Consider the following 72,089-nt stretch of genomic DNA (forward strand, 5'->3'; position numbering starts at 1 on the left):
ATTGTACATGGCCTCACCAAATTCCTCCCACGCCTGAGTTTTTGCCTCAGCAACCGCCGAGGCTGCATTTCGCTCGGCCTGTCGGTACCCATCAGCTGCTTCCAGAGTCCCACTGGCCAAAAAGGCCCGATAGGACTCCTTCTTCAGCTTGACGGCCTCCCTCACCACTGGGGTCCACCAGCGGGTTCGGGGAATGCCGCCACGACAGGCACCGACCACCTTACGGCCACAGCTCCGGTCGGCCGCCTCAACAATGGAGGCACGGAACATGGCCCATTTGGACTCAATGTTCCCCACCTCCCCCTGGACATAGTTGAAGCTCTTCCGGAGGTTGGAGGTGAAACTCCTCCTTACAGGGGATTCCGCCATTCCCGTTGCCGTTCCCAGCACACCCTCACATTACGTTTGTGCCTGCCAGGTCTGATCCTCTCCTACCAGCGGAACTCACCACCAGGTGGTGATCAGTTGACAGCTCCGCCCCTCTCTTCACCCGAGTGTCCAGGACATACGGCCGCAAGTCCGACGATACAACCACAAAGTCGATCAAAGTGTCCTGGTGTCATATGCACATGTGGACACCCTTATGCCTGAACATGGTGCTTGTTGTGGACAGTTCATGACGAGCACAGAATTCCAACAACAGAACACCACTCTGATTCAGATCGGGGGGGCCGTTCCTCCCAATCACACCCTTCCAGGGACTCCACAAGGGGTGAGTACTCTGAACCGCCATTTGGTGCATAAGCACAAACAACAGTTAGTTCACCTTGAATAGAAACTCACCGTCTGCAACAACGAGTTTAAACTCTCTGTATGAAGATGGTGATGAAGATCTGCCCAAACCACACCAGTACCGTCCTGAGTCAGACGTGGTCAGCTGTGTGATGCTCACAGACAAAACAGAAGTTTCATAGTTATAATCAATCCTGTATCGTCCTCTTTGAGCTGTGGTAAGACCAGTTTGAATGAGTTTGTTTTCTCCTTCACAGCTTTCTCTGCAGAAGAACCTCCATTTTCCAGATGAAGTAAAGGTGAATTTGATTGTGATGTCCTCTCCAATGACTTTATAGAAATGTTCCAGTCCGTTAACAGAGCTGCTGTTTCCAGCCTGCAGAGCTGCAGAAAAGATAAAGCATCAACAGTTTTATCCCAACATTTTCTGTCCAAACACAACATGGAGGAAACTTTCTGTCTCTGAGACACAAAACATGAGCTGGACATCTCATTTTAACTAAGAAACAGTGAGATCATTGGAAAGCTTCAGCAGGAGGAATGGAACACACTAAAGGTTCGAACGTGAGACGCAAACCACTGAGAGCTCAACAACCACAATGACTTCATGCGGTTTCATTTAGTCTCACAGGTTTATATTTGTCTGCAGGTTGTTTTTTTTCAAAAGAAGCAGAGCTGCAATAGAAATTAGATTATATTTGAACTATTGTGTGCAGTTGAATGTCTTCATGATGTTCTGGGAACTAGTTATCAAACTTTTCTGACTATAAGCTTTGTTTTCATAGAATAAAAATCTTTCTGAGGTTTTTGTAGCTAACAGTTTATTTTGAAGAAGTAAAAAATACTCAAGTCCAAACACAAAGTCAAATGGTCCATCTGTTCACTGTTAACACGAGCCTCAAAGAAATGACTGGGATAACTAATAAAACAGTTTCCGTATCAGAAATAAATTCCACAAGTAAAAACACATGAATAAATATGAGGTTTCTGTATAAAAATGTGAATTTATCCATTAAAACCACTCAACATGACTCCAGTTCTGATGTTTAATCATATGAACAAATGTACGGTGAGACTGAGAGTGAAATAAATAAAAATAAATGTACTCACAGAGCAAGAAGAAGCAGAACAAAGTGTGATGGACGCCCATGTTGAGGCTCTGATAGTTTCCAGCTGCCTCTCTTCGCTCTTCACTTCCCTAACTGAAGGACTTCCTCCTGTAACCACGACAACACATCACTGCTCCTCCCTCCATCAGTCTGTACGTCAGCTGCTGACTCATTTATGTGTCACTTTATGTAAAAACTAGGGCTGGGCAACGATTAAAATGTTTAATCTAATTAATCACATGATTTCCCTGATTAATCACGATTAATCGCATTTGTACACAAAATCCAAAAATGAATCCAAAAGTAGTGTATAGCTTTTAGCATTTAGTTTTATTTTAAATGTGCTGCCATATGAATGAAAGTGCCATAACATTTGTTGTGCAAACACACTTTTAACATCAGCATCTTTCTGTAGTTTTTATGTAGAAGCCTCGCTCCACTGTCTGTTTCCTTGAATGACTTGCTGCTATCAGTTGTGTGTTTTGCCTTTAAGTGATATTTTAGACTGGAACTACTACGCTGAGAAGACAATTCAACTTGGCAGAGTTTACAGATGACTTTGGTTCTGTCGACTCCGCCGTCTGGAAGAACTTTAAAATGAAAATGGCCGAGTAAAAGTTCCGTACCCTTCTCCATGTTTGGTGGATCCGCCGATTACTTTCTTTTCCTGTTCAGCAGCAGACAGCAGCAGACTTGAAGCCGAGTTCAGGGGGCGTGGCCTAGTGGCAGAGCGTCACACGAAACACAGAAAATGCTGGGCGTGTACAATGACGTAGGCACAAGCCATGCGTCGGAGGTAGGGTTAAATGCACCTTGAGGACTCGTTTTTGCAATTGTATATGCAGTTCATGGAGATGTTATTTTACGGGGTGTGGATGGTTTTAACGTGGGATGCCGCCGAAGAACATATGCGGAGAATACAAGAGCACTATAGTCCCCGAAATGTGGCGGTAAATAACGTCCTCTGCTCGGAGGCTGAGGAGCTCGCGGACCTCTTTGTCTCCCCAGTTGGCCATATTAAAAAATGTCTCCAACTTGATGAAGGCTAAAACAGAGTAAAACTTGTCCTCACCTGTCGCTGTTGTTCTGAATCAGCTGTCCATTCTGTCTTTTAAACTCCTCACGTCACGCCACGCCCACGTCCGACCCGCGTCAATTGCGTTCACACCAAACTCGGCTCGGCAAAAAGACTAGGGTCCGACGCGGGTCGAAAGGCGAGTCGAGTTGACGCGGCAGCCCGGGTCGGCAGTGTGAACACAACAGCGGACATGCTAAATTCGCGGATTAAACGCGGGTTATTCCTCAGTGTGAAAGGGGCTTATGATAATATGTATGCGTTCAGGCTGATTCCAGCATTCACCGTATGAAGTTTGGGACAGATTGGATAATGTATGTGAGAGTTATAAGCGACTTCATTTTTTGTGGCGAGTGATGGCGAGTCATCAAACTCTGAGAAGTCCCCACGCCCTTTGAGGCTTGGAAAAGTTTCTCCATGATTTTTTTCCCCCATGTCTTAAGAGTAACCTGGCCAAGTTTGAAGTCTGTAGCATTAAATCTGTAGGACGAGTTTGATCATATGCAAGGCAAAAATTGCACGAAAACACACCTTCCATCCAAAATGGCCGCCTTCCTGTGGATGTGGGACCATGGAGGCAAGATGCTTTTTTGTGCGTCTGGGCATGATGAATGAGTGTACCAAATTTCGTCGTCGCACGCGAAACTAAGCCCAATGGGGGGGCCATTTTTAAGCATCGTAGGGGGTGCTACAGAGTCAATGAGCGACTCCCAAAAATATAAGTTCGATCAAATGCGAGGTGTGAAAAAAAAAAAGACGTTTCCAACCTCCAGCAGGTGAAGCTATAGGTGGTGTAGGAGCCATTCTTGGTATTTGATTTGGTATTTGTTTTTGGTTTGACATGTGGTTTGTTGTCATTTGGTTTTTGGAATTGTGACACCTGCTGGCGGACATTTGTACCTGCATGTTGGAATTTGTTTAACCTGGCTGGTGATTCACCTGGCTTATTTTTGGCCCAGGTGAATAATCAGGCCACAGCTTTGGAACAAAGAGAGCTCTCAGTGAGCATTAGGCTTTTGGAAAGGAACAAAGACGCCAGCAGGCAAATGATTTTCAATGTAGCATATTTATTTTTGTTGTTTTCTGGACGTTTTTTTTTGTTTATGGAAACTTGGAAAATGGAAACATTTATGATTTAGTGATGGACTTTGAAACTGGAAGAATCTTGAGTTTTGGAACAATGGAATAAAACCGTTTGTTAACAATTGAAATCACCTTTGGCATCACGATGTAAGTGCTTATAAGAGGACACTTCAGGTGGATATCACTATGTTATATGTGCGCGTCCAGCATTCGCTGTATAAAGTTTGGGACAGATTGGATAATGTATGTAGAAGTTATAAGCGACTTAATTTTTTGTGGCGAGTGATGATGAGTCATCAAACTTCTAGGCATCGCCACGCCCTTTAAGTTTTGAAAAAGTTTCTCGATGACCCCCCCCCCCCCATGTCTTAAGAGTAACCTGGCCAAGTTTGAAGGATGAGTTTGATCATATGCAAGGCAACCAAAAAACACCTTCCATCCAAAATGGCCGCCTTCCTGTGGACGTGGGACCATGGCGGCATGAGACATTTTTGTGCGTCTGGGCATGATGAATGAGTGTACCGAATTTCGTCATCCCACGTGAAACTAAGCCCAATGCGGGGACCATTTTTAAGCATCGTAGGGGGCGCTACAGAGTCAATGAGCGACTCCCAAAAATATAAAGTTTAGATTCTTTCATGTCGTCGACTGGCAGGTGGCGCTCGCAAAATTTCAAGAGTTTTCGAGCACCTTTTGCAAAGAATCGGACGGAAGACGGAAAGACGGAATAATAAGAAACAGTACAGATACATTAGGGCTAATCATTTTGGGCTTTAGGGTTAGGGCTCTAGTCTTGTGACCTTAGGTCAAGGGTAGGTGGAATTGGAAAATAAAAATGAAAAATATTTTTTTTGGAAAAAAATTTTTAAATTGACAGGCGGATCGGTGCGGCGTCTGCAGTGATGCGGGCTCTGCACCGGCCCGTCGTGGTGAAGAGGGAGCTGAGCCAGAAGGCGAAGCTCTCAATTTACCGCTCAATCTACGTTCCTACCCTCACCTATGGTCACGACGAGCTAGGACCCAGGACACGTTGGAGAGACTATGTCTCTCGGCTGGCCTGGGAACGCCTCGGGGTCCCCCCAGAAGAGATGGAGGAAGTGGCCGGGGACAGGGACGTCTGGGTTTCTCTGCTTAAGCCGCTGCCCCCGCGACCCGACCCCCGGAGAAGCGGAAGATGATGGATGGATGGATGGATGGATGGGCATGGGGGAGGGGGACTTAGGCTTAGTGCTCTAGTCCTGTGACCTTAGGTCAAGGGCAAATGGAAGGGGAAGGTGTATAAAAGGAAAGTATCAGTTTTTTTTGAGGTAAGAAATGTTTTCTGAAAAGATATATTAAAAATAATTTTCCAAGTAGTGGCATGGGGGAGGTGGACTTAGGGTGGGTACAAGGATGTTCTGAGAGCTTGGTACTAGAAAAGTGATAAACAGTATTTAAAAAAATAACACTTTAATTTTTTTTTAACTTTAAGATGGTAGCTAGGTGTTAAAAAAATATAACAATTTTGTAGTTACCAAAGTGATAACCAAGTCTACAAAATATATATTTTTGGTATAAAGTTGTTATATTAAGGTAAGTAAGGTAATACCAAGTTGGTGTAAAAGAACCGTGCAATCGGCTATCCATTAGACAATTGCTAATTTTTTATCAGATTTTTTGTCTAATTTGTGGAGGACTGTACGTCAGTTAACAATCAATTCCGTTCGCTAGCTCTTTAGACAATTACTAATTTTTCACAAGGCTTTTTGTCTAACTCGTGGAGGACTGTCTATCAAGTAACGATCAATACAGTTTTCTAGTTCCTCGGCAATTACTCGTTTTTATAAAGCTATTTGTTTAATTCGTGGTTGACTGTATGTCAGTTCACGATCAAACAGTCCGTTATTTCTTAGACCATTGCTAATTCTTCACGAGGTTTATTGGCTAACTTGTGGAGAACTGTATGTCAGTTCACGATCAATACAGTTCTTTAGCTCCTAGGCAATTATTCATTTTTCATCAAGCTTTTTGTCTTATTTGTGGTACACTGTACATTAGTTAAAGAGCAATACAGTTTGCTAGCTCTTATACAATGAACAATTTTTTTCATTAAGCTTTTTGTTTAACTTGTGTAGGACTGTATAATTAACAACCAATTAACAACAAATACAGTTAACAACCAATAGTTTGTTAGCTCTTTAGACAATTACTAAATTTTCATAAAGCTTTTTTGTCCCATTTGTGATGATCTGTACGTCAGTTAAAGATCAATACAGCTTGCTAATTTTTAGGCTGTAACTGCAATTATGAAACATTACAAGTAATGTCAGTATGTTATAAAACGACATGAGCTTATTAAGCGTTTTTATCTGAAACAATGGTAGCTACGTATTAAAAAGTCTAATCATTTTAAAGGAAAAAAGTAATACTCAAGTCTAGCAATTAAATAATTATGGTACAGAGTTGTTATAGTCGGGTAAGAAAGGCAATAAACTGTTAGTATATGGTGTAGTAACACAGTTGGTGTAAAAAGCAGCAGAGTGACTTTATTCAACTTAATTGTTTAACTTCAAAATCATTTTTCAGTCAGTAAATCAGAATTAGAATAGCCTTCATTAACATTGCACTGTGCAGGTAACAGGAAGTTAAAAGGTGTTCCCGCAGAGTCATCCTGTACCATAAAGATGCAGAACAAACAACAAGCAACATAAAGGACATAATATACATAAAAACTGATAGTTTTGTAAGCAATTTAGCCCTCTTGATAATTTTGGCCCTCTATTTAGTGGTCATTTGTTACGTATTTTTACGCTGTTAGTGTGGAGATGCCAGGTGTATTTCCAAATTATCAGGTAACTGAGCTAGTTTTTCTTAAAGAATTTCAGGACTAATTTATCAGTGGTGTACCACAAAGTTTCAGCTGTTCATCACCACACACTGTTTCTTGTGGGGGCCCCTTGGGTGATCAGTCCCAGGGTTAGTCCTGTGTCCAATGTTTTGGTGATTTAATTAGGGCTCTGGTGCTGTGACTTTAAGTTTAGGGTTGGTGGCAGGGGGAGGTATAGATAAAGAAAAAATGGGTAGTTTTATCTGGGGTAGGAAATGCTTTTTTTGAAAAAAATATCATTTTTAAAGTAGTGGCCTGAGGGAGGGGGGACTTAGGGTTAGGCCAATGGTTCTGTGACCTTAGGTTTAGGGGAAGTGAAAGGGGAAGGTACTGTATAAAAGAGAGAAGTATGGTAGTTTAATTTTGGGTAAAAGATGTTTTTTCCTGGAATAATTATTAAACATTGACATTTAAACATGAACATTATATCCCCATCTGGCAATAATAATAATAATAATAAAAAAATAAATAAACAGATAAACATAGAATAAAACAAACAAAATGATTCTAATGTAGATAAATAATCATTTATCTCTAGAAATAAATGATGGTAAATGATGTAAATAGCATTTTTTTTAATCAGCAGCTGTACAGTGGGGCTTAATGTGTGACAAAAAAATTATCATAAGAGGAACAGGGCGTCTACATTTCGAAATTATTTGTATATTTTTATGTTTTTCTGAATTTTTCGATGAGTTTGATGTTTCGGTGTTCGTCAGAAACAGGAACTCTTTCTGTGGAATCAAGTCACTTTCGGGATCTACAGATATTTGTGGCTTTCTCTGAGCTACAAACTGACACATTCACACTTCAACAGACAGACAGGACAGGACATCTTTTTGACTGAGCAGACACACAGAGTGGAAGAGACAATTTGCTGAAATATTTGTTCCCCTACATCAAGACCAACTTCAGAATGAATATCGACTTCATTTTGTTCTTCTGCTGCTTATCAGGTGAGGACTGATGACCTGAACGTCTCTAATGCTGCAACACACACTGCTTTGTGGATGTTTTACTGTAGTTCCTATTTTTGACGTGCCGTGACTTGTACCGCTCAAACTAATTGTAATTGATCGTTTTTTGGTTTCGTCAATCAGTTCTCCTTTTAGGATCAATAAAGCTTTAACCCTCATACCTGATTTAAAACACAACTTAATTTCTGAAAAGACCTAAAACCTAAAAACATCATATTATGTTAATATTTTTTTCCGCTTTTTTGTCATAAATCTTTTATTCCACTTCAGTTCTGATCATAACTACCAAGTTTTCAATTATTTAAAAAAATGTTACCCTTTAAATACTGGTTTATATGATGTAAACGCCAATTTCTGTAAAAAAAACAACACAAAAACTGCTATATTTTCAATATATGGAATGCAAAGTGGAATTGTTGAGCAGGGATAATTATGGTCTGGGATATGTCAATGATCAGCAACAACATTGATTTTTAGGGAATTAAATTTTTTTATTATGTCTGATTTAAATGATTAAGTATTCATTAAGTATTTATTAAGTATTCATTATAATGGATGTCTATGGGAGCCGTTTCTGTAATCTGCCACTGCAGAAAAACTAAAAAGCTGTAAAAACTGATGTTGTAGCTCATCAATGACATATCCCAGACCTAATAATCCCCCATAGAATATTTCACTTTGCACTGCATACATAGAAAATACAGCAGTTTTTGTGTGTGTTTTTTAACAGAAATTGGTGTTTACCTCATATACACCAGTATTTAAAGGGTTAATGTTTTGAAAATAATTGAAAACTTGGTGGTTATGATCAGAACTGAAGTGGAAGAAAAGATTTCTGGAAAAAAAAGTGGAAAAAAATATTAATATATGATGTTTTTAGGTCATTTTAAAAGGGGACAAAAAATGTCCCTTTTCACAAATTAAGGAGTGTTTTTTCTACACAATGAAAAATTGCATTGCATTGTGTATGATGTGTGTTTGAAATAGTCAAAAATGCACAACTGGACCAAATATGATTAGTATCACTATTTCCAGTGTGAAATTAGAGGAGGAAGTACACCCCAAGTGGAGAAAAATGTCCCCTATCAGGGATTAGGGTTAAACCTATATGAATAAGCTATAAAACCATCTTTATTTCATTGTTCTTGAAATCTTAAGACAGACCATTGTGATAAAATGTCTGCAGTAACCAATATTCAGATGCCTGTACAATGTATATGCCGGGTGTATTTGTGACTGTTCTTCTGCCCAACAGCACTGTGCGCTGGAAACTCCGGCATTGTCAGCGCATTAAAGGCTTTTGCTGGACCTGAAGGAGGAAATGGGACAATTAACTGCTACCTTAATCTCCCTGGAAGCACAAAGTTCTTCTGTAAAAACCAATGTGAAGCTGATGATCTTCTCATTAAGACTGATGGGGTCGTAGCTCAGAGAGGTAGATACAGCGTCAACTACAAAAGTGGATCATCTGGAAAAGGAATTGTGTCTGTGACCATCGCACATCTGATCAAGTCAGACGCAGGGCGGTACAGATGTGGTCTGGGAGGATCTCTGGCTCCAGATTCATATTCAGACTTTGAGATCAGAGTTTCAGATGGTGAGTTTCTACTGGAAGTCATAAGATAAAACAAGCTTTATTATTGTTGCCATATATTCTATCACGATCGAAACAGAAAGTAACTCTCTGGCTAAGTACTGCTGGGTTGTACTAATACATAGTTAAAGGCAGGGTAGGGGATCTTTTTCTGGAACATTTTTTTTACATATTGCTTGAAATACTCTTCACACCCCCATTGCAACCAATTAATTAAAAGTTTTGACACAAATATGAAAAGTTTTAGTGGCCTCTAGAACGTACAATCTAGGAAAAACACTATCCAATCATTGTGAACGGACCGTTCACAATGATTGGATTCTGATGCCGTCTATCAAACTGCAATCTGCTCCTCCCTCCCCCTCCTTCCCCCTGTGCGCGTACCCTGCTCCGTGAACGAAGCTTGGCAGGAAGCTAAACTAGAGCTAGCTTGGCTAGCACCTAGCATTGTTAAACGTATAGTTAGCATAAACTAAATACTAAATACTAAATACGGCAACAATCGATGCTTGCTGTCAGAACAGCGCTCGTGCACCTTCGTGCTCGTGCGCGTTCATGTACTCTAGAGGCGTGGCTTCGGGGGAAAAGTGAAGAAAAGGGTTGGGACTTTTTACCTGTGTATTTTCAAAATGCAGCTTCGCTGGACTCAAAATCCAGGATCTCCTACCCTACCTTTAACTCATTCAAATTTGTAATAAAACAAAAGAAATTAGATCCCAAATCATTTAATATGAAACTATGACCCATTAAATGTCTATATGCTTAGAGAAGTGAAAAGTATTGGATTCACTAATGAATATTCCATAAAACGTGTACTTGGTTGAAGTATTTTCGGCTCCTCGTCTTCACTGCCAGCACTTTAATGTACATCCATGGAGGGAAATGAGAAGTCAGAATTTGAAATCATATCATATTTGACCTTCAGATCACGATAAACAAAAAAGGACAAAATCCTAACAAAGAATCTCAACCTAATTTTTGGTATTTTATTTTATTTTTGCAAGTTAATGATTAAAAACTACAAGTTGTCAGTTGTCATAAAAGCATTTTTTCTAGAAGCATAAACACTCTTTAATTCCCAGTCCAGTTCTGGGATGAACTAATGGTGTTTTGTTTGTCCTTATTTCACAGAACTGGATAAAAACTCTGGTTTCGTTGAAACAGAAACTGAAGGAGAAGAAGTCAGAATGGCATGCAGTAATACAGTCTATGGAGAGAGGAAGTTCTTTTGTAAGAACGAGTGTGAGCGAGAAGAAGACATTCTCATCGACACAAATGACGACACAGCTCAGAGTGGCAGATACAGCCTGGAATATGATAAAGGATCTTACCATGGGCTGCATGTGACCATCACACAGCTGATCAAGTCGGACAGTGGGTGGTACAGGTGTGGTTACGGCAGCCCTTCATCTCCTGATTCATACAGGAATCATCAGGTTCTTGTCACTGCAGGTGAGACTCAAATTAATGTAAATATTTCTCCACAGTCTATGTTGTTTATCTGAACATCAGATATCTTTGGGGCAATGAATTTAACATGTTGTTCCAGATGATTTCGAAGTGGGAAACAACACAAGTGCAAGAATTACCGCTTTAATGACACAAACTGGCAGTCACTGGCCGGGCCACAACGAAACACATTACATACTCCAATGGCACTGAAACACTAAGTCTCTTTATTAGTACCCATAGGTAGATTTGTTTTGCAGCCACACAGCAACATAAAATCTACTGTTAAAAATCCCAACAAAATAATGATTAAAGCACTCTGGTTCCACAAATCAGAGCATATGAAGAAGAAAGGTCAGACAGTAATGTCAAATAGATAAACTCTTAGATTGAAAAGAGAATAAAACCCAACAAACTAAATGAAATACCTTAAAAATAAGTGAAGGTGTGTGTGCAGATGAGTTACAGCTTGTTCAGATCGGGGATGGCAGCAGGAACATTGGGCCTCATGCAAGAACATTTTCGTATTTTTATTCTAAATTTCTCTCTCTTTTTTCTTAAGAAAGTCTCGTACAAACACGGCACGTCAGACGCTCTCTTCCAAGAGCCTTATGTGCTAATGCATCCAAAAGTAGCAAGTCAGCTGGTTACACTTCCCATTGAACTTGTTATATACAGAGTCAATTAACCTTCAATTAGTGCATAATTTAAGTCAAACAGAATAATGTCAGCATCATTATGGGGTATAATGTATACATTTATTTATGATATCTTCAAAGTAATTAAATATACAATCCATTAGTCACGCAAACTTGATTTGAATAACAGCGGACTATTTTACGTGACTCACTTGTAAATTCTGTTCGTACCTGAAAGAAAACACAAAATACGAAAAAATTGGTAAATGCGCAAATTCTCTTAAGTCACCTGTAAGCAGATTTAAGAGCAAATCTGTTTGTACTTGTGATTTTTCAATGAGACCCAATAAGTCCTCTTTACTGTCCATGCTCACATTTTATCACAATGACACATGAACACTGATTTAATGTGTAATTGTTTTTTCTCAGACCCATCGGCCTCCACGGAGCAAACAACAATGCAGACTTTCGAGATGTCCACGTCTTCTTCAGCGCCTTTTAAAGCCATTGACCAGTCCACAGGTATACTTCACTGTGGTTCAAGTGAATCTTCAACAAAACATTGGGCCTCATGCAAGAACATTTTTGTATTTGTATTCTAAATTTCTCTTACTTTTTTCATAAGAAGGTCTCGTACGAACGCGGCACGTCAGATTCAACAAACGCTCTTAACTTCGGGAAAGTGTGTAAATGATGAATGCCACCCGTGCGTATTTAAGTGCACGTGCACGAGGATAGTAAACTTGCATACTCCACGCCCAAAATAATACCATATAAGGCTGTGCTTCCTATCTCCTGTGCCAGGAAGTGTTGAGTCATGAGAATGGAATCAAGGTGCAAAAAGATCAACTTAAGGGGCTCTGAGACTGAAGTTCTGCTTTCAGAGATCCAGAAAGAAAAATCTGTCATTTTTAGCAGTGTCAGCAGTGGAATTACAGGACCTGCTAAAGCCAAGAAATGGGAAGCAATTATGAGTGCTGTTAATTCCGTGTCACCTGTAGTTCGTAAAGTCACCGAAATAAAGAAGAAATGGTTTGATAGGAAAATGGCTTAAAGAAGCTCGATGACTGCAACTAAAGCGGTGCAATCAGTTGTTGCCTCATCATGATGGCTCTTTGATGGGGCGGTCCATGAGGGGGGTCTTCTGGCACCACACCTTCTGGTCTGCCTGGGCTGGTTCAGGTGGAGACCCTCGTTCATGGCAATATTGTGCAAATCTGGCATGCCTTCTCTGGGCTATAGATTAGTTCCCACCCCCGCTGTATGGAGACACACCCACCTGGCGTTCAGCACACTAGTGCACTCAACAACGGCACGGGTGCTTTGATGCGTATATGTGTGCAGTGTATTGCTCCGAGTATGTTTGGCAGTCCAGCCACGGCATGAAAGTCCCTCTTAATTTGTACTTGTGGGACAGCGGTGTATGGGAATCTGATGTACCATGGGTGATGAACTGATGAGAGTTTTGATGACCAAGGGGAGCGCATAACTCACAGAGGACTGGGACACACCCGATCTGTCTCCAATCTCCCTCTGAAAGGTTCCAGTGACCAAAAATCCAAGGGTGGTGAGGACCTGGACGTGTGGTGGAATTGGGTTTGATCGGCGTGTTTCTCTCTGGAGTTGTGGCTCTAGCAAGCTGCATATCTGCAGCAGCACAGTCCTTGGCAGTCTTAATCTCGATGTCAGCCATTCGTCTGTCTCCACATGGGTATCTACACATTCTCGGAACACACGCTCTCTACCAAGAGCCTTATGTGCTAATGCATCCAAAAGTAGCATGTCAGCTGGTTACACTTCCCATTGACCTTGTTATATACAAGTCAATTAACCTTCAATTAGTGCATAATTTAAGTCAAACAGAATAATGTCAGCATCATTATGGGGTATAATGTATATATTTATTTATGATATCTTCAAAGTAATTAAATATACAATGCCTTAGTCACGCAAACTTGATTTGAATAACAGCGGACTATTTTACGTGACTCACTTGTAAATTCTGTTCGTACCTGAAAGAAAACACAAAATACGGAAAAATTGGTAAATGCGCAAATTCTCTTAAATCACTTGTAAGCAGATTTAAGAGCAAATCTGTTTGTACGAGTGATTTTTCAATGAGACCCAATAAGTCCTCTTTACCGTCCATGCTCACATTTTATCATGATGACACATGAACATATTCGATCAGCACTGATTTAATGTGTAATTGTTTTTTCTCAGACCCATCGGCCTCCACGGAGCAAACAACAATGCAGACTTTCGAGATGTCCACGTCTTCTTCAGCGCCTTTTAAAGCCATTGACCAGTCCACAGGTACACTTCACTGTGGTTCCAGTGAATCTTCAACAAAACAATGGGCCTCATGCAAGAACATTTTTGTAGTTGTATTCTAAATTTCTCTCACTTTTTTCACAAGGTCTCGTACAAACGCGGCACGTCAGATTCAACAAACGCTCTTAACTTCGGGAAAGTGTGTGAATGACCTGTGTAAATGATGAATGCCACCCGTGCGTATTTAAGTGCACGTGCACGAGGATAGTAAATTTGCATATGGGCCTCGCAGAGACCCAAAATTCAATGGGAAAAATCGATTGAAAAGCACTTAACGTGGCCATTTTTGAAAATACCATAAAATCTGTATTTTAAACAGGACCTTGATAAAAATGACATAGCTGTCTTCAGCAGACTTGTCTTCTGAATTTTGGGCCTCGCAGGGACCCAAAATTCAATGGAAAAACAATCGAAAAACACTTAAGGAGCCAAAAATGCCAAAAAATGCCCCATTTTGGAGGCTTCATAACTCAGCCATACGACATCACGGAGACCTCATTCAATGTGTATATGTGACAGGAGACTCTCTAGTTTAACTGAACTAAAGGGTTTGTTGATAAGGCGGCACCCATTGGCACCCATCAAAATTTCTTCATAAATTTTCTAGTTACATATACAATCCATTAGTCATGCAAACTTGATTTGAATAACAGCGGACTATTTTACGTGACTCACTTGTAAATTCTGTTCGTACCTGAAAGAAAATACAAAATACGAAAAAAATGGTGAATGCGGAAATTCTCTTAAATCACTTGTAAGCAGATTTAAGAGCAAATCTGTTTGTACTTGTGATTTTTCAATGAGACCCAATAAGTCCTCTTTACCGTCCATGCTCACATTTTATCACGATGACACATGAACATATTCGATCAGCACTGATTTAATGTGTAATTGTTTTTTCTCAGACCCATCGGCCCCCATGGAGCAAACAACAATGCAGACTTTCGAGATGTCCACGTCTTCTTCGGCTTCTTTTAAAGCCATTGACCAGTCGACAGGTACACTTCACTGTGGTTCAAGTGAATCTTCAACAAAACAGAGGCCCATTGCCTCAGACTGTAGATATGATTTGAACTTGACTCAGCGTACTAACTAACTGGATGTTCCAAAACTCTTTCTTCTACAAAAAGCTTTCTCTCTCTTTTAATCTGTAGTTTTCTCCGGTGTCTTCTTATCCAGGGTGCTTCTTACCTTGGGTCGTGTTGGGGCTCATTGCCGGTGTGTTACTGTTGGCTGTTTTTCTTCTGCTTCTTTATATTTGGAGAACAAGGAGGAACTCTGGATTTAACTTTAAAGAGAATACATGTGACACACACGTGAAGGTGGGTTTCTGATACCTGTTTGGTGCATATACGTGGGTTTCAGTGACCACTGTACATCATTATCTCATCACACCACCTGCTGGCAGGAAGTGAGTTTGGGCTTTGCAAAGCTGTTATACAATTAATCATTTTATAGAATATGAACACTGTTTGATGTGCAATAGTTCATAGGGAAGATTACTTTTTAATTTTTCACTTTTTATCCTTTCAAAAAAAGGTGTGTCGTGAAGATTTGGTCACGCCAAAACTCATTAAAATAAGATTTTTTTGTGATTTTGTAAAATTTTATCAAGACAGAATGCCTGCCACTTTAAAGGGACAAAATACTATTCACCTTTAAAAAAAAATCAAAAACATCTGTTGGCCTGCATTGTATGGGGATTTAATTTACCTGACTCAGGGCACAGTCCCGATCAGTCGGGCAGCTCCCTCTGGAATGCCCCGGTTGCTATAGGAACCCCAGCGTGCACGTCACCTGTGGGCACAGGCAGCGCACGGCTCCTCACTGTGTTGCGCTCAGTTCCAGGATTGCCCTCAAAACGGCTGATGAGCCAGTTGCCGTCATGTGCCAGTAAATCCTCTCTGTCTCTGAACACACGCTCTCTTCGAATTGCGCCATTTGCAAAGTCTTCTAATACCGCTAAAGCAGCCATTGTTTTTAATGGTATGCATTGCACCACTTTGGCAAGGCTAGTTTATTTGTACAGCACAATTCAACAACAAGATGATTCAAAGTGCTTTACAGATGCATTAAAACAGTAGAAATAAAAAGCATGATTTAAATTTTTAACAAAAAAGAAATAAATAAGAACAATAGATAAAATCAGGAGTTAAAATATGATTAAATTTTGAAACTCAAGCTTCAGATTTGGAGCTTTATCCAAATGCAGCTGAAAATAGGTGTGTCTTCAACCTGGACTTAAACACACTGAGTGTTTCAGCTGATCTGAGGCTTTCTGGGAGTTTGTTCCAGGCATGTGGAGCATAGAAGCTGAATGCAGCATGCTTTTATATCCACTCGTGTAATTGCAGACACATGGGTGTGTTATTTTGTTCATCAGTATTAATTGTTCATGTGTCTCAAATGTGCACATCACTCAGTCTGAGGAGTAATTGTTTTCACATTTATTTATTATAACAGTTTCCCAATATCACCTCAAAGTGTTACCAAAGAATCAACAGCTGTAGAAAAGTGCGTACGCCAGCCCTGAAGTTGGCGTGAGGCAACGCACATTTCCACGGTCTTTTCGCTCTTGATACATCTGAACTTTGTACATGAGGTCCCTGTCGCCATCTGTAGCACCCGTGATAGACTGCGATCTTAAAGCCTGACCTTCTCACTTTTTATTATTTTTTAAATGTTTGAAAATCCACACCTGTTTACCATCTTGAGAAGGGCACGTAAAATCCAAAGCATTTCCATTTCAGTTCCATGTTGTAAAGCAACTTCCTCTAAATAACGGTTTGGTTAAAACTGTTAATATGATTGAGAAAAATCAGATTTGTTGTGTTCGAATCAGACTTTTGCTCCCTCTTCATGTTGTTTATCTTTGATTTACAGTTCTCTGCCATACATGAAGAAGCTTTGTAGAGAAGCTCGACCAATCCAGCAGGGACCAGGAAAATATCTACTCAGCATACATCCAACAGCAGATGTTGCTGTTGTAACACTGTGGCTGGTAATGTTTGCAAGCTGTCAGTCTGTCTGTTCACTCTATGACTCGGTCCCACGGTCACCGTAAGTCGTTGCTTCCTGTATGTTTATCTGATATAAAGATACAATATATATTCATGTGCCAATCATATGTCTGCAGTGTTTCTGAAAAATCTTTTATGTCCAACAATGGAATCAAATAAAAGCAGTCCAGTTATGTCATAAAGACATAAAAGCTTTATACTGTGCGAAAATATTGAGCCATCGTTAGTTTTCAACCTGCAATTATGTATGAAAGTATATCCAGCCCTGACTGGTTGTGAGAGCAATGGCATCCATGTAAAAACAATTTATTTAGTCTATCATAATTATTTTCTAATTCTAAAGTGAAGTCGGTGCTTAAACCCATGCAGGAAGTGATAAAGTTTATTGGTAGCTAGTTGTGTGTACACTAGGGCTGGGCAACGATTACAATTTTTAATCTAATTAATTACATGATTTCCCTGATTAATCACGATTAATCTCATTTGCACGCAAAATTCAAAAATGAATTCAAAAAGTAGTGTATAGCTTTTAGCATTTAGTTTTATTTTAAATGTGCTGCCATATAAATGAAAGTGCCATAACATTTGTTGTGCAAACACACTTTTAACATCAGCATCTTTGGCTGTGTTCGAAACCGCCTAATACATACTATAACTATACTGTAGCTGTAAAGCGCTTTGAATTACCTTGTGTACGAATTGTGCTCTAGAAATAAAATTGGCTTGCCTTACATACTTGCAAACGGCATACTCATTTGATCAGACAGTATGCAGAGCGTTTACCCACAATGCATTTGGCTCCTGCCCGAGCCGAAATCAGCCGGCCTGAAGCTGATTTCCCTTAAGCACTAAACTCTGTAAACTTTAACAACATTTGAAACATTTTCAGGCGAGAAAGTAGTCGTTTAGATCCCCAACGTGTTGAAATCCTGACAAAATACCGGCTGTTTACAATTTTGTTCCCACGAATTCGGCGCTACTAAAGCTAGCCGCAGTGAGCAACGCACTTCCCGTTATTTTCACAAAATAAAATACCCGTTGCCTTTTATCATAGGAAAAGCCATTACGATACAATTGGTGCTTTTGTTTTGAAAACAGGAAGTGAACCTACCCTCGTTGTAGCTAGCTTGTTGTAGCCTTTTTGAGAGGAAATGACGATCGGAGACGTCACGTTACGTTGCATCTTGGGTAGTTTGAGTATGAGTAGTAACCTCATGATGCATACCCAACAGTTCGGAGAATCTAGTATACATCCGGGAACTTAAAAGTTAGTAGGAGTAGTAGGAGAAGTAGGCGTTTCGAACACAGCCTTTCTGTAGTTTTTATGTAGAAGCCTCGCTCCACTGTCTGTTTCCTTGAATGACTTGCTGCTATCAGTTGTGTGTTTTGCCTTTAAGTGATATTTTAGACTGGAACTACTACGCTGAGAAGACAATTCAACTTGGCAGTAAATGCAGGAGTTTTTTAATTATTTATTTTGAAATACGTGCTTTTATGTTGAAACCAGTAAAACAGGAAGTAGCGCCGGTTAGCTCCGTGAGCTTCACACCTGTAGCGGTGATGTTAGCTGCTAGTTTATCTTTATTTTATTACTCCATGCTTCGTGGTGTTTGCTGTAACTGTGTGAATGTGATGCATTCAACAGACTTCGCGTTAATGCGCGATAAAATATTTATCGGCGTTAAATAATTAACAAGTTAACGCGATAATAACGAGTTAACTCGCCCAGCCCTTTTGTACACGTAATCAAGACAACTCGCAGCAGGGCGTCCAAAAGGGTCACAGACGTGGGTAAAGTGAATGGACTTCAGCCCTGGCCCTGAACTTCTTTTAGCCCTAACTAAGTAACCCTCAAACCTCGTCCATGAAGGCGGCAGTGCTTTAGTGAAGTGTTTCTGTCGTGTTCTGAACGTAAAAGTGAAGAATAGCCAAGTGTGGATCGATTTAAACATCAATAGTATCAATACTCAAGATGGTTTGTAGTTGCTCTTTCACAAGTGATTGGATGCACTTTGCATACGTAATAAAAAGCTGTGCCAGGTTTTAACGATGACACGCTTTACTAATCTAGTGGTCATTAAGTGAAAATGGATTCAAATCTAGTCCCTGCTCCCCCCTTCATGAAAGTATATTTACTCTGGAGAAGAAGCCAGTTCTCTCTGTTGAAGTGAGGTTAGGAATGATCTCACGTTTAGGTCTCTAGTGGGCATAGAAACAACTTCAGACTGCTTTGAGTTCTTTCTTCTTCTCTGTTATTTTCCAATATTAACTGATTCAAACTATGTATCCTAAATGAATAAATCAAATAAAACGTATTGTCCCTGTAGTGTGTAAGTCATTTTTTGTAACTCTTTAAGTGACTTTACCTGATCTGGGCTACGAGAGGACAACATCCTCCTCATCATCCACATCATCCCTGCTAAGCTTATTTTGATGACTTCACTTATGTTTCTGTTTATGCATTTAGCAGACGCTTTTTTTTTTTTTGTTAGCAGACGCTTTTTATCCCTTTATTAGATAGGATAGTGTAGAGAGACAGGAAGTAGGGGGCAGAGAGAGGGGGAAAACATGCAGCAAAGGATCGTCCGATGCGGGATTCGAACCAGGGCCAGCTGCAGTGAGGACTATAGCCTCTGTACATGGAGCGCCTGCTGTACCCACTACGCCACAGACCGCCCCTTAGCAGATGCTTTTATCCAAAGCGACTTACCAAAGCTAACAATAAGCTACATAGAAGGAAACCACCAGTCAGACTCTGTCAGAGGGGACAGTGTAGAGATAGAGGGAAGTACAGGATAGGAGATGCTCTCTGAAGAGCTGGGTCTTCAAGAGTTTCTTGAAGATATTCAGGGACGCCCCTGTTCTGGTAGCGCTCAGCAGGTTGTTCCACCATCGTGGAACGACACATGAAAAGAGTCTGGATTGTCTTCAGCGTGGTGTAGGCGCTGTTAGACGACAATCCTGTGACGACCGGAGTGACCGAGTTGTGACAAAGGCTGATTTATGGTCGCCTACGGAGACCCTCCCGGAGACGCTCTCCTCCGCTTGCGTGCGTCGGCAAACATTCCTATCTATCTATCCGCCGAGGTGATGGAAACTCGCGGAGACCGCAAGGGTTGTGATTGGTCGGCTAACAACATAATTTCCGGAATCACTTTTCCGGTTTAGCTCCTTCCTCTCAGAACAACAACACCGCCATTTCTGACAGAGTTTACTGTGTGCCGGTCAACATTTGGTCAAAGTTATTTGCATTTCAACATCAACAAGCTCCAACTCCAACAACAGTCTTTCTCTGTCGGTCGCCATCGTTCACTGTGAGGAGGAACGGAGCCGGAAGGTGAACAACCAATCAACCACTTTCACCATAGACGTCGCCAGATTGGGTCGTCTAACATAGTGCCGCCTACTGATCGGGAGGTGAACTACCTTGGGTATCCGACATTCAGGTAGATGGGAGCCGTTCCGTGAAGCACTCTGTAGGCTAACATCAGGGACTTGAATTAGATGGGGGCGGCTAAGGGTAGCCAGTGGAGTTCAATAAACAGAGGGGTGACGTGTGCTCTTTTGGGCTGATTGAAGACCAGATGCGCCGCCGTGTTCTGGACCATCTGCAGAGGTTTCCCAGCACAGGCTGGGAGACCAGTTAGGAGTGCATTGCAGTAGTCAAGGCAAGAGATGAGCAAGGCCTGCACCAGGAGCTGGGGGGCGTGTTGGGTTAGCTACGGCCTGATCTTTCTTATGTTTAGCAATGCGAAGCGGCACGATCGAGCAACGGAGGCAACATGATCTTTAATGGTTCGTTGGTCATCAATCATGACACCCAAGTTTCCAGCTACCTGTGATGGAGCAAGAGAAAGGGATTCAGTTTGGATGCAGATGCTGTGGTGTATGGTTGGTTCAGCTGGGAAGATGAGCAGTTCAGTTTTAAAGAGGTTCAGTTGGAGGTGATGGGCTTTCATCCATGTCGATGTGTCAGAGAGACAGTCTGAGATTCGTGCTGAGACCGTGTGGTCGTCAGGTGGGAATGACAGATAGAGCTGCGTATCGTCAGCATAGCAGCGGTATAACTTAATTGCATTTATGTGTATTTGTGTGTTTGATTAGAGAGAAAAAGATTTGCATGCACATACAGTTTTCTGAAAACTGTGAAGAGAGTAAACAAGCTATATAAAAAGAAAGATCTCGTAGCACTATTAATAAAATGAGGCCTTCCAGGTGATTCCAGGATGATTCCAGGCCTCATCCCCATAGAATGGATGTAATAGAGTATAGCGAACCACAGGATGTTACCCTCCCTGAGAACTTTGGGGAATCCTTGCCTTCTCATCTGCAAACCCCCAAATATTTACAAATATTTACACAGGTTGCAGTTCTACAGGGAATGTGCAAAGAAAATCTGCATTTCATGGATGCTGGCATGTGTTGTCTGAGACGAGTGCGTTTTGCAAGACTTTTCCAAAAGTCTCTTCGGTGCAGCTGAGGCTTGTCTTCAGGAGGGGGCGCTAAAGTCAGGTCACATCCAACGTGTCTCCCTGAACCACACAGGGACCGTGGAAATGTGGCAACAGTATTCAAAGGTCCTTGTTACAGCCAGTGGCCTTGTATGTTTCTTTTTTCCTGTATCAGTGTAGGTTCCTGCCTGCTGTCTCCACTGAGGGAACTGGATGCAGCTCTACTCCTGGCACTTCCTGGTTGAGGCCTACTCCTGCTCTGATTGGTTCTTCACCTTGATGACTCCATCAATCACTGAAGAGGCCTCCCTATTTAAACCTCCACTTCCTACCAGAAGTCTTCTTCTTTGCTTGATCATTTGGATAGCTTTATTAGCTTTATTAGCTTGTGCTAATAGCTAATAGCTTGTGTTTTTTTGTATGTTCTGAAGGCGCTACTAGAACCTGTTTGTAGCTAAGTTGATTTTGAAGAGTCCTGTGTTTTGGTTTTGTGTTATTTTGACTAAAACTGGTTTTGAAGCCTCTCGGTTTGTTTGATTTAGTTTTGGCTTCGTTTTGGTTTTGTTTGGAGTTTTGAATTAACTCTCTAACTTTAGGATGTAATTATTTGTTTTGGAGTTTTTCTTTTATTTAGGGTGTTGTTTCAAGACCCTCTTTTGACTTGTGGATTATTGTAAAATTTCAGCTTTAATTCCACGAAAAAGAAAACTAAACAATAAACACTTAACTATTTTTTATTTTTTTATTTTATTTTAATGTTGCCCCCCCCCTTGGCTGAGCTGGGTTGTAACAGTCCTTATTTTGAAGTATTTTGTGAAGGAAAACTATTAATTTTAAACAAGTTTTTCTGCTGATGGAGTTTAAAGCTTGGAACAAGATGGGGATTCGAACCTGGAACCCTCTGCTGTGAGGCAGCGCTGCTGGTTACCGTCTGTGGAAGCTTCATTTCGGGCTGATTTCATGTTGAGGAAAGCTCAAAAAATGTTTTTAAAAATGAATTAAAAAATAAATAGATAAATAAAACCTGCGTTAATGCGCGATAAAATATTTATCGGCGTTAAATAATTAACGAGTTAACTCGCGCAGCCCTACTAAAATCTTTTTAATGTTTAGGTGTAGCGAAACACAAACCGAGTGTTTGGCAGGAGATTAGCAAAGTGCAAAGACTTAATTTAGTATAAGAACAATAATGATAACTCGGACAACAGCTTCAGAGTCAGGAGGAGCTTGTTCTTTACTAATTTTGCGACATTTGAAGCCCTGATCCGACCACTTGTTCCGCCTTTTCGCAGCGCTGTCAGGGCCTGTCGGCGCAGACGTTATCTCTATGACAGGAACCGAAGGCCAGAGCATCACAGCATGATGCCACTTTGCTTTTTTCGGAAGCAGGAAGTTCTTCTGCAAAGGAGCCTGTAAAGGTGAAGATGTTCTCATTGAAACACACGGTGACACGGCTCACAACGGCAGACACAGCCTTGAGTACCGAGGAGTGTCGACATCTCCTGCTCTGTTTGTGACCATCAGGGAGCTCTCCAACTCTGACACAGGATGGTAAAAGTGTGGTCTGAGCGGCATTATTCCTATGAGCCATGATGTTCAAATCACAGTCAAAGCTGGTGAGTTCACCTGAACATTATCAGCATATTCATCCACTGACAGAAGATAATTAGCTCTTCCTTAGGATTAGTTTCTTATTTTGATCATTTTCACTTTATGTCGATCCCGGCTGGTTATTTCTGTGTTTCCAAGGCCGTTCCTGAGGCCGTTCCTGAGGCCGTTCCTAACGCCGTTCCTAACGCCGTTCCTAAGGCCATTCCCAAGGCCGTTCCTAAGGCCGTTCCTAAGGCCATTCCTAAGGCCATTCCCAAGGCCGTTCCTGAGGCCGTTTCTGAGGCCGTTCCTAAGGCCGTTCCTAAGGCCGTTCCTAAGGCCATTCCCAAGGCCGTTCCTGAGGCCGTTTCTGAGGCCGTTCCTAAGGCCGTTCCTAAGCCGTTCCCAAGGCCGTTCCCGAGGCCGTTCCTAAGGCCATTCCCAAGGCCGTTCCTGAGGCCGTTTCTGAGGCCGTTCCTAAGGCCGTTCCTAAGCCGTTCCCAAGGCCGTTCCTGAGGCCGTTCCCAAGGCCGTTCCTGAGGCCGTTCCTGAGGCCGTTCCCAAGGCCGTTCCCAAGGCCGTTCCTAAGGCCATTCCCAAGGCCGTTCCTGAGGCCGTTTCTGAGGCCGTTCCTGAGGCCGTTCCTAAGGCCGTTCCTAAGGCCGTTCCTAAGGCCATTCCCAAGGCCGTTCCTAAGGCCGTTCCTAAGGCCATTCCCAAGGCCGTTCCTAAGGCCGTTCCTAAGGCCATTCCCAAGGCCGTTCCTAAGGCCGTTCCTAAGGCCATTCCCGAGGCCGTTCCTGAGGCCGTTTCTGAGGCCGTTCCTGAGGCCGTTCCTAAGGCCGTTCCTAAGGCCGTTCCTAAGGCCATTCCCAAGGCCATTCCCAAGGCCGTTCCTAAGGCCGTTCCTAAGGCCGTTCCTAAGGCCGTTCCTAAGGCCGTTCCCAAGGCCGTTCCTAAGGCCGTTCCTAAGGCCGTTCCCAAGGCCGTTCCTAAGGCCGTTCCTAAGGCCATTCCCAAGGCCGTTCCTAAGGCCGTTCCTAAGGCCGTTCCTAAGGCCATTCCCAAGGCCGTTCCTAAGGCTGTCCCCCTAGGGGAATGAGTTCAGGAGCCTTTTATAGAGTGCAGGTGGACCTCATCGTCGACTAATTGGCTTGTCATCTCCTGCTGGTCCAATAGGGGTGCTCTGCAGCTCCCAGGCAGCCAATCAGCGGATAGTGCACCCACACTTGAATATGCATAGAATAAAAACAAAGAGACTGCACTGCCTCTAGAGAACAGGGGCGGTAACAACACAGAACAGACTTGAACAGACTTGACCACGATGTAACAGACACTTTGACTGAATGAACCACATGTTTATACAAATGTCTTCATTTCACAACCTTAACCCTCATTAGATAAACGTCAGATCACTACTTTATCTTCACTCGGGAAGATGATTTTGAGCAAAAGTTAAAAATCAAAGATGCACTTCAGTGAGGTTTGGAGTATTTATTGATCTGTTTTCAGATTCATTATTATTTTAAGTTTATTTACTGAACAAAAGACTTGAAATAAGGAAAATCTTTTTAAATTGCTCCTGGTTGCCATGGTTACTGTGTTTGGATGCTGAGCCTGAAGATGGGAGGAGTTTGAAATGTGTAAAGATGCGTTTTATTTGACCTACGTTAGGGGGTAGACCTCTGTCTTTTCTCCTGTTGGCCGTGGTGTTTCCCTCTATTGCGGGTTGAGCCGGGACCTTGTCAGAGATGCATCACTCCAGGTTGTAAATTAGACAAAGAGACAATATTATCCTGCATTTGGTGGCGACTGGAGTGGAGTCTGATCTCCAAATGCAAAATATCAAAGAAAGGACCCAAACAAACTCCAAACTGATGGAGCTAACTCTCTCTCCTCCGTCCTGGTTCTCCTGGACCCTAACCCTGGACCTGTCTGCAGCATCTGACACAGTGAACCAGCACATCCTCCTCTCTACCCTGGAGGGAATGGGGGTTTCTGGCTCTGCACTCTCCATGTTCTCATCCTACCTGACAGGTCGCTCCTACCAGGTAACACTGAGAGGGTCTGTGTCGAAGCCACGTAGGCTCACCACTGGGGTTCCGCAAGGTTCGGTCTTGGGTCCTCTTCTTTTCTCCCTCTACACATCATCTCTTGGTTCTGTCATCCACTCCCATAACTTTTCCTACCACTGCTATGCAGACCAGCTGATTCTGTCTTTTCCCCCTTCTGACACCCAAATGTCCCAAATGGCAGACATCTCGTGGGTGGATGTTGATGCACCAACTTCAGCTCAACCTGGACCAGACTGAGCTGGTGTTTCTCCCGGGGAAGGGCTGCCCGTATGAGACCTGGCCATCACCATGGTGACTCCGTGGTGACGTCAGCTCGGACTGCGAGGAATCTGGGTGTGACCTTGGACGACCAACTGTCGTTCTGGGCAAACATCGCATCAGTGACCCGTTCCTGCCGATTCCTCCTCTACAACATCCGGAGGATTCGTCCTTTCCTCACCAACAAAGCAGCACAGGTGCTCATCCAGGCTCTGGTCATCTCCCACCTGGACTACTGCAACTCGCGCCTTGCCATCAGACCTCTGGAGCTGGTTCAGAAAGCTGCTGCTCATCTGGTGTTCAACCTCCCCGAGTTCTCCCATACCACTCCCCTTCTCCGCTCTCTACACTGGCTCCCTGTAGCTGCAGCATCCAGTTTCAGACTCTGGTGCTGGCCTACAGGGCAGTGGAAGGATCAGCTCCTTCATACCTCCAGGCTGTGGTCCAGCCCTACACCCCCGCCCGACCACTTCGCTCTGCGGCCTCCAGGCGGCCGGCTGCCCCCTCACTCAGCGGTCCCTGCGCACCATCCACACGGTCCCGGCTTTTCTCTGTTCTGGCGTCCCGATGGTGGAACGATCTCCAACTGATGTCAGGACAGCTGAGTCGCTGCCCATCTTTGGCCGCAGGCTGAAAACCCACCTCTTCAGGAAACACTACCCTGATCCGCCCTCTGAGGACATCACCTGTTTCGTCCCAGCTTCTTACGCACTTATTTGTTTCCTAAATTGTCTTCCCATTTGTCTCGGTACCTAACTTACCGCACTTACTCTAGCACTAGTTATGCTCTTTGCTGTTTGGTTTTGGAAGGAAATGCACTTATGATTTCTTGTGACCTGAAGTTCTTTTGCCTACCGATGTGGAACACACTTATTGTAAGTCTCTTTGGATAAAAGCGTCTGCAGAATGACCGTAATGTAATGTAATGTAATGTAATGTAATGTGATGTAAACAGAGGAGCATAGAAGAGGCTGGCAGGCGTAAAACAAAAGTAAACTTTAATAGTAAAGAAAGTAAAGAAAAATCCACAAATGTAAAAGATATGTTACACTCACCCTCCCGTCTCTACACTTATTTACATGAATCATAGTACGAGTGGATGAAAAATAATTAAGCATCTCTGTTGTGTTGCGTCTGCTTGAAACTGAGGGACAGAAGTATCTCTTTTCATAAAGGACGGGTCTGATGGTTTCTTGTTCTAAAGCAGGCACTGAGGTCACTTTCCTGAGCGTTTTAGAGAATCTGAACAGCTTTTATCATGGCTACCACTGAGACACACCCCAGTCATTTGGCAGAGCGCAAAGGAAGCGTACTTCTGAAATAAAACAGGAAGTAACACTGAGACAGAAACCAGAGGACAAACTCCAAACAAAAACACAACAAAAGTCTCTGACTTCTCATTTCTGAGGTGCATTGAAAGCAGCATTACTCTGCAGGTTCACTGCTAAGGTTAAAAGGTTAACCCAACAATGCTAACAGTAACTTCAACATTTAATAAATTACTCACGAAGGTGAAATGTAAAAAAGCAGAAGTGAAAGTAGCTCTTGTGCATGTGTACATTTTGGATTATTTTTCATGGTTCAGAGCAGCTTCCGTTTGGCCTGTGACAGAGTTAACGTGGCAGCAGCTGCGCTGAAGCTAACGCACGTTAGAGTACAGCGACTCGTCGACATCTCGGCCAGCCCTGGAGCTCACATCCACCCGAGGCACCGAGTACACCACATCATCCGAGATGTCCCTGGAGGCTCTGACAGGAGAGTCAGAGTTTGAGTTGGAGAAATCCACCTTTGCGTAGACGGGCTGATGCAAGTTGGCTTCAGCCTGAGGAAAGAAAAACAAACAAAAAAAAAGGTCAAACAGGATAGAAACTGAGCCGCGAGTCACGTGTCTGATTATGTTGATGAAGGTAGTCCAGCTAGTTGGCTGGGGTTTAAAAAATAAAGCGTTTTGCTCAGTTTTCGAACTATGTCGAGATTTTCGGGGGGTCCCATTTTTTTTCTCGGCGGCGGCGGCGGGGGGGGGTTAAAAATAAAGTGTATTATTTATTTTCTCTCCCTTCGTATCACTGCCTGCTGTGCAGACCGAAGAGCAGAGCGAGCAGCAAACACCGTAACAGGCGCGGCTGTCGGCAGGCGGCAGCAGGCAGTGATACGAAGGGAGAGAAAATAGGGCCAAGCGATTGTGAGGTCTGACTTTTTCCTGGAGAACCATTTTGTGATGCAAATGTATTACTCTGTTGAACGCATATTGTTTTGAGAAGCAAGACACTTTATTTTTTAAACCCCAGCCAACTAGCCGGACTACCTTCATCAACAGCAAAACGAGGCTGGAACTCTGCTCACAGGACGCAGCAGGGGGTAAGAAGATGTTCAGAAATGATGTTGCTGATATGGGATGTTACACAGCTTCATGACAAAATAGGCGAACTATCCCTTTAAATCCAACCGCCATCATTTCCTAAACCTAACCAAGAGGATTCGATGCCTTTATAAGTAAAAGCTTCACAGTGATGTTTGCTATGGAAGTCTGAATGTCCCACGGTCGGCATGTAAGTAAGTCAGAAGGACTCTTTGCCTTCATATCATATCTGAAGAGCTAAAACCTTGATAGCTTGGTTTCAGTCACGTGGTCGTAAGGGGGCGCGGTTTTCAGATGGTTGTCAGGAAGTGAATTCTGCCCATAGAACTGCAAGCAAGATGACCGTGTTTTGTGCTGTTCACGGCTGCTCCAACCGTTCTACCCAAGAAAAGGACAAAAGTTTTTTTAGAATACCAAAGGTGGTCGTACACAAAGGTGAGAAATATAAAAAGCTAACAGAACAACGCCGTAAAAAATGGATTTTAAACCTCCGTCTGCAGTCGGGAGGAGCAGAGTCTGTTTACTCTCGTGTCTGCAGCGACCACTTCGTCAGAGGTATGTTAGCTAACTGCTAACTTTGTTTTTGTGGCTGTGTTTATATAGCATTGGGTTGTTGTTAAATACTCATTTACTTAGTAATGATTATTAAAGGATGAAGCTCAAGGAAGACCAACAAACACGGTCGGCATGTGCAGTGGCTATGTTGGATCTCCAGCTGAGACAGCTGAGAGCCCGGGTCTGATGCAGACAGCCGAGCATCCAGCTGACAACCCACAATCAGAGGGCATCAGTGGGAATGGAACATTAGATCATCCTTTGCTCTCGTTGAAGAGATGCCTCGGATTTCGGCTTAGTGGTTTCATAACCGAGCTTGACCGTCGGAGCCCAGTCTACCGACTCAACGTCACCCAAAGCGCTACGGACGCCTAAAAAGTCACAATGAAGCCCATATTAGACTACCGTAAACTTAATAATCATTACTAAGTAAATGAGTATTTAAAAACACCCCAATGCTATACAAACACAGCCACAAAAACAAAGTTAGCAGTTAGCTAACATACCTCTGACGAAGTGGTCGCTGCAGACACGAGAGTAAACAGACTCTGCTCCTCCCGACTGCAGACGGAGGTTTAAAATCCATTTTTTACGGCGTTGTTCTGTTAGCTTTTTATATTTCTCACCTTTGTGTACGACCACCTTTGATATTCTAAAATAACTTTTGTCCTTTTCTCGGGTAGAACGGTTGGAGCAGACGTAAACAGCACAAAACACGGTCATCTTGCTTGCAGTTGTATGGGCAGAATTCACTTCCTGACATCCATCTGGATTTCGTGCGTTCGCGATGCAGCACTGTGACGTCACGTGAAACCCTCCTTTTCCTGAACCTTAGGTCCTTGTCCTCCGACTCATGGAGAGGACACAGGGAGAGAGTTTGCTCATTGCTCTATTTCAAACAGCTTTCCAAACGTTTTACTGTTGGGGTTTGCTTTGGACTTTAGAATTTCCGTTTGTCATGAATTTCGGTGCGCTACTAGTCTAGCACCGATGGTCCTAACGAAATTAAAAGCCCATCGCTGTATGCGCAACGACCTCGATCGGTGAGCTATTACGTTTGGCTCTCAGTCGAAAGGAATTCCGGCAAAATGGGAAAAATGTGGATGGAAAAATCGATTGAAAAGCACTTAACGAGACAAAAATGACAAAAACTGCCCTGTTTTGGAGGCCTCATAACTCCGCCATACGACATCACAGAGACCTCATTCAAAGTTTATATGTGACAGGAGACTCTCAGCTTCAACTCAACTAAAGGGTTTGTTGATAGGGCGGGCAGCAATCAAAATTTCTTCAGAAGTTTTCTAGGTTCAGTTACAGCTGATGTTTCCAAAATGCTAAAGTTTTTCGTGGAGACGGCACAACTGCGTCTTCTCACGGTTTCAGCTGAGATTACATCATCAGCGGTCGGACCACCTGCAGAAGTGATAACAGAAAAGGAAGTGCTTCTGTTGCTCTGCACACTGCCGGAGAGGAAGTCACCGTTTGACCAACATGTTAGTCCATTTCACACCAGCTGCTTCTCTGAAAAAGGACAAACTGTGAGCTTACCATGTTGTTCTGTCGGGTCGTTGCAAACAAGTCATCGAATGCAGCATCAGATTATGTAGAAGTGTATCATTTAACTTTCATATCTACTAAAATATTAGCTGATAAAAAGGAGTTTATTGCTCAGGCTTGTTGTTAAAATAGCTGCAATCACCCGTCCAGGTATTTGTGAAGATCTACACATTTCCTTTTTAACACAGGATTAAAATGACACTTCCTGTTTTATACAGAAGCCAAAAACACTTTTACAAAGGAAACAGCTGTGCATCCTCACTTAGAGCCCGTCCTGTGGCCTCTCCTCCACAGAACAGTTAAAGTAGGATGGAGAAGAAGTGCACGTGTGTGTTGTGCACGTGTTTGAGAGGACCGGACCTTCGGTGGAATGACAGAATCTGACCGTCTGGGCATCAGAACAGGCTGGAAACTGACTGTTGCATGAATAAAATGGCTGACAGCTGATGAAGAAATCTTTTTTTTTACAGAATGCAGCTCAAGCTGCACCGTTTGCTTACTTTGTGTTCAGGACTGACTGCCATGGCGAGGCTGTAGTCGTCACTGGTTTCAGCTCCTGTTGGTTTGACGAACGTGGCACAAGAGTAAACTGTGGAGATTTCTGCAGGAGGAGATCTCCGTCTGTCCTTTCTCTCACCCTGACACATTTCATTGGTATTCAAAAGAGGAATTAGTCATGTGATCATTTCAAGAAGCTTCAAAAACACTAAAAATGTGTCTTAAGTTCCTCAAACTCACCTCAGTGTTGGTGTCGTGCACTGTTTGCTCACCAGGATCTGAAAGACACGAACACATTTTAGTTTCTTAAACTTCCTGAAAGTAACCACCTTTTTAAAATTTTGTTCAGCATCAAAGTCATTTTAGGACTCTTGTTGTAATTTCTACAGTTCCATAAATAAGTCTTGGCCAGAGTCTAACATTTTGTCGGAAAGGTGGGTGCGAGGCGTGGAAGGACATGGATGCAGACTTTAAAAAAAAAAGTAAACTTGGTTTATTAAAGCAATACAATGTAACTCCTCAAAAAGCCCATTATGGAGCTCCCCCTACAGGCTTGGAGGTAATGTACGGTTACGGTCTCTTGCTTTGTCGGCCTCTCTCTTTCTCTTCCTTGCTTCATCAGTCAACGTCTTCTTCTGTTTCTTCGGTGCCTCTGCCATGATGATCGTACTGACAATGTTTCGCTAGCTTAGCCTTATACCTGGGAGCGTGAGAGGGGTCTATTTGTTTTTGCGGTAGGTGTGCCAGAAAGCAAGTCGAAGTACTTCTGCTCAGCTCCCGGGCCGCTCCAGCAAAGTTACATAGCGCAGTTATTCCAACTCAGACCCCCGAAGGGCATAGGAGACAGGCCGATCGTAATATTAAAACTCATTATAGCCGCACAATTTTTTTCAAGCTGTTATTTTAAGGTAGAAATGTTACATAGTATTGCTTTCATTCAAACAAGGTAAAAACAAAGTGCGGCTGAGCCGGATGACAAAACTAGACTGTGAGAAACCAAAACATGGCTAAGTTTCTCACACACTATAGAAACTGTTGGTCCAGGTTTTATTACCCCACAAACATCTGTGGAAAAAAGGGATAAAGAAAAAGAAAGTAATCTATATTCTCATTGATTTAGGCTTCAAATGCACTGCTGGGATAGGCTCCAGCCCCCCCGCGACCTGACTGACAGATTCAGCGGGTATAGAAAATGGATGGATGGATGGCTTCAAATGCTAATAACAGGATTCTCCACCAAAGAATCTGTATCTCATCGGGGTGGAGGAGTTTGAGTACCCCCTTGATTCCTGAGAGTTGTGTTGTTGGGGGGAGGGGGGGGTATACCCAGGCAAATTTGTCTCGGAGGAGCAGGAGGAGGAGCAGCACCAACTAGATGTACACTATATTGCCAAAAGTGTTCTATCGGGTTGAGGTCAGGACTCTGTGCAGGCCAGTCAGGTTTTTCCACACCAAACTGGCTCATGCTTTATGGACCTTGCTTTGTGCTCTGGTGCGCAGTCATGTTGGACCTGATAGGGGCCATCACCAAACTGTTTCCACAAACTGTTTCCCCAAACTGTTTCCACAAACTGTTTCCCCAAACTGTTTCCCCAAACTGTTTCCCCAAACTGTTTCCACAAACTGTTTCCCCAAACTGTTTCCCCGAACTGTTTCCACAAAGTTGGGAGCATGAAATGGTCCAAAATCTCTTGTTATGCTGAAGGATTCAGAGTTCCTTTCACTGGAACTAAGGGGCCAAGCCCAGCTCCTGAACAACAACCCCACACCATAATCCCCCCTCCACCAAACTTTACGCTCGGCACAATGCAGCCAGACAAGCACCGTTCCCATGGCAACCACCAAACCCAGACTCCCCCATCAGATTGCCAGTTGGAGAAGCCTGATTGGTCCCTCCAGAGAACACGTCTCCACTGCTGTAGAGTCCGGTGGCGGCGTGCTTTACACCGCTGCATCCGACGCTTTGCATTGCACTTGGTGATGTATGGCTTGGATGCAGTTGCCATGGAAACCCATTCCATGAAGCTCTCTACGCACTGTTCCTGAGCTAATCTGAAGGCCACATGAAGGTTGGAGGTCTGTAGCGACCGACTCTGCAGAAAGTTGGCGACCTCTGTGCACTATGAGCCTTCAGCATCCTCTGCCCCGCTCTGTCATTTTACCTGGCCGACCACTTCCTGGCTGAGCTGCTGTCGTTCCCAATCGATTCCGCTCTGTTATAACACCACTGACAGCTGACTGTGGAATATTTAGCAGGGAGGAAGTTTCATCACTGGACTTGTTGCACAGATGTTTGCAGTCTGCATGCCTAGGTGCTTGAACTTATACACCTGCAGACTACTGGATTGTAGCCACAGCTGCCCTGGGGCACACTGACGGAGGCGAGGCTGCCATGCACCGGCGCCTTCGGCCCCTCCGACCACCACCAGCAGGTGGTCAACCTAACATGCATGATTTTTTGGACAGTGGGAGGAAGCCGGAGTACCCGGAGAGAACCCACGCATACACGGGGAGAACATGCAAACTCCACACAGAAAGGCCCCAGCTGGGTGTTGAACCTGGAACCTTCTTGCTGTGAGGCAACAGTGCTAACCACCACACCACCGTGCAGCCCAATATATATATAGATATAGTATAGTTGGGCTCACCTCCACACACAGTCCAACTAGACCCCCTCATACTCTGGAGTTGCCCAGAGAGAGAGGCGTCCGGCAGGTGTGAGGATACTCACAAGCCCCCAGCTGAGCGACTCAGTGTTGGAGCTCAGAGTGAGAGGGTCACCTTCCTGTAGCTACAGATCGCAGGAGGGAATCCTCCGATACAGTCAGAACAAGTTCGGATTATTGAGCCTTATTGGAGTCCTTAGGTGGTGTCCTGGGTGGGGTGCATACTAGAGATTCCTTCATTCTCCTGTGGACTTCAATGCCCATGTGGGCAATGACATAGTGACCTGGAGATGGGTCCCTGCCTCAAGTGAAAAAGTTTAAGTATCTCGGGATCTTGTTTGCGAGTGATGGGAAGTTACACACAGACAGACAGACACCGTCAGCAGTAATGAGGGCGCTGCTCCGGTCCGTTGTGGTGAAGAGGGAGCTGAGCCGGAAGGAGAAGCTTTCAGGTTACTGCTCCATCTTTGTTCCAACCCTCACCTGTGGGCACAGATCTGGGTAGAGACCCAAAGAATGAGGTCGAGGATACAAGCGGCTGAAATGAGTTTCCTTCAGAGGGGGGCGGGGCTCAGCCTTAGAGATAGGGGGAGGGGCTAAACCATCCAGGGGGAGGAGCTCGAAGTAGAGCCGCTGCTCCTCCACATCGTGGTTCGTGCATCAAACCAGGGCTGCCCCCTGATTTCCTTCCTTTGGAGGTTTTCAGGGCAAGTCTAGTTGGGATGAAGCCCCGGGGCAGATCCAGAACCCGTTGGAGGGCTTATGCATCCCTTCCGGCCTAGAAATGTCACAGGACCCCGAGGAGCTGGACAGTGTTGCTCAGGAGGGGAATATCTGGGTTCCGAATTGGGTCGGGTATGAATCTGTGTCCTGATGCTTCACCTTTCAGAGGTTTAGAAGATCTTCTCCTGCAGAACACCAGCAGAGCCACCAATAACAGGACGACTGCGAAGACCAGAGTCAGACCCACAATCAGCAGCACATCTGCAGAAGTTTTAGAAGAACATAGAAGATTACAACATTGGGGATTATGGTATTCATTATGAGTACAAAGCTCTTTGATGATGAGGTCCATCAGGACACACAAGCATCCCTTTATAAACAAGATCCCACGACTGTGGAAAAGACTCATCTGGCTGATATTGTCAGATCCCACGACAGGAGCCTCAATCTACAGATGAGTTACCATCATGATTCAGATTGAGGATATAAACTGATTTTATACAAGCTTTAATCTATCAGACAGCGTGTGGATGTACCTGTAGATGTTGTTCCTTCATGCTGAGGCGGTACAGACTGGTCAGCTGTTCCAGAGGAGGCTGAAGGGGCGGAGCTTCCTGATCTGGAGCTGAAACTCTGTGTGGTCGTTGGTGTAGAAGCTGATGGAGCTGCCACAAAGGAAACAAACAGACTATAATAAAGCAAAAACAACAATGAAATGAGCCTTAAATTTAAATGCTGCTTGAGTTGATTTTGTGAGAAAATAATCAAATAGTACTTTTAATCTAAACTTTAAATCTTTTAATTTTAAAAAACATGCTTGTTGTAGTTTGTTTCATTGTTATTGGAATAAAGATGGACGTTACAGCTGGTGGAAAATACAATTAGCAGGATTGTTGTATTAAACAGCACATCAGGTAGTTTACAAGCAGCTGTCAGTGACTGATGATAAAACATGTTTTAATCTTCCAGAGACATTCAGAGCATTTTGATTCAGTAAAAACTCACCATCTGTGACCGTGATGCTAAAGTCTGTATATCCATCAGTAAGTACAGTTCTTTTCAGATAACATCTGTACCGTCCTGAGTCAGACGGGGTCAGCTGTGTGATGGTCACATACAGAACTCCTCCTGTATATGTTCCTTCTTCGTATCCAATACTGTATCTGTCTCTTTGAGCTCTCTCACCATCTGTCTGAACAAGAATCTTTTCTTCACATTCTCCTCTGCAGAAGGACTTTGTGCTTCCACCGACATTAAAGGAACATCCGACTGTCAGAGAGCTTCCAGCTTCTCTATAGAAGGGTTCTTCCTGGGTTCCTTTTAGCAGAGCTGTTAAAGAAGGAAAACAAGCAGGAGTTACTTTCTGTGCTGAAGATGATGCAGTCTGATCACTTTAAAGGGACAGTTCGCCTCTTTTGACATGAAGCTGTGTAACATCCCATATCAGCAACATCATTTATGAACATCTTCTTACCCCCTGCTGCGTCCTGTGAGCAGAGTTCCAGCCTCGTTTTGGTGTTGATGAAGGTAGTCCGGCTAGTTGGCTGGGGTTTAAAAAATAAAGCGTTTTGCTTCTCAAAACAATATGCGTTCAACAGAGTAATACATTTGCATCACAAAATGGTTCTCTAGGAAAAAGTCAGACCTCACAATCTCTTGGCCCTATTTTCTTTCCCTTCGTATCACTGCCTGCTGCTGACGATTTTGTGATGCAAATGTTGCTGATATGGGATGTCATACAGCTTCATGTCAAAAGAGGCGAACTATCCCTTTAATCAGTATCACACGGTTCTATCAGTCTGTGGCTCTAACAGCTCATCCAGCAGCAACAGGAAGTGGATCTTTAAAGAGTCGCTGCTTCATAATGTCCCCCTCTGCAGAGTATTGGACTGACCTCTGTGTCATTTAAATACAACAATCAGTTCATCCAAGGATGTGATGGCAGGTAAAGAGGAGAACAACAGCTCCATACTTACACTTTTTCCTCAACATGAAACGAGCATTTATCACTTTGAGCACTTTGATATGATATGAAGCAGAAAATATCAGGTTGTTTAAAACATCAGCAGCTGTCAGTGAGAACCGACGCTTTTCTGCAGCTTGAATAGAAACTCACCGTCTGCAACAACGAGTTTAAACTCTCCTTTGGAAAATCGGGTTGAAGATCTGCCCAAACCACACCGGTACCGTCCTGAGTCAGACATGGTCAGATGTTCGATGCTCACAGACAAAACAGAAGTTTCATAGTTATAATCAATCCTGTATCGTCCGTTTTGAGCTGTGGTTTGATCAGTTACAATGAGTTTGTTTTCTCCTTCACAGTTTTCCCTGCAGAACGACTTCCATGTTCTCGATAAACCAAAGGTGCATGTGATTGTGATGTCCTCTCCAATGACTTCATAGTAATGTTCCAGTCCGTTAACAGAGCTGCTGTTTCCAGCCTGCAGAGCTGCAGAAAAGATAAAGCATCAACAGTTTTATCCCAACATTTTCTGTCCAAACACAACATGGAGGAAACTTTCTGTCACTGAGACACAAAACATGAGCTGGACATCTCATTTTAACTAAGAAACAGTGAGATCATTGGAAAGCTTCAGCAGGAGGAATGGAACACACTAAAGGTTCGAACGTGAGACGCAAACCACTGAGAGCTCAACAACCAGAATGACTCGCAGCTTATTTTGAGGAAGTAACAAATACTAAAGTCCGAACACAAAGTCAAACGGTCCATCTGTTCACTGTTAACACGAGCCTCAAAGAAATGACTGGGATAACTAATAAAACAGTTTCCGTATCAGAAATAAATTCCACAAGTAAAATACATGAATAAATATGAGGTTTCTGTTTAAAAATGTGAATTTATCCATTAAAACCACTCAACATGACTCCAGTTCTGATGTTTAATCATATGAACAAACGTACGGTGAGACTGAGAGTGAAATAAATAAAAATAAATGTACTCACAGAGCAAGAAGAAGCAGAACAAAGTGTGATGGACGCCCATGTTGAGGCTCTGATGGTTTCCTGCTGCCTCTCTTCGCTCTTCACTTCCCTAACTGAAGGACTTCCTCCTGTAACCACGACAACACATCACTCCTCCTCCCTCCATCAGTCTGTACGTCAGCTGCTGACTCATTTATGTGTCACTTTACGTAAAAACTGTTGATCACGTTTGTTCTGTGGGGGTTAAATATCACAGCTGATAAGACTTTGTTTTTTGTTCCACTGTCTGCATATTTATCAGTGGTTTGGTGCTCAGGTCTGGCAAGAAACAATTTTTCTTATATGTGCAATTTAACCTTGTGTCAGGGTGGGTGGAAGTGCGAGGCGTGGAAGGACACGGATGCAGACTTTTCAAAAAGTAAACTGATTTATTTTCAAAAAACAAGGTTAACATAAATCGCGGCTGAGCCGGATGACAAGAACTAGACTGTGGAGAAAAACAAAAAACAAACTTGGTATAACTTGGTGTAACTTGGTATAACTTGGTATAACTTGGTATAACTTGGTATAACTTGGTGTAACTTGGTGTAACTTGGTGTAACTTGGTATAACTTGGTATAACTTAACTTAACTTGGCGTCGTGATGGTGAAAGGAATTCACACAGACTGTGAGAAACCAGGAAACTAAATACTGAGGGAACTGATGAGTGAATGGATGCAGCTGAGAGAATCGACAGGTGAAGTGAATGAACTAATGACCTGAACATGGGGACTGAGGAAACAGAAACTGTGGGGAAAACAATGGCAAAACTTAAGAACTAAACATGAACATAAAAACTAAGACATGACATAACCTAAAACATGATAACTCCCTCAAGGGATGGATCCCAGACAACCCAAAAACCTCTGGGTGGGAGGGAGGGGCTCGAAACCGGAGGCGGTCTGGCGGACGGCCAGTTTTCCGGCGATGTGAAGGAAGGAACTCAACCTCCTGACCCCACAGAGGCCACAGCTCGCTGTTTATTACACCTGCAGGTTTGACCCCATCAACGGGACACAAAACAGGGGAAAGTTTATCACAAGATGCAGGTCCAACACGCACAGCAGGCAGAAACATACAGGTGTCAAAAGTCCTGAAAACCTCAGAGGAAGAGTTGGAAAACCAGGAGCAGGAGGGTCGTAGAGGAGAAAGGAAACTGATGGAGTGTTTTCATGTGAAACTGTGGGCCGATACCGATGTTACAAATAATAATTTGGCCTCTTAGCCAATATCGATTGTTTATTATATGTGAAATAAAAGAAATGTGCATGATAAGAAATGTGAAAACAGTTAGTATTTCAGCCCTTCATCACAATATGTTTGAATGAGCACAAACTCTTTCATACGGATGTTTTAACCAACCTTTATTATAACCTTTCACATGACAACGAACATAATGAATGTGAAAAATAAATGCTCCAAAAGCCCTTTTAACTTGTTAAACTCTTACCTAATCAATGACTTCTCAGGACTCGATTGGTCCAACAAAACTTTCTTGTGAAGAATAAATTGGCTGCTGTTATATTAGGCTGTCCCCTACTGGATATTAGCTGAATCTGCAGCTGTCAGTTTCAGTGCAAAGTCGAGTGATGGTAAAATGAGACTTTTTGAAGCTCTGAATCATTTTGAACCATTGTGTCATAAAGTGGTTCACTACCCGAAGCTTCATTCAATTCCCTTGGCTGACATCTACTGGCAGAAACGATTGTTGCACCAAATGAAGCCCTGCGAATGTGATGCATCTCTTGTGTATATAATAACAATATAATAACACTTATGTATTTATGTGTCTTGTACATATGTGTTTTTAGTACCTCATTAAATTTTGATTTTACCCATGAAAAAATACTAATAATTTAAAAACAATGTGAAAATCTTTGGTTTGTCATTCATATTTTCTTTGGGAGTGAATATCAAAAAACGAGAGCCGTTCGTAACGTATAATACGTGTAGAACGGGGACATGAACCGGGGCTTCGGCCATCTTGAATACACTGAATCACGGCAAACGTTCAAGGCTCCGCCCACCAACTCGAAGCAGTCAGCTGACTCGGTCTGAATGAAGCAGTGAAGTTGTTCGAACGTCATCAGTGACGTCACATGAAGCAAACTCCGGCCCACGGCTTCACTATAACTACCCTGTCGAGTTTGAAGCGTGCTTCGAAGCTTCGGTGTTGGAGGTAACATCACTAGCAAAGTCAATGCAACATCACAGAAACATCGCTTCATGGAAGTAGGATGTAGAGGATTTGTTGCAAAATCTGTTGTCTCATTGCTGAGGGAGCTGGGTGTAAGTGGACAGAGTGTGAGGAAAATAGTGAAGGAAGTGTCAGATGAGGCAGTAAAGTCCAGTCAGTGGATTTGGATTGGAAGAAGCAATAGCAGCTGGGGGCCCAGCAGGGGAGGAGCAGTGATGGCTGGCATTAGGGGGGTGACTCTGGGACGTGATCACTGGCTGTGTTCGAAACCGCCTACTTCTCCTACTATTCCTACTAGTCATACTTTTTTAAGTTCCCGGATGTATACTAGATGCATACTAGATTCGCCGAAATGTTGAGTATTCATCATGAGGTTACTTGTCACACTCAAACTACCCAAAATGCAACGTAACGTGATGTCGCCCATCGCCATTTGAACGGTCAAATTCCGTTAACGGGACGAGAGCAGTCAAAACGGCATAACCGGAAGTGCGTTGCTCACTGCGGCTAGCTTTAGTAGCGCCGAATTCGTGGGAACAAAATTGTAAATAGCCGGTATTTTGTCAGATTTTCAACACCTTGGGGGTCTAAACGACTACTTTCTCGCCTGAAAATGTTTCAAATGTTGCTAAAGTTATATATTTACAGAGTTTATTGCTTAACCCTCTAGACCCCAACAGAATTTTACAACAATGCTCCAGATTCCTGAGAATTCCGAAAGAAATGGGCAATTTGAGAAACATTTCAAATAACCAAGAATAACTTGAAAACTAATGACAAGTGTTCATTGTAAGTTTCTTTCTATTTAAAGATTGGAAATGGCTCTTTTAAATGATATGTGATCCTTTAGGAATTATTCATTCATGTATTCCATAGACGACCATTGAACTGTATCAAAAAGGATATTTTGAGACTTAACAAATATTCACTCCTCTTTTTAACTTGAAATGGATAGTTATAGTACTGTAGGCATATTTAAGTATTATTTTGCATAACATATCAACATCTCAGGTGATTCTGAACGACCTCAGTAATAATAAAATGAGAGTAAAGTGAATGTAATGAAATTTGTTTTTATTGAAATTCAGTGTAATTTCCCCCCTCACCCCCTGCCATACACACACACACACACACACACACACACACACACACACACACACACACATTTACACACATGCCTACATGTAATGTAAAGCGACCTTGGGTATCTTGAAAAGCGCTATATAAAACGAAGTTATTATTGTTATTATTATTATAATAGACGATAGGCTATAATGCAGAGAAATAGGGGCAGCTATTTGGTAACCTTCCTCAGAGAAAAAAAGTTTGGGCCCACTTCAGAACTTCACTACAGTACCATGACAAGACTACCACAAACAATTTTCCACAAAATGTATTAAGTATTTCAAATACGTTTGCACAATTACATTTATAAGATCGAGTTGATCGTAGTCTAACTCTGGCAACCTAAATGCTGGGGCTATCACTTGGTGGACGAATGATGGTGACAGGTCCGGTTTGAAATTCTCGCATTATAATCAGGCACGACATCACTTGAAATGTTTGTTGATAGGCGCCTACATAAACCGGGAAATATGTGTAGGCTACTTATACCAGGCAGGTAGTTAGATTACCAGTAGCAAACAAGGAGTTAGACTTTAAAAAAAAATCTACAGTTTCGTTAGACATTTCCTCTCCGGAGTTCAGCGTTTCGAGTTGCTCTTGCTAGCACTGTCACTGGATTACATCGCTACAATAAGGAAGGACTTGGATTTGTAAATTATTACTACTATTTCGGGATCTTCAATGGTAACCAACAGATAAGGTAATGATCATCATCATCTTTGCTTTATTATCTCTTAGTTTAGGTGTAGCGTGGTGTAGGTGTAGTCTGTAGTATGCTCTGTTGAAGGATACTGACCGGCAAGCTCGCAAATAACTAACGATAAATCAGCTGGAGTTAGCATGGCTAATCAAAACGGCTGTAGGTGACAGGCCACTACGTCTCAAATTTAGGGTGTATATCTATCTAAATCACATTTACAACTTACGTTCGTGTCACTGAAATCCGAGTCGGACAATTGCGAACCGGTGCAAATTGCCAGGTAAACATCCGCGGTCTTTTCGGAGCTGTCATTTTCTTGATCTTGATTTTCTTGAATTGAGTGGCTGAGGTAATCGAGTGATAATGAACGAAGCTGGTAGCTACAAAGTAATACTTGGCACACTGCGAACTAATATCAAACATAACTACAGTAGATAGCACAATTAGCCGGCTAGTGAAGCTGCGCCCAAACGCAGAACCTCCGCTCTCATATCAGTCTCAACTGCGGCCAAGAGAAATCCCTCAAAAACATGACAATATCTCGAAATAATTGAATACAAACATATATATTTTAATACAACAATCTGTTCATTAAGCTGTTGTGAACTAGTGAAGTGTGTAGTTACAGTTCAGCAACATCATTTTCCCGTAGTAAGACGTGTATTTTCATGCCGGCCTGCGGCGGCCGCTATGGGGTCTAGAGGGTTAAGCGAAATCAGCTTTTTAGGCCGGCTGATTTCGGCTCGGGCAGGAGTGAAGTGCACTGTGTGTAAACGCTCTGCATACTGTCTGATCGATGAGTATGCCGTTTTCAAGTATGTAGTATGTAGTAGGCGGTTTCAAACACAGCCACTGTCTAGCCTCCTGGAGATGTCGTGGGCCCAACTAGACGAAATACTGATGAAAGGAGGTTCCCACCTGATGACCCCAATGATATGTTGGTCAGCACTGCTCACTGGTCTATATTATAGGGATTATAGGGAATTATTCACTGAGTCTGGTCCATTTTTCTTTTTTTTTCCTTTAGCACAAGTTTCTTGTGTTTACCTTGAATGAATATCCTTTCTGCTGATAGGCCGGTTGAAAAGCAGGGAGCATTTACAGCTGATCAATCAATCAAACTTTATTTATAAAGCACTTTTCAGACGTTAAAAACGTAGCACAAATTGCTATACATGTTTAAAAGCAGCCCCCATCCCCACCCCAGCACATACACACAAATAAAATAAACTTAGAAACGTGCGGCTGAATACAGAGGAGCCAGCTCAGGAAACACCATCACAGGAAGCCATCTGCACTGGGTGCTGCTCACGGCCCACAACCAGGACGCCTCCACCCCGTTGCACACCGAGCTCAAGGCCAGCGAGGGGCCCACAGCAGTGGAGCACTGCCGCAGACCCCCCACCTGGCCAAGCCGATGTTCACCACGAGTCAGAGGCATCCCAGCCAGAGCCGATCACAGCCCCCACCGAGGAAACACTGGGAATATGGAATAAAAGCATAAAACTACAAAGGCTAAGAACATCAAATAAAGAAATGGATAAAATAACAACAGGAAACAGCTAACAGAAAAAGCCTTAGAATAGATAATTAAAACCTCAGTCTTGTCCTGGTTGAGCTGTAAGACGTTTTCTGCCATCCAGGAACTGATGCCTAAGACACATTTAAAAAGGGCAGCAATTGGCCCAGTGTCATCAGGAGACATGGGTATGTAGAGCTGTGTGTCATCTGCATAGCGGTGGAAATTGATACCATGCCTCCTGGGCACATTTCCGAGTGGGAGCATGTACAAGTTAAAAAGTATAGGGCCTAAAATAGAGCCCTGGGGCACACCACATTTAATTTCATGGATCCTTGAGGAACATGTGTCCAAACTTAGGAGGAATTTTCTATCTGTGAGATAAGAACCGAACCATTGGAGGGCAGTACCAGAGAGGCTGACCAGGTCAGGGGGTAACTGAACACAGGTGCGGCAGAAAACAAACAGGAAGAAGAGCTACCAGAAATGCAAAAACTACAACCCTTTCAAAGTAAAACAGGAAGTATCAGTGAAACCCATCATTAATGACAGAGATTAAACAAATGAAACGAAAAGAAGAGTGGAGACAGACCATCACACATGGTTGGGATCTATTTTCCCAAAAGGTTTATCACTGATCAACAAATCGCTGTTCTTATCGGGTCTATCTGTAGATCATCAGCTGGAGTTTGAGATTTAATCTTTAGATCCTTTAAAAGAAAAAGAAAAGCTGTAGAAACCAGACACAGATCATCTTCAGTACTTACATCTTCAGTTTAAAAGCACGTGAGGCTGAAACAAATGGAAATCCACAACAGAGTCCCATTTTTTGCTTGTGAGTTTTCTGAGTGGATTTCAGCCTTTGAATGCAGTTTTCTTCAGGTTGCAGCAGAAACAGACCCACAGAAACAGAATCCAGCTCTGAATCCACAGTCTCATAGGTGTTCTGTGAGTGTGGAGTAGACCTGGTTCTGGTCCCTGCTGGCAGGATCGAGGCTCTGGTAGGTGGAGTCCTCACATGTAGGTGGAGTGCAGTTCTCATAGGTGACGTTCTGAAGAGCAAACATGTATTTTCCTCAAATGAAATGCATCATAAAAAGCACTTTCAGGCAGCTACTCTGTGATGGGAAATCCTCACAGCGCTCCACTCTGAACCTCTCAGTCAACAGTTTTGTGTCACTTTTCACATACAAATCTGAATTCACCTTCTTTCTTTGTGATTTTTGGAGAACTCTGCAAACTGTTCCATCTCAGCTTGACTGATTTATTTCAATTTTACATGAGCAATTGTTCAACAAAGAATTAAAAAACATTCACCTCCATGTTAGAATTGTCTGACTTTCTTCTAGTCCTCAAACCTGTGGGGAAAAAAAAAAGTATTTCTCTGTGTTATAATGAGGAATCATTCAATGTGCACATGAGGCTGAAAGATCAGTGTTTCTAAGATGAAGTGACAAGAAAACAGCCAATTAATAAACAGCCAATGATAAAACAGCTAATGATAAACCAGCCAATGATAAAACAGCCAATTATAAAACAGTCAATAACAGCCCTACAAAATCCAGAGCCTTGAGGAACTCCAGGCGGACCTCATCCACCTCCGGGGCCACCGAGGAGCTTTTTTACCACCTCGGCAACCTCAGCCCCTGAAATGGGAGGCCCCACATCCGAGCTGCCCGACTCTGCTTCCTCATCGTAAGGCGTGTCGGTGGGATTGAGGAGGTCCTCAAAGTATTCCCCCCACCGACTCACAACGTCCCTAGTTGAGAACAGCAGAGCCCCATCCCAACCATACACGGTGTTGACAGTGCACCCCCCTGGTGGACCAGAATCTCTTTAAGGTCATCCGGAAGTCATTCTCCATGGCCTCACCGAACTTCTCCGACCCCCAGGTTTTTGCCTCAGAAACCCCTCGAGGCTGCATTCCGCTTGCTTCCAGAGTCCCACTGGCCAAATAGGCCAGATAGGACTCCAGCTTTGGCTTGACGGCTTCCCTCACCGCCGGTGTCCATCAGCAGGTTTGGTAGGTTAACGCCACATCAGGCACCGACCACCTTACAGCCACAACTCCAGTCAGCCACCTCAACAATGGAGGCATGGAACATGGCCCATTTGGACTCAATGTCCCCCACCTCCCCCGGGACACGGTTGAAGCTCTCCCAGAGGTGGGAGTTAAAGCTCATTCTGACAGGGAAATTTCCCAGACGTTCCCAGCAGACCCTCACAGTACGTTTGTGCCTACCAGGTCTGACCGGCTTCCTCCCCCACCAGCGGAGCCAACTCACCACCAGGTGGTGATCAGTTGACAGCTCCGCCCCTCTCTTCACCCGAGTGTCCAGGACATACGGCCGCAAGTCCGACGATACAACCACAAAGTCGATCAAAGTGTGCTGGTGTCATGTGCACATGTGGACACCCTTATGCCTGAACATGGTGCTCGTTATGGACAGTCCATGACGAGCACAGAAGTCCAACAACAGAACACCACTCTGATTCAGATCGGGGGGGCCGTTCCTCCCAATCACGCCCTTCCAGGTCTCACTAGCCGCATTCGGACTGTAGGAACCTTCTGCAGTTCCTTCTTTTAATCCACGGGGCCGTTTTCTCCCACATTTGGACATACTCGGGACCATCGCCTTCAGTTCTTGGAACCATTTCAGCTCCTTCTCCTCAGCTGGGTCTGTTCTGGGTTCTATAGGAACACATCTGACGGAGGTGTTTGGTTGTCGGTAGCCCCGCCCCTTGGTGGTTGGTAGCTCCGCCCCTTGGTGGTCGGTAGCTCCGCCCCTTGGTGGTCGGTAGCTCCGCCCCTCATCATGTTTTCAGGCTGAAATGTTTCCTCATACGACACGGACACAACCTTGGCGTGTTTAATAAGTTAAACCTCCACGTGGTCTCCTTTGTCTGCGGCGCTCTGCTCTCCTTCCTTCATGAAACCAAGAAGTACGGCCTGCGCTCCATCCTTCGTCTCCTGACTCTCTCTGTGAGCTCTTCCAGCCTCCATGTTAGACGCCCGATGTGATCGTCCATGATTAATATCACCATCATGCAGACCATGAACACGGTGGCCTCCCCGCTCTCCATGTTATCTTCTTGGTGGTGTTTTTTTCTTCTCTCCTTACTTTTACCGGGTTTTGTTTTGTTCTGTTTTGTTGTTGAATGTGGCGCTAAAGTAACACGTCGCTGTCGCAGACGGCTGCGCCGTATCAAGGCTCGTGTATACTCTCGCAGCAGTGTGTCGCAGTGAGCTTGTCGCAGACACGACGCAGTTATTTTTGATTTATGCCTTGAAGCGCTGTCTGCGCTATGTTAATCCCACGCCACAACGCAAGAGGGACAATCACGAACAAGCTAGGATTGTGGGTGTTACGGTTACGGAGGTCATTCAACAACAATGGCGACTGGACGAATGCGCATTTTGATTGAGATGCAGCTGATCGATCTAGAAATAGAAGAAATATTGCTACTACTGGAGCTGGCAGAGAGGGAAAGAATCGTCACGGTTAGCACGGTTAGCGTCAGCCGGTTAGCAAACCGGAAATACGCATAGTGTAGAGCGGATGTAGAGTTGACCAATCAGAGGCCTCCTTTCTCTCCTCCCTGCGGCGATGTCTGCGGCACTGTCTGCGGTGAGTTACAATTTTGGGGAGGTGCACCAGAGTGTCTGCGTAGGGGGGGGGCATGTCTGCGTTAACTGCGACACACACGCAGACGACCTGGTTTCCGAGTATAAATCAGGCTTCAGTCCCTATCAGGTCCGACTCATGTGCAAATGCAAAATGAAACAGTTCCCCTGGAGAAGGACAGTTCTTAGAACGGCGTTCTTAGAACTGCTCTGTCCGAAAGCGGCTACTGTCATTGCCCACGTGAACTTTGAAGTCCCCCAGCAGAACGAGGGAGTTTCCTGCAGGATGACTCTCCTGTGCCTCCTCCAGGGACTCCAAAAAGTGTGGGTACTCTGATCTGCTGTTTGTGCTTACGCATCAAACAACAGTTAGGACCCGTCCCCCCACCCTAAGGTGGAGGGAGGCTACCCTCTCGTCCACCGGGGTAAACCCCAATGTACGGGAGCACCATGGGCAACTCCAGAGTGAAAGAGATTCTAAAGGAGCCCAAGCCGTGCGTCGAGGTGAGTCCGACTAAATGTAGCCGGAACCTCTCAGCCTCGCACACGAGCTCAGGCTCCTTCCCCAACAGAGAGGTGACGCTCCACGTCCCAAGAGCCAGCTTCAGCAGCCGAGGATCAGACCGCCAAGGTCTCCGCCTTCGGCTGCCACCCAAGTCACACTGCAACCGACCCCCTTGGCCCCTCCCACGGGTGGTGAGCCCGTCGGAAAAGAAATCTTTAGGTTTTTTCTAATGGAGAAGCAGCATTTAGCTGTTATGCTGCAAACAAGTGGAACAAACTGCCAGTGGAGATTAAACTTTCACCAAATGGAGACATTTTTAAATCCAGGTTAAAAACATTTCTGTTCTCATGTGTCTATGCATGAAATCTGCACGATATCTTTGAACTTATCTGGACTGTTGCTTGTTTTTAAATTCATTTAAATTATTTTATTTGTTTCTCTTTATATTCTTTTATGTATTTTTAATGCTTCTTCCACTCCCTGCTGCAATGCTTTTATTTTATGTGAAGCACTTTGAACTGTTTGTACATGAAATGTGCTACAAATAAATTTTATTCTATTTTATTTTATTTCAACTGTGTCAGATTTTACAGGTTTTAAAATAAATGTATTTAATGTGGTGTCTTTGCTCTGCTCTGAGTATCTGCTTTAATTTCAGTATTTGTAACATTTCATCAGGAAAATCAGATAAAACAGAAAATCACAAACAGATCTTTTTATTCAACTAACAGACATGTAAGAGTTCACATTTTCACACCACCGCTAAAAAAGTTCATTTTTATTCGTATCACTGAGTGAGTGTGATGTGTTGCCTCACCTGTCAGAGGTTTACAAGATCTTCTCCTGCAGAACACCAGCAGAGCCACTGATAACAGGATGACTGTGACAGCCACAGTCAGACCCACAATCAGCCGCACATCTGCAGAAGTTTGACAAGTTGTTTTACTCTGACGCCTCCTGCTGGATCAGCTAATTAATCACAGGCTATATGGCTGCAGAGGGAACGCACACACTGTATATCCACATAACAAATGGCTGTGTTAACACGTCATACATCAAAATCCAATTCAGATCCAACATAAACAGTATTCAGGAGACCTGTGCAGTGTGTGTCTACTTTGCCACGTAGAGACTGAGTTACGGGTTCGGTTTGAGTTGGAGGTTCTTCATCGACATGAAAGCAAGTCTGAGAAAAACACCCATCTTTGGCTGATGGTGAACAAAAGTCTTACAGTAGGACACAGAAACTGATTCAAATACAAGCTTTAATCTATCAGACAGTGTGTGGATGTACCTGTAGATGTTGTTCCTTCATGCTGAGGCGGTACAGACTGGTCAGCTGTTCCAGAGGAGGCTGAAGGGGCGGAGCTTCCTGATCTGGAGCTGAAACTCTGTGTGGTCGTTGGTGTAGAAGCTGATGGAGCTGCCACAAAGGAAACAAACAGACTATAATAAAGCAAAAACAAGATGAAACATAAAAAGAAATTAAATGAGCTTCAAATGTAAATGCTGCTTGAGTTGATTTTGGGAGAAAATAATCAAATAGTACTTTAAATCTTTTAATCTAAAAAAACATGCTTGTTGTAGTTTGTTTCATTGTTATTGGAATAAAGATGGACGTTACAGCTGGTGGAAAATACAATTAGCAGGATTGTTGTATTAAACAGCACATCAGGTAGTTTACAAGCAGCTGTCAGTGACTGATGATAAAACATGTTTTAATCTTCCAGAGACATTCAGAGCATTTTGATTCAGTAAAAACTCACCATCTGTGACCCTGATGCTAAAGTCTGTATATTCATCAGTAAGTACAGTTCTTTTCAGATGACATCTGTACCGTCCTGAGTCAGACGGGGTCAGCTGTGTGATGGTCACATACAGAACTCCTCCTGTATATGTTCCTTCTTCATATCCAATACTGTATCTGCCTGTTTGAGCTCTGTCACCATCTGTCTGAACAAGAATCTTTTCTTCACATTCTCCTCTGCAGAAGGACTTTGTGCTTCCACCGACATTAAAGGAACATCCGACTGTCAGAGAGCTTCCAGCTTCTCTATAGAAGGCTTCTTCCTGGGTTCCTTTTAGCAGAGCTGTTAAAGAAGGAAAACAAGCAGGAGTTACTTTCTGTGCTGAAGATGATGCAGTCTGATCACATTAAAGGGATAGTTCGCCTCTTTTGACATGAAGCTGTGTAACATCCCATATCAGCAACATCATTTATGAACATCTTCTTACCCCCTGCTGCGTCCTGTGAGCAGAGTTCCAGCCTCGTTTTGGTGTTGATGAAGGTAGTCCGGCTAGTTGGCTGGGGTTTAAAAAATAAAGCGTTTTGCTTCTCAGAACAATATGCGTTCAACAGAGTAATACATTTGCATCACAAAATGGTTCTCCAGGAAAAAGTCAGACCTCACAATCGCTTGGCCCTATTTTCTCTCCCTTCGTATCACTGCCTGCTGCCGCCTGCCGACAGCCGCGCCTGTTACGGTGTTTGCTGCTCGGAAGCAGGGGACTGCTCGGTCTGCACTTCGGTCTGCACAGCAGGCAGTGATACGAAGGGAGAGAAAATAGGGCCAAGAGATTGTGAGGTCTGACTTTTTCCTGGAGAACCATTTTCTGATGCAAATGTATTACTCTGTTGAACGCATATTGTTCTGAGAAGCAAAACGCTTTATTTTTTAAACCCCAGCCAACTAGCCGGACTACCTTCATCAACACCAAAACGAGGCTGGAACTCTGCTCACAGGACGCAGCAGGGGGTAAGAAGATGTTCAGAAATGATGTTGCTGATATGGGATGTCATACAGCTTCATGTCAAAAGAGGCGAACTGTCCCTTTAATCAGTATCACACGGTTCTATCAGTCTGTGGCTCTAACAGCTCATCCAGCAGCGACAGGAAGTGGATCTTTAAAGAGTCGCTGCTTCATAATGTCCCCCTCTGCAGAGTATTGGACTGACCTCTGTGTCATTTAAATACAACAATCAGTTCATCCAAGGATGTGATGGCAGGTAAAGAGGAGAAGAACAGCTCAATACTTACACTTTTTCCTCAACATGAAACGAGCATTTATCACTTTGAGCACTTTGATATGATATGAAGCAGAAAATATCAGGTTGTTTAAAACATCAGCAGCTGTCAGTGAGAACCGACGCTTTTCTGCAGCTTGAATAGAAACTCACCGTCTGCAACAACAAGTTTAAAGTCTCTGAATGAAGATAGTGATGAAGATCTGCCCAAACCACACCGGTACCGTCCTGAGTCAGACGTGGTCAGATGTTCGATGCTCACAGAAAAAACAGAAGTTTCATAGTTATAATCAATCCTGTATCGTCCGTTTTGAGCTGTGGTTTGATCAGTTAGAATGAGTTTGTTTTCTCCTTCACAGTTTTCCCTGCAGAACGACTTCCATGTTCTCGATAAACCAAAGGTGCATGTGATTGTGATGTCCTCTCCAATGACTTTATAGAAATGTTCCAGTCCGTTAACAGAGCTGCTGTTTCCAGCCTGCAGAGCTGCAGAAAAGATAAAGCATCAACAGTTTTATCCCAACATTTTCTGTCCAAACACAACATGGAGGAAACTTTCTGTCACTGAGACACAAAACATGAGCTGGACATCTCATTTTAACTAAGAAACAGTGAGATCATTGGAAAGCTTCAGCAGGAGGAATGGAACACACTAAAGGTTCGAACGTGAGACGCAAACCACTGAGAGCTCAACAACCAGAATGACTCGCAGCTTATTTTGAGGAAGTAACAAATACTCAAGTCCAAACACAAAGTCAAATGGTCCATCTGTTCACTGTTAACACGAGCCTCAAAGAAATGACTGGGATAACTAATAAAACAGTTTCCGTATCAGAAATAAATTCCACAAGTAAAATACATGAATAAATATGAGGTTTCTGTTTAAAAATGTGAATTTATCCATTAAAACCACTCAACATGACTCCAGTTCTGATGTTTAATCATATGAACAAACGTACGGTGAGACTGAGAGTGAAATAAATAAAAATAAATGTACTCACAGAGCAAGAAGAAGCAGAACAAAGTGTGATGGACGCCCATGTTGAGGCTCTGATGGTTTCCTGCTGCCTCTCTTCGCTCTTCACTTCCCTAACTGAAGGACTTCCTCCTGTAACCACGACAACACATCACTCCTCCTCCCTCCATCAGTCTGTACGTCAGCTGCTGACTCATTTATGTGTCACTTTACGTAAAAACTGTTGATCACTTTTGTTCTGTGGGGGTTAAATATCACAGCTGATAAGACTTTGTTTTTTGTTCCACTGTCTGCATATTTATCAGTGGTTTGGTGCTCAGGTCTGGCAAGAAACAATTTTTCTTATATGTGCAATTTAACCTTGTGTCAGGGTGGGTGGAAGTGCGAGGCGTGGAAGGACACGGATGCAGACTTTTCAAAAAGCAAACTGATTTATTTTCAAAAAACAAGGTTAACATAAATCGCGGCTGAGCCGGATGACAAGAACTAGACTGTGGAGAAAAACAAAAAACAAACTTGGTATAACTTGGTATAACTTGGTATAACTTGGTGTAACTTGGTGTAACTTGGTGTAACTTGGTGCAACTTGGTATAACTTGGTATAACTTGGTGTAACTTGGTGTAACTTGGTGTAACTTGGTATAACTTGGTATAACTTGGTATAACTTGGTGTAACTTGGTGTAACTTGGTGCAACTTGGTATAACTTGGTATAACTTGGTGTAACTTGGTGTAACTTGGTATAACTTGGTATAACTTGGTATAACTTGGTATAACTTGGTATAACTTGGTATAACTTGGTGTAACTTGGTGTAACTTGGTATAACTTGGTGTAACTTGGCTTCGTGATGGGTGAATGGTGAAAGGAATTCACACAGACTGTGAGAAACCAGGAAACTAAATACTGAGGGAACTGATGAGTGAATGGATGCAGCTGAGAGAATCGACAGGTGAAGTGAATGAACTAATGACCTGAACATGGGGACTGAGGAAACAGAAACTGTGGGGAAAACAATGGCAAAACTTAAGAACTAAACATGAACTTAAAAACTAAGACATGACATAACCTAAAACATGATAAATCCCTCAAGGGATGGATCCCAGACAACCCAAAAACCTCTGGGTGGGAGGGAGGGAGGGAGGGGCTCGAAACCGGAGGCGGTCTGGCGGACGGCCAGTTTTCCGGCGATGTGAAGGAAGGAACTCAACCTCCTGACCCCACAGAGGCCACAGCTCGCTGTTTATTACACCTGCAGGTTTGACCCCATCAACGGGACACAAAACAGGGGAAAGTTTATCACAAAATGCAGGTCCAACACGCACAGCAGGCAGAAACATACAGGTGACAAAAGTCCTGAAAACCAGAAAGGAAGAGGTGGAAAACCAGGAGCAGGAGGGTCGTAGAGGAGAAAGGAAACTGATGGAGTGTTTTCATGTGAAACTGTGGGCCGATACCGATGTTACAAATAATAATTTGGCCTCTTAGCCAATATCGATTGTTTATTATCTGTGAAATAAAAGAAATGTGCATGATAAGAAATGTGAAAACAGTTAGTATTTCAGCCCTTCATCACAATATGTTTGAATGAGCACAAACTCTTTCATACGGATGTTTTAACCAACCTTTATTATAACCTTTCACATGACAACGAACAAAATGAATGTGAAAAATAAATGCTCCAAAAGCCCTTTTAACTTGTTAAACTCTTACCTAATCAATGACTTCTCAGGACTCGATTGGTCCAACAAAACATTCTTGTGAAGAATAAATTGGCTGCTGTTATATTAGGCTGTCCCCTACTGGACATTAGATGAATCTGCAGCTGTCAGTTTCAGGGCAAAGTCGAGTGATGGTAAAATGAGACTTTTTGAAGCTCTGAATCATTTTGAACCATTGTGTCATAAAGTGGTTCACCACCCGAAGCTTCATTCAATTCCCTTGGCTGACATCTACTGGCAGTAACGATTGTTGCACCAAATGAAGCCCTGCGAATGTGATGCATCTCTTGTGTATATAATAACACTATAATAACACTTATGTATGTATGTGTGTTGTACATATGTGTTTTTAGTACCTCATTAAATTTTGATTTTACCCATGAAAAAATACTAATAATTTAAAAACAATGTGAAAATCTTTGGTTTGTCATTCATATTTTCTTTGGGAGTGTGGGAATAATCCAAAACTCTGAATATCAAAAAACGAGAGCCGTTCGTAACGTATAATACGTGTAGAACGGGGACATGAACCGGGGCTTCGGCCATCTTGAATACACTGAATCACGGCAAACGTTCAAGGCTCCGCCCACCAACTCGAAGCAGTCAGCTGACTCGGTCTGAATGAAGCAGTGAAGTTGTTCGAACGTCATCAGTGACGTCACATGAAGCAAACTCCGGCCCACGGCTTCACTATAACTACCCTGTCGAGTTTGAAGCGTGCTTCGAAGCTTCGGTGTTGGAGGTAACATCACAAGCAAAGTCAATGCAACATCACAGAAACATCACTTCATGGAAGTAGGATGTAGAGGATTTGTTGCAAAATCTGTTGTCTCATTGTTGAGGGAGCTGGGTGTAAGTGGACAGAGTGTGAGGAAAATAGTGAAGGAAGTGTCAGATGAGGCAGTAAAGTCCAGTCAGTGGATTTGGATTGGAAGAAGCAATAGCAGCTGGGGGCCCAGCAGGGGAGGAGCAGTGATGGCTGGCATTAGGGGGGTGACTCTGGGACGTGATCACTGGCTGTGTTCGAAACCGCCTACTTCTCCTACTATTCCTACTAGTCATACTTTTTTAAGTTCCCGGATGTATACTAGATGCATACTAGATTCGCCGAAATGTTGAGTATTCATCATGAGGTTACTTGTCACACTCAAACTACCCAAAATGCAACGTAACGTGATGTCGCCCATCGCCATTTGAACGGTCAAATTCCGTTAACGGGACGAGAGCAGTCAAAACGGCATAACCGGAAGTGCGTTGCTCACTGCGGCTAGCTTTAGTAGCGCCGAATTCGTGGGAACAAAATTGTAAATAGCCGGTATTTTGTCAGATTTTCAACACCTTGGGGGTCTAAACGACTACTTTCTCGCCTGAAAATGTTTCAAATGTTGCTAAAGTTATATATTTACAGAGTTTATTGCTTAACCCTCTAGACCCCAACAGAATTTTACAACAATGCTCCAGATTCCTGAGAATTCCGAAAGAAATGGGCAATTTGAGAAACATTTCAAATAACCAAGAATAACTTGAAAACTAATGACAAGTGTTCATTGTAAGTTTCTTTCTATTTAAAGATTGGAAATGGCTCTTTTAAATGATATGTGATCCTTTAGGAATTATTCATTCATGTATTCCATAGACGACCATTGAACTGTATCAAAAAGGATATTTTGAGACTTAACAAATATTCACTCCTCTTTTTAACTTGAAATGGATAGTTATAGTACTGTAGGCATATTTAAGTATTATTTTGCATAACATATCAACATCTCAGGTGATTCTGAACGACCTCAGTAATAATAAAATGAGAGTAAAGTGAATGTAATGAAATTTGTTTTTATTGAAATTCAGTGTAATTTCCCCCCTCACCCCCTGCCATACACACACACACACACACACACACACACACACACACACACACACACACACATTTACACACATGCCTACATGTAATGTAAAGCGACCTTGGGTATCTTGAAAAGCGCTATATAAAACAAAGTTATTATTGTTATTATTATTATAATAGACGATAGGCTATAATGCAGAGAAATAGGGGCAGCTATTTGGTAACCTTCCTCAGAGAAAAAAAGTTTGGGCCCACTTCAGAACTTCACTACAGTACCATGACAAGACTACCACAAACAATTTTCCACAAAATGTATTAAGTATTTCAAATACGTTTGCACAATTACATTTATAAGATCGAGTTGATCGTAGTCTAACTCTGGCAACCTAAATGCTGGGGCTATCACTTGGTGGACGAATGATGGTGACAGGTCCGGTTTGAAATTCTCGCATTATAATCAGGCACGACATCACTTGAAATGTTTGTTGATAGGCGCCTACATAAACCGGGAAATATGTGTAGGCTACTTATACCAGGCAGGTAGTTAGATTACCAGTAGCAAACAAGGAGTTAGACTTTAAAAAAAAATCTACAGTTTCGTTAGACATTTCCTCTCCGGAGTTCAGCGTTTCGAGTTGCTCTTGCTAGCACTGTCACTGGATTACATCGCTACAATAAGGAAGGACTTGGATTTGTAAATTATTACTACTATTTCGGGATCTTCAATGGTAACCAACAGATAAGGTAATGATCATCATCATCTTTGCTTTATTATCTCTTAGTTTAGGTGTAGCGTGGTGTAGGTGTAGTCTGTAGTATGCTCTGTTGAAGGATACTGACCGGCAAGCTCGCAAATAACTAACGATAAATCAGCTGGAGTTAGCATGGCTAATCAAAACGGCTGTAGGTGACAGGCCACTACGTCTCAAATTTAGGGTGTATATCTATCTAAATCACATTTACAACTTACGTTCGTGTCACTGAAATCCGAGTCGGACAATTGCGAACCGGTGCAAATTGCCAGGTAAACATCCGCGGTCTTTTCGGAGCTGTCATTTTCTTGATCTTGATTTTCTTGAATTGAGTGGCTGAGGTAATCGAGTGATAATGAACGAAGCTGGTAGCTACAAAGTAATACTTGGCACACTGCAAACTAATATCAAACATAACTACAGTAGATAGCACAATTAGCCGGCTAGTGAAGCTGCGCCCAAACGCAGAACCTCCGCTCTCATATCAGTCTCAACTGCGGCCAAGAGAAATCCCTCAAAAACATGACAATATCTCGAAATAATTGAATACAAACATATATATTTTAATACAACAATCTGTTCATTAAGCTGTTGTGAACTAGTGAAGTGTGTAGTTACAGTTCAGCAACATCATTTTCCCGTAGTAAGACGTGTATTTTCATGCCGGCCGGCGGCGGCCGCTATGGGGTCTAGAGGGTTAAGCGAAATCAGCTTTTCAGGCCGGCTGATTTCGGCTCGGGCAGGAGTGAAGTGCACTGTGTGTAAACGCTCTGCATACTGTCTGATCGATGAGTATGCCGTTTTCAAGTATGTAGTATGTAGTAGGCGGTTTCAAACACAGCCACTGTCTAGCCTCCTGGAGATGTCGTGGGCCCAACTAGACGAAATACTGATGAAAGGAGGTTCCCACCTGATGACCCCAATGATATGTTGGTCAGCACTGCTCACTGGTCTATATTATAGGGATTATAGGGAATTATTCACTGAGTCTGGTCCATTTTTCTTTTTTTTTCCTTTAGCACAAGTTTCTTGTGTTTACCTTGAATGAATATCCTTTCTGCTGATAGGCCGGTTGAAAAGCAGGGAGCATTTACAGCTGATCAATCAATCAAACTTTATTTATAAAGCACTTTTCAGACGTTAAAAACGTAGCACAAATTGCTATACATGTTTAAAAGCAGCCCCCATCCCCACCCCAGCACATACACACAAATAAAATAAACTTAGAAACGTGCGGCTGAATACAGAGGAGCCAGCTCAGGAAACACCATCACAGGAAGCCATCTGCACTGGGTGCTGCTCACGGCCCACAACCAGGACGCCTCCACCCCGTTGCACACCGAGCTCAAGGCCAGCGAGGGGCCCACAGCAGTGGAGCACTGCCGCAGACCCCCCACCTGGCCAAGCCGATGTTCACCACGAGTCAGAGGCATCCCAGCCAGAGCCGATCACAGCCCCCACCGAGGAAACACTGGGAATATGGAATAAAAGCATAAAACTACAAAGGCTAAGAACATCAAATAAAGAAATGGATAAAATAACAACAGGAAACAGCTAACAGAAAAAGCCTTAGAATAGATAATTAAAACCTCAGTCTTGTCCTGGTTGAGCTGTAAGACGTTTTCTGCCATCCAAAAACTGATGTCTAAGACACATTTAAAAAGGGCATCAATTGGCCCAGTGTCATCAGGAGACATGGGTATGTAGAGCTGTGTGTCATCTGCATAGCGGTGGAAATTGATACCATGCCTCCTGGGCACATTTCCGAGTGGGAGCATGTACAAGTTAAAAAGTATAGGGCCTAAAATAGAGCCCTGGGGCACACCACATTTAATTTCATGGATCCTTGAGGAACATGTGTCCAAACTTAGGAGGAATTTTCTATCTGTGAGATAAGAACCGAACCATTGGAGGGCAGTACCAGAGAGGCCGACCAGGTCAGGGGGTAACTGAACACAGGTGAAGCAGAAAACAAACAGGAAGAAGAGCTACCAGAAATGCAAAAACTACAACCCTTTCAAAGTAAAACAGGAAGTATCAGTGAAACCCATCATTAATGACAGAGATTAAACAAATGAAACAAAAAGAAGAGTGGAGACAGACCATCACACATGGTTGGGATCTATTTTCCCAAAAGGTTTATCACTGATCAACAAATCGCTGCTCTTATTGGGTCTATCTGTAGATCATCAGCTGGAGTTTGAGATTTAATCTTTAGATCCTTTAAAAGAAAAAGAAAAGCTGTAGAAACCAGACACAGACCATCTTCAGTACTTACATCTTCAGTTTAAAAGCACGTGAGGCTGAAACAAATGGAAATCCACAACAGAGTCCCATTTTTTGCTTGTGAGTTTTCTAAGTGGATTTCAGCCTTTGAATGCAGTTTTCTTCAGGTTGCAGCAGAAACAGACCCACAGAAACAGAATCCAGCTCTGAATCCACAGTCTCATAGGTGTTCTGTGAGTGTGGAGTAGACCTGGTTCTGGTCCCTGCTGGCAGGATCGAGGCTCTGGTAGGTGGAGTCCTCACATGTAGGTGGAGTGCAGTTCTCATAGGTGACGTTCTGAAGAGCAAACATGTATTTTCCTCAAATGAAATGCATCATAAAAAGCACTTTCAGGCAGCTACTCTGTGATGGGAAATCCTCACAGCGCTCCACTCTGAACCTCTCAGTCAACAGTTTTGTGTCACTTTTCACATACAAATCTGAATTCACCTTCTTTCTTTGTGATTTTTGGAGAACTCTGCAAACTGTTCCATCTCAGCTTGACTGATTTATTTCAATTTTACATGAGCAATTGTTCAACAAAGAATTAAAAAACATTCACCTCCATGTTAGAATTGTCTGACTTTCTTCTAGTCCTCAAACCTGTGGGGAAAAAAAAAAGTATTTCTCTGTGTTATAATGAGGAATCATTCAATGTGCACACGAGGCTGAAAGATCAGTGTTTCTAAGATGAAGTGACAAGAAAACAGCCAATTAATAAACAGCCAATGATAAAACAGCTAATGATAAACCAGCCAATGATAAAACAGCCAATGATAAACCAGCCAATGATAAACCAGCCAATGATAAAACAGCCAATTATAAAACAGTCAATAACAGCCCTACAAAATCCAGAGCCTTGAGGAACTCCAGGCGGACCTCATCCACCCCCGGGGCCTTGCCACCGAGGAGCTTTTTTACCACCTCGGCAACCTCAGCCCCAGAAATGGGAGGCCCCACGTCCGAGCTGCCCGACTCTGCTTCCTCATCGTAAGGCGTGTCGGTGGGATTGAGGAGGTCCTCAAAGTATTCCCCCCACCGACTCACAACGTCCCTAGTTGAGAACAGCAGAGCCCCATCCCAACCATACACGGTGTTGACAGTGCACACCCCAAGACACCCCCCTGGTGGACCAGAATCTCTTTAAGGTCATCCGGAAGTCATTCTCCATGGCCTCGCCGAACTTCTCCGACCCCCAGGTTTTTGCCTCAGAAACCCCTCGAGGCTGCATTCCGCTTGCTTCCAGAGTCCCACTGGCCAAATAGGCCAGATAGGACTCCAGCTTTGGCTTGACGGCTTCCCTCACCGCCGGTGTCCATCAGCAGGTTTGGTAGGTTAACGCCACATCAGGCACCGACCACAATACGGCCACAGCTCCGGTCAGCCACCTCAACAATGGAAGCATGGAACATGGCCCATTTGGACTCAATGTCCCCCACCTCCCCCGGGACACGGTTGAAGCTCTCCCAGAGGTGGGAGTTAAAGCTCATTCTGACAGGGAAATTTCCCAGACGTTCCCAGCAGACCCTCACAGTACGTTTGTGCCTACCAGGTCTGACCGGCTTCCTCCCCCACCAGCGGAGCCAACTCACCACCAGGTGGTGATCAGTTGACAGCTCCGCCCCTCTCTTCACCCGAGTGTCCAGGACATACGGCCGCAAGTCCGACGATACAACCACAAAGTCGATCAAAGTGTGCTGGTGTCATGTGCACATGTGGACACCCTTATGCCTGAACATGGTGCTCGTTATGGACAGTCCATGACGAGCACAGAAGTCCAACAACAGAACACCACTCTGATTCAGATCGGGGGGGCCGTTCCTCCCAATCACGCCCTTCCAGGTCTCACTAGCCGCATTCGGACTGTAGGAACCTTCTGCAGTTCCTTCTTTTAATCCACGGGGCCGTTTTCTCCCACATTTGGACATACAGGAACTTGGGACCATCGCCTTCAGTTCCTGGAACCATTTCAGCTCCTTCTCCTCAGCTGGGTCTGTTCTGGGTTCTATAGGAACACATCTGACGGAGGTGTTTGGTTGTCGGTAGCCCCGCCCCTTGGTGGTTGGTAGCTCCGCCCCTTGGTGGTTGGTAGCTCCGCCCCTTGGTGGTCGGTAGCTCCGCCCCTCATCATGTTGTCAGGCTGAAATGTTTCCTCATACGACACGGACACAACCTTGGCGTGTTTAATAAGTTAAACCTCCACGTGGTCTCCTTTGTCTGCGGCGCTCTGCTCTCCTTCCTTCATGAAACCAAGAAGTATGGCCTGCGCTCCATCCTGCGTCTCCTGACTCTCTCTGTGAGCTCTTCCAGCCTCCATGTTAGACGCCCGATGTGATCGTCCATGATTAATATCACCATCATGCAGACCATGAACACGGTGGCCTCCCCGCTCTCCATGTTAGCTTCTTGGTGGTGTTTTTTTCTTCTCTCCTTACTTTTACCGGGTTTTGTTTTGTTCTGTTTTGTTGTTGAATGTGGCGCTAAAGTAACACGTCGCTGTCGCAGACGGCTGCGCCGCATCAAGGCTCGTGTATACTTCGCAGCAGTGTGTCGCAGTGAGCTTGTCGCAGACACGACGCAGTTATTTTTGATTTATGCCTTGAAGCGCTGTCTGCGCTATGTTAATCCCACGCCACAACGCAAGAGGGACAATCACGAACAAGCTAGGGTTGTGGGTGTTACGGTTACGGAGGTCATTCAACAACAATGGCGACTGGACGAATGCGCATTTTGATTGAGATGCAGCTGATCGATCTAGAAATAGAAGAAATATTGCTACTACTGGAGCTGGCAGAGAGGGAAAGAATCGTCACGGTTAGCACGGTTAGCGTCAGCCGGTTAGCAAACCGGAAATACGCATAGTGTAGAGCGGATGTAGAGTTGACCAATCAGAGGCCTCCTTTCTCTCCTCCCTGCGGCGATGTCAAGGCCGGATTAACTATATGGGCCAGCGGCACAGTGCCCAGGGGCACCAACCATTCACAGCCAGTGGGGGGGCACCACATGACAAACTTTAAAAATAGTTTTTTCATGAATGTTTGTACTTAAAATGGTTACACTTGACACTTGACATAAATATTCATATAAAATTCATTATTAAAACTAATGTGATAAGAACAGCAACGATATATCATAATTCTGAGCAATAGTGGCCTAATGTGAACATTAACCCCCCTCCCTCAACCTGTCAGTTGAGCCAGTCCACCTATGGTGAAATGCATCATGTTTTTAAAAAAAAACGCGGTAAAAATAAAAAATAAATGGATAGACATCAATTAAGTGGTTGTGCAAGAGACAAATAAAAAAAGAGAAAGACTCCAGGCGTTTAGCGGCAATTAAAAATGTTCCAGTGTTAGATCGTTTCTTTATAAAAACATCGACAACTGCTGACAACCAGCTGGCTATTGCTAACGGTCCCACCATCTACCACAACCGGGCGGCTAAATATGCAGCATCAGCACGGCACGACGGTAAGAAAACCAGGTTTCTTACAAACGATCTCTTCCAATGCCAGCTGCCGAACAAACAGTCAGTGTCTAGAGATTGGCTAATCTATTCCCCTTCAACCGGCATGGTGTATTTTTTTTGCGTGTAAATGTCTGGCCGGGCAGCATTTTACAGTGACTGGAAACACCCGGACAGAGTCACAGCCCATGAGAAGAGCGCAAGCCACCGCGAGTGTCTGCTCTGCTCGCACTTCTCAGGAGGTCACGGAATGCGGTACGGTTGATGTTGTTCTCAGACAACAAAAAGAGGATGTAGTATTGGAGAGAGGTGTTGCGACGCATTGTGGCCGTGATTAACAGGGTGCTTGCGCAAGTCTTGAAAGTCTTAATAAGTATGGAATTTTGAAGCACTGTTTTCCAGACCTTGAAAAGTCTTGAATTTTGTGTGAAAGTCTTAATAAAGGATGGAAAATAAATGTATGGTAGAATTTTACAGTATGCTCAAAGGCATTGGGAAATGAGAAATAGGAAGGTAGGCTATAAAACTATAATTTTACTAACTGCTCACGTACTGTATTAGCCTAATGGGATGAGATGTGAGTGAAGAGACTGAATTCTACATACATTCATCCATCCATTCATTTTTTTATAGATAGTTTTTGTGACACTTGTTTGATGTGAAATTCATGTACTTGTGATTTTCATGTTTTGAAACGTTTTCATCAGTAAAAGCATAATTTACTGTAAATAATACATTTGTTCATTGAATACTAGCCTATAAAAATGAACATTTCTAATAAACACAGTTGGTACAATCTCAACCAATGAAGTAGGCACACAAGTTACAAGTACATAAAGTTAAGGTTTTGGGGAAAAAAAGTCTGGAATTTTGTTTTGGAAAAAAAGCAAGCACCCTGATTAAGTTTTTAAGTGTGCGTGGTTTGGCATTCCGGGGAGACAACTTATGGTGCTCTGGGACGGCTGTGGCAATGACGTCCCCCTGGATAATAGGAGTGTTGTTAGAGCTGCATAGGTGGATGCTCTTTGAATTGATAATATATTTCAGTATAGACAAATGCTCTTCGAATTGATACACATTTTGAATCTGTACATTTCAATATATGGATGCTGTTTGGATTGATAGTGAATTGAATTGATTGGTTTTAAATGGAGATATTTGAATAATCCTACATACTGTATATTGATGGATGCTGCTTTAATTGTTACTGATTTTGAATGAATACGTTTGAAAATGTAGCCTAGGGGCACTTGAGGTTTAGTGCCCAGGGGCACCACATTGACTTAATACGGCCCTGGCGATGTCTGCGGCACTGTCTGCGGTGAGTTACAATTTTGGGGAGGTGCACCAGAGTGTCTGCGTAGGGGGGGGGCATGTCTGCGTTAACTGCGACACACACGCAGACGACCTGGTTTCCGAGTATAAATCAGGCTTCAGTCCCTATCAGGTCCGACTCATGTGCAAATGCAAACTGAAACAGTTCCCCTGGAGAAGGACAGTTCTTAGAACGGCGTTCTTAGAACTGCTCTGTCCGAAAGCGGCTACTGTCATTGCCCACGTGAACTTTGAAGTCCCCCAGCAGAACGAGGGAGTTTCCTGCAGGATGACTCTCCTGTGCCTCCTCCAGGGACTCCAAAAAGTGTGGGTACTCTGATCTGCTGTTTGTGCTTACGCATCAAACAACAGTTAGGACCCGTCCCCCCACCCTAAGGTGGAGGGAGGCTACCCTCTCGTCCACCGGGGTAAACCCCAATGTACAGGAGCACCATGGGCAACTCCAGAGTGAAAGAGATTCTAAAGGAGCCCAAGCCGTGCGTCGAGGTGAGTCCGACTAAATGTAGCCGGAACCTCTCAGCCTCGCACACCAGCTCAGGCTCCTTCCCCAACAGAGAGGTGACGCTCCACGTCCCAAGAGCCAGCTTCAGCAGCCGAGGATCAGACCGCCAAGGTCTCCGCCTTCGGCTGCCACCCAAGTCACACTGCAACCGACCCCCTTGGCCCCTCCCACGGGTGGTGAGCCCGTCGGAAAAGAAATCTTTAGGTTTTTTCTAATGGAGAAGCAGCATTTAGCTGTTATGCTGCAAACAAGTGGAACAAACTGCCAGTGGAGATTAAACTTTCACCAAATGGAGACATTTTTAAATCCAGGTTAAAAACATTTCTGTTCTCATGTGTCTATGCATGAAATCTGCACGATATCTTTGAACTTATCTGGACTGTTGCTTGTTTTTAAATTAATTTAAATGATTTTATTTGTTTCTCTTTATATTCTTTTATGTATTTTTAATGCTTCTTCCACTCCCTGCTGCAATGCTTTTATTTTATGTGAAGCACTTTGAACTGTTTGTACATGAAATGTGCTATACAAATAAATTTTATTCTATTTTATTTTATTTCAACTGTGTCAGATTTGACAGGTTTTAAAATAAATGTATTTAATGTGGTGTCTTTGCTCTGCTCTGAGTATCTGCTTTAATTTCAGTATTTGTAACATTTCATCAGGAAAATCAGATAAAACAGAAAATCACAAACAGATCTTTTTATTCAACTAACAGACATGTAAGAGTTCACATTTTCACACCACTGCTAAAAAAGTTCATTTTTATTCGTATCACTGAGTGAGTGTGATGTGTTGCCTCACCTGTCAGAGGTTTACAAGATCTTCTCCTGCAGAACACCAGCAGAGCCACTGATAACAGGATGACTGTGACAGCCACAGTCAGACCCACAATCAGCCGCACATCTGCAGAAGTTTGACAAGTTGTTTTACTCTGACGCCTCCTGCTAAATCAGCTAATTAATCACAGGCTATATGGCTGCAGAGGGAACGCACACACGGTATATCCACATAACAAATGGCTGTGTTAACACGTCATACATCAAAATCCAATTCAGATCCAACATAAACAGTATTCAGGAGACCTGTGCAGTTCCACTTTGCCACGTAGAGACTGAGTTACGGGTTCGGTTTGAGTTGGAGGTTCTTCAGCGACATGAAAGCAAGACTGAGAAAAACACCCATCTTTGGCTGATGGTGAACAAAAGTCTTACAGTAGGACACAGAAACTGATTCAAATACAAGCTTTAATCTATCAGACAGCGTGTGGATGTACCTGTAGATGTTGTTCCTTCATGCTGAGGCGGTACAGACTGGTCAGCTGTTCCAGAGGAGGCTGAAGGGGCGGAGCTTCCTGATCTGGAGCTGAAACTCTGTGTGGTCGTTGGTGTAGAAGCTGATGGAGCTGCCACAAAGGAAACAAACAGACTATAATAAAGCAAAAACAAGATGAAACATAAAAAGAAATTAAATGAGCTTCAAATGTAAATGCTGCTTGAGTTGATTTTGGGAGAAAATAATCAAATAGTACTTTAAATCTTTTAATCTAAAAAAACATGCTTGTTGTAGTTTGTTTCATTGTTATTGGAATAAAGATGGACGTTACAGCTGGTGGAAAATACAATTAGCAGGATTGTTGTATTAAACAGCACATCAGGTAGTTTACAAGCAGCTGTCAGTGACTGATGATAAAACATGTTTTAATCTTCCAGAGACATTCAGAGCATTTTGATTCAGTAAAAACTCACCATCTGTGACCGTGATGCTAAAGTCTGTATATTCATCTTTAAAAGTTCTTTTCAGATAACATCTGTACCGTCCTGAGTCAGACGGGGTCAGCTGTGTGATGGTCACATACAGAACTCCTCCAAATGTTGCGTCTTCATATCCAATACTGTATCTGTCTCTTTGAGCTCTGTCACCATCTGTCTGAACAAGAATCTTTTCTTCACATTCTCCTCTGCAGAAGGACTTTGTGCTTCCATCGAAGTTAAAGGAACATCCGACTGTCAGAGAGCTTCCAGCTTCTCTATAGAAGGCTTCTTCCTGGGTTCCTTTTAGCAGAGCTGTTAAAGAAGGAAAACAAGCAGGAGTTACTTTCTGTGCTGAAGATGATGCAGTCTGATCACTTTAAAGGGACAGTTCGCCTCTTTTGACATGAAGCTGTATGACATCCCATATCAGCAACATCATTTATGAACATCTTCTTACCCCCTGCTGCGTCCTGTGAGCAGAGTTCCAGCCTCGTTTTGGTGTTGATGAAGGTAGTCCGGCTAGTTGGCTGGGGTTTAAAAAATAAAGCGTTTTGCTTCTTAAAACAATATGCGTTCAAAAGAGTAATACATTTGCATCACAAAATGTTTCTCCAGGAAAAAGTCAGAGCTCACAATCTCTTGGCCCTATTTTCTCTCCCTTCATATCCCTGCCTGCTGCCGCCTGCCGACAGACGCGCCTGTTACGGTGTTTGCTGCTCGGTCTGCACGGTCTGTTTTATGAAGCAAGACGCTTTATTTTTTAAACCCCAGCCAACTAGCCGGACTACCTTCGTCAACACCAAAACGAGGCTGGAACTCTGCTCACAGGACGCAGCAGGGGGTAAGAAGATGTTCAGAAATGATGTTGCTGATATGGGATGTTACACAGCTTCATGTCAAAAGAGGCGAACTATCCCTTTAATCAGTATCACACAGTTCAATCAGTCTGTGGCTCTAACAGCTCATCCAGCAGCGACAGGAAGTGGATCTTTAAAGAGTCGCTGCTTCATAATGTCCCCCTCTGCAGAGTATTGGACTGACCTCTGTGTCATTTAAATACAACAATCAGTTCATCCAAGGATGTGATGGCAGGTAAAGAGGAGAACAACAGCTCAATACTTACACTTTTTCCTCAACATGAAACGAGCATTTATCACTTTGAGCACTTTGATATGAAGCATAAAATATCAGGTTGTTTAAAACATCAGCAGCTGTCAGTGAGAACCGACGCTTTTCTGCAGCTTGAATAGAAACTCACCGTCTGCAACAATGAGTTTAAACTCTCCTTTGGAAAATCGGGTTGAAGATCTGCTCAAACCACACCGGTACCGTCCTGAGTCAGACGTGGTCAGTTGTTCGATGCTCACAGACAAAACAGAAGTTTCATAGTTATAATCAATCCTGTATCGTCCGTTTTGAGCTGTGGTTTGATCAGTTTGAATGAGTTTTTTTTCTCCTTCACAGCTTTCTCTGCAGAAGAACTTCCATGTTCCAGATGAAGTAAAGGGGCATTTGATTGAGATGTCCTCTCCAATGACTTCATAGAAATGTTCCAGTCCGTTAACAGAGCTGCTGTTTCCAGCCTGCAGAGCTGCAGAAAACATAAAGCATCAACAGTTTTATCCCAACATTTTCTGTCCAAACACAACATGGAGGAAACTTTCTGTCACTGAGACACAAAACATGAGCTGGACATCTCATTTTAACTAAGAAACAGTGAGATCATTGGAAAGCTTCAGCAGGAGGAATGGAACACACTAAAGGTTCGAACGTGAGACGCAAACCACTGAGAGCTCAACAACCACAATGACTCGCAGCTTATTTTGAGGAAGTAACAAATACTCAAGTCCGAACACAAAGTCAAATGCTCCATCTGTTCACTGTTAACACGAGCCTCAAAGAAATGACTGGGATAACTAATAAAACAGTTTCCGTATCAGAAATAAATTCCACAAGTAAAAACACATGAATAAATATGAGGCTTCTGTTTAAAAATGTGAATTTATCCATTAAAACCACTCAACATGACTCCAGTCCTGATGTTTAATCATATGAACAAACGTACGGTGAGACTGAGAGTGAAATAAATAAAAATAAATGTACTCACAGAGCAAGAAGAAGCAGAACAAAGTGTGATGGACGCCCATGTTGAGGCTCTGATGGTTTCCTGCTGCCTCTCTTCGCTCTTCACTTCCCTAACTGAAGGACTTCCTCCTGTAACCACGACAACACATCACTCCTCCTTCCTCCATCAGTCTGTACGTCAGCTGCTGACTCATTTATGTGTCACTTTACGTAAAAACTGTTGATCACGTTTGTTCTGTGGGGGTTAAATATCACAGCTGATTTATTTTCAAAAAACAAGGTTAACATAAATCGCGGCTGAGCCGGATGACAACAACTAGACTGTGGAAAAAAACAAAAAACAAACTTGGTGTAACTTGGTGTAACTTGGTGTAACTTAACTTAGCTTAGCTTGGTGTTGTGACGGGTGAATGGTGAAAGGAATTTACACAGACTGTGAGAAACCAGGAAACTAAATACTGAGGGAACTGATGAGTGAATGGATGCAGCTGAGAGAATCGACAGGTGAAGTGAATGAACTAATGACCTGAACATGGGGACTGAGGAAACAGAAACTGTGGGGAAAACAATGGCAAAACTAAAACGTGGCAGAACTTAAGAACTAAACATGAACTTAAAAACTAAGACATGACATAACCTAAAACATGATGAAACACAAAAGAACTAAAAACATGGAGAAAATCCCATGGACGTGACAGAGCCCCCTCCCTCAAGGGATGGATCCCAGACAACCCAAAAACCTGTCGGTGGGAGGGAGGGGCCGCCGGACAGTCTGGCCAGTGGACAGTGGAACACAAAAGGACGGGATAGACCCTACCAGCAACAGAGCCAGACAGGGAATGAGCCCCCCCCCCCCCCCCCCATCCCAGGGGCAACAGGAAAAAGGACCAGCCCAGAGTCCAGGAAAGACACCAGCCAAGCAGCAGCCCAGCGGGTGTGGTTTGGAGGGTAGCACCCCACCCCCGGGACGCAGGGCAAAGGGGGCGTACCCAAGCCATAAGGGAGGACCCAGGATATGCACGACCCCGGCCCCCCAGCCAGGAGGGGGCCACCAGCCCCCATGGGGATCCAGTTGGTGAACATTTTGGCGGGGCTTGGAGGAAAAGCACCAGTGGAAGGAAGCAAGCCAAGCAAAACTGCAGCATCCTGCAAATGGTTCAAGATGAGAGATCAAAAGTTGTAAAAGCATCGGTTCCTGACCCATCAGTTCATCATAAAAAGACATCCATGTGTGGTTGGAAGAAGAGCTGCATCACAGTGGTTAACAAGCTCCTGTCCCAACCTTTGAAAACATGTTGATGGCAGGAAATATGAAAAAAGATATTGTTTTCTTTTTTTTTTAAAGTATCCAAACATTATTGGAAACGGTTCTGTTAGAGCTGTTTAACATCATAGAACAAGAAGAACTTCTCAAAGAGGGATCAACAGCTCGCTGTTTATTACAGCTGCAGGTTTGACCCCATCAACGGGACACAAAACAGGGGAAAGTTTATCACAAGATGCAGGTCCAACACGCACAGCAGGTAGAGACAAAAGTCCTGAAAACCACAAAGGAAGAGTTGGAAAACCAGGAGCAGGAGGGTCGTAGAGGAGAAAGGAAACTGATGGAGTGTTTTCATGGAAAACTGTGGGCTGATACCGATGTTACAAATAATAATTTGGCCTCTTAGCCGATATCGATTGTTTATTATCTGTGAAATAAAAGAAATGTGCATGATAAGAAATGTGAAAACAGTTAGTATTTCAGCCGTTCATCAAAATATGTTTGAATGAGCACAAACTCTTTCATACGGATGTTTTAACCAACCTTTATTATAACCTTTCACATGACAACGAACATAATGAATGTGACAAATAAATGCTCCAAAAGCCCTTTTAACTTGTTAAACTCTTACCTAATCAATGACTTCTCAGGACTCAATTGGTCCAACAAAACATTCTTGTGAAGAATAAATTGGCTGCTGTTATATTAGGCTGCCCCCTACTGGATATTAGCTGAATCTCCAGCTGTCAGTTTCAGTGCAAAGACGAGTGATGGCAAAATGAGGCTTTTTGAAGCACTGAATTATTTTGAACCATTGTGTTATAAAGTGGTTCACTACCTGAAGCTTCATTCAATTCCCTTGGCTGACATCTACTGGCAGTAACGATTGTTGCACCAAATGAAGCCCTGAGAATGTGATGCATCTCTTGTGTATATAATAACAATATAATAACACTTATGTATGTATGTGTGTTGTACATATGTGATTTTAGTACCTCATTAAAGATTGATTTTACCCATGAAACAATAATAATTTAAAAACAATGTGAAAATCTTTGGTTTGTCATTCATATTTTCTTTGGGAGTGTGTTTGGTGTAATAAAGAGGGTTACTTCAGGTGTTTTTATTCAAGAAAAGTAGTTTTTGCTCAGTAGAAGTGCTCAACCGGTTTCTTTATTTTATGAGACAATTTCTCCAGTTTTGGAAAATACTCTTTCACAGAGAACAGAGGAGGCTGGTGTGACCAGGAACTGTTTGGCTCGAAATATTCCCACACTTAGGAACGCTTCCTCGATGGTTGCTCCATGAGAGAATAATCCAAAACTCTGAATAACAAAAAACGAGAGCCGTTCGTAACGTATAATATGTGTAGAACGGGGACATTGAACCGGGGCTTCGGCCATCTTGAATACACTGAATCGCGGCAAACATTCAAAGCTCCGCCCATCTACCCTGTCGAGTTTGAAGCGTGCTTTGGAGCTTCGGTGTTGGAGGTAACATCACTAGCAAAGTCAATGCAACATCACAGAAACATTGCTTCATGGAAGTAGGATGTAGAGGATTTGTTGCAAAGTCTGTTGTCTCAAGTGGACAGAGTGTGAGGAAAATAGTGAAGGAAGTGTCAGATGAGGCAGTAAAGTCCAGTCAGTGGATTTGGATTAGAAGAAGCAATAGCAGCTGGGGGTCAGCAGGGGAAGCACTTAGATACCCTCCAAATACCTAACATTGCGAGATTTATAGGTGCTGATCTTGGGGCAGCTATAACTAAGGAGGAAATATCTATAGCGATCGATCATTTGAAAACAGGCAAAACCCCAGGCCCAGATGGGCTGCCGACAGAAATTTATAAAAAATTTAAAGATAAATTGCTTTTCCCCTCTTTTCGAAATGTTCTCAGACTCATTTAAAAAAGGAATCCTCCCTGTTTCACTAAGAGGAGCTCTGATAACTCTACTGCCCAAACCTGGTAAAACTTGCAACAAATGTGAAAACCCAAGACCAATAAGTCTTCTTAATGTGGATGTAAAAATACTTTGTAAAATTTTGGCTAGAAGGCTGGAGCGAATTTTACCAGGCATAATTGATTGTGACCAGAATGGGTTTATTGTAGGTAGACAGGGATTTCATAATGTGAGACGAGTGTTGGATATTCTTCATAATCGGGAAGAAAAACCAGACTCTGCTTTGCTATCATTGGATGCCAAAAAGGCCTTTGATAGAGTTGAGTGGCCCTATTTATTTGAAATGTTAAAAAAGATTTGGCTGTGGGGATAATTTTTGTCGGTGGGTTAAACTTTTATATAACGAATCATATGCTGAAATAATAACAAATGGAATTACATCTAAATCATTCAAAATCAAACGGGGATGTAGGCAGGGGTGTCCTTTGTCCCCCTTATTATTTATTCTAGCAATTGAACCGTTTGCCATTGCAGTGCGGTCTCATGAAAACATAACTGGTATGTCAGTAGGCCAACAGGAACACAGAATTGCTTTGTTTGCTGATGACGTCATTCTCTTCTTGGACAAATTAAAAATTCTATTCCGGCCCTGTTAGATCTAATAAACACATTTGGAAGGATATCAGGATATAAAGTAAACAAAGACAAATCTTCATTAATGTCACTTAACTCGGAAGAAAGAAATAATGCCGAAAACTCCTTCCAATTCAAAAAGATCGACTGTTTCACATATTTGGGAATTAGGATAGTACCATGTATAAGAGACATTGTTCAAGTTAACTACAACCCCATGATAGATTCAATTACTTCCTCTATGGATAGATGGAACTCCTTGCCTTAAAGACATGGTAGGTAATCCTGTTCAGAAACACATTTTGTAATACTGGGTGAAATGGTCCGTCTATCCTGAGAGAAATCTATACAAGATGTATTTAGAAAAAGGGACGAAAATAATCAGACCTCTGTGGCAGCTGCAGGACTGAGAAAAAGCTGACCAATCCGAGATCAGCGGGACGCTGATCTCGGATTGGAGCGCCTACAAAAAACCAATCAGATGCCTCTGCTTTCTGCCTACGCCCCCCTCTGTCAGCTCCCTGCTCCGTGTGCGCATGCGGTTCTACCGGCTTTGGAGGAAGCACTGACGGAATGGGGAGGGGGGGGTGGAGCTTAGAGGAGGGGACACTTTTGAATCTTGCTAGCTCTCTTGCTAGCTCTCTAGGATTACCTACCATAGCTTTAATCACTTATAGCAAGAATTAATGGTCTTAAATGAAATATAATGCCCAAACTTCTGTATTTGTTTCAGAACATCCCATTGCCACCTCCTGTTAATTTATTCCCACTCCTGAAGAAAATTTTTGTACGTTTTTTGTGGAATAATAGACGACCGAGACTACTTTTATCACTCTTGTACCTACCGTATGATCGAGGAGGCCTTAAGTGCCCCAACCCACTTTGGTATTATTGGGCAGCTCAACTGAGAACTATGATGTATTATTTTACAGATAAGCCCCTCCCACCTTGGATGAAAATCGAAAACTGCTCAGTGCCTCTCCCTCTCCCTCAATAGATATACTCAGCAAAAGTCAAAATGTTGAAAAAAAAGACAAAAAATCCTATAGTCAGAAATATGATTATAATTTGGTATCAGGTTTATTTAGAGAAATATTTAGGTGAACCCTCCTCTCTGTCACGCTTCATCCCAATATGGGGTAACCAGTTTTTCCCTCCAGGCAGAGCAGACCCTGGTTTTAAAAAGTGGGCTGAAAAAGGTTTAAAGACAATAGGAGATCTCATGGGACCAGATGGTGGGATTTTGATGTCATTTGAAGAGTTGATTACGAAGTATGATATTCCACGCAAACATTTAAATATCTGCAGGTGAGAAACTTTATTAGATCATCTCAAAACCAGTGTTTGTCGATCCCCCCGCTCTCCACTTTGGAAACGGAAATGAAAAAAGATTGCTCTGGAAAGGGAATTATATCCAAGATATATAACATATTAGCAGAAGGATCCTCTGAGTCTTCTTTGAAGAAACTTGATGCCTGGAGGGAAAATTTACAGGAGGACTTGACCTCCGAGGACTGGGAAAAAGTATGTGCTGAAGCACAAATACAAACTACCAATACTCGTCTTAAAGTACTCCAATACAATTGGCTAATGAGGACGTATGTAACACCAGAAAAACTTAGTAAATATAACGATACCATCCCAGACCTGTGTGTCAGGTGTGGAGAGGAGAAGGGGACGTTCTTCCACTGTGTCTGGGAATGCAGTAAAGTCCAACAGTTCTGGCGGGAGATTAAACAAGCTTTAGAAACTATACTAGGTATAAAATTAGTTCTTGACCCAAATCTATTTATTCTAGGTTTATATCCTGATAGACACCGCATGTCTAGAAAAATAATCACTGCCCTGGACTTGTGTTTACTGCTGGCAAAAAGAGTCATAGCAATCTCATTGGAGGAGTACCAGTAAACCAAAAATCATCAACTGGGTTAAGGAAATATCCACAACTTTACCCATGGAGAAGATAACTTACATTATAAGAGAGAAAATATCACTATTTCAAAACATTTGGGGTCCCTTTATAGAATATATGGAGAGTGTAGATTTAAGTAATGTGGGTAACGAAGACGAAGAGGCGTAGTTGTTGGTAGTCCTTTCTGTGATTTATTTTCTTGTGATATTTTTTATTCTGTATGGATTGTACATCTGAATCTGTATTTTTGAACCATATAGGTACAATAGCGAAATAATATGGGCTTATTCTTGACAAGATAAAGAAACGTTTACTGTTCTGGTTGTTGTTGTTTCTTTTCTTTTCTTTTTTTTTGCTTTGGTTTTGGTTTTATACTTGTACTAAGTGTTGCTCTA

The 72,089-nt window shown here is 43.1% G+C and overlaps 2 protein-coding genes and 1 long non-coding RNA gene across 3 annotated transcripts; all 3 read right to left on the minus strand.

Annotated features, from left to right (window-relative positions):
• Positions 1-26,186: 26,186 nt before the first annotated feature.
• Positions 26,187-35,813, minus strand: LOC142390084 (uncharacterized). The gene is made up of 7 exons (XM_075475453.1): positions 35,726-35,813; positions 34,615-34,938; positions 34,146-34,274; positions 33,769-33,870; positions 30,461-30,498; positions 30,223-30,360; positions 26,187-27,073 (listed from the first exon to the last, which is right to left on the minus strand). The coding sequence occupies exons 1-7, from the start codon at positions 35,811-35,813 to the stop codon at positions 26,891-26,893; spliced, it is 1,002 nt and encodes a 333-aa protein (XP_075331568.1). The 3' UTR covers positions 26,187-26,890.
• A 7,255-nt stretch (positions 35,814-43,068) lies between these two features.
• On the minus strand, positions 43,069-49,646 carry LOC142390085 (uncharacterized; the record flags this gene model as incomplete). The annotated part of the gene is made up of 6 exons (XM_075475454.1): positions 43,069-43,185; positions 43,451-43,491; positions 47,081-47,182; positions 47,558-47,709; positions 48,101-48,353; positions 49,442-49,646. Coding segments are annotated over 6 exons (870 nt in total), but the record flags the coding sequence as incomplete, so codon positions are not given.
• Positions 49,647-57,408: 7,762 nt separating this feature from the next.
• Positions 57,409-63,545, minus strand: LOC142390156 (uncharacterized). Its single transcript, XR_012770429.1, has 3 exons — positions 63,422-63,545; positions 62,950-63,051; positions 57,409-57,446 (listed from the first exon to the last, which is right to left on the minus strand). It is a non-coding gene; the product is annotated as an uncharacterized LOC142390156 (long non-coding RNA).
• Between the last annotated feature and the right edge of the window lie 8,544 nt (positions 63,546-72,089).

Source organism: Odontesthes bonariensis, chromosome 10 (assembly GCF_027942865.1).
Source record: "Odontesthes bonariensis isolate fOdoBon6 chromosome 10, fOdoBon6.hap1, whole genome shotgun sequence".
In the NCBI taxonomy this organism is placed as follows: domain Eukaryota; kingdom Metazoa; phylum Chordata; class Actinopteri; order Atheriniformes; family Atherinopsidae; genus Odontesthes; species Odontesthes bonariensis.

Bases quoted from the DNA above. Each gene is read 5' to 3' on its own strand.
- LOC142390084 (XM_075475453.1), bottom strand. From the start codon at position 35,813: ATGTCTGACTCAGGACGGTACCGGTGTGGTTTGGGCAGATCTTCAACC. The intron at 34,939-35,725 runs GTGAGTTTCTAT...CTTCTTTAACAG, and splicing joins TAAACTCGTTGTTGCAGACG to CTCTGCTAAAAGGAACCCAG. The intron at 30,499-33,768 runs GTGAAGCATCAG...CGTGTCTTTCAG, and splicing joins ATCTTCTAAACCTCTGAAAG to ATCCTGGTGAGCAAACAGTG.